At 35.8% G+C, this 72089-nt stretch overlaps 2 protein-coding genes and 1 non-coding gene across 3 annotated transcripts; 1 reads left to right on the top strand and 2 right to left on the bottom strand.

Annotated features, from left to right (window-relative positions):
• The first annotated feature begins 45507 nt into the window (after positions 1-45507).
• Positions 45508-55207, top strand: LOC143632606 (AP3-complex subunit beta-A-like). Its single transcript, XM_077101084.1, has 9 exons — positions 45508-45753; positions 46462-47091; positions 47971-48144; positions 48209-48335; positions 48419-48522; positions 51847-52047; positions 52132-53048; positions 54001-54267; positions 54778-55207. Exons 1-9 carry the CDS (start codon positions 45595-45597, stop codon positions 55148-55150), a joined length of 2952 nt encoding a protein of 983 aa, XP_076957199.1. The 5' UTR covers positions 45508-45594; the 3' UTR covers positions 55151-55207.
• A 4561-nt stretch (positions 55208-59768) lies between these two features.
• On the bottom strand, positions 59769-59841 carry TRNAK-UUU (transfer RNA lysine (anticodon UUU)). Its single transcript has one exon. It is a non-coding gene; the product is annotated as a tRNA-Lys (tRNA).
• Positions 59842-60309: 468 nt separating this feature from the next.
• LOC143632605 (receptor-like cytoplasmic kinase 176) lies at positions 60310-63645 on the bottom strand. The gene is made up of 6 exons (XM_077101083.1): positions 63461-63645; positions 62366-62637; positions 61886-62021; positions 61654-61796; positions 61446-61569; positions 60310-60981 (listed from the first exon to the last, which is right to left on the bottom strand). The coding sequence occupies exons 1-6, from the start codon at positions 63510-63512 to the stop codon at positions 60560-60562; spliced, it is 1149 nt and encodes a 382-aa protein (XP_076957198.1). The 5' UTR covers positions 63513-63645; the 3' UTR covers positions 60310-60559.
• Between the last annotated feature and the right edge of the window lie 8444 nt (positions 63646-72089).

Below are 72089 nucleotides of genomic sequence, written 5' to 3'. Positions count from 1 at the left end.
TTGTGACCAGGAAAGAACTGTCGGTTGTTGTCACCACCTTCGTCACCACCAGCACCACCAGCCCCTGCCACGGCAGCCATATCTGCACAAAAAACAGTCTAAGTTAGAGCATTGACATAGCAGATCATAACTTCGGCTGTTACCATGAGCGAAGTTATGATAACATCTAATGTGCAGGCGAAGTTAGACATATGGCGAAGTTGAGTACAACTTCGCCCTAAACCCTAACTTCGCCTGAGAATAAACCAGAACTCATAAATAAAATAAGCTTGAGCAGGCGAATTTAAACCCTAACTTCGCCTGAGAACAAACCCTAACTTCGCCTAACCCTAACTTCGCCTGAATCTGAAACGGCGTATTATTATGATCCGATCAAGGTGTTGTCTGAAGTATTTGAGAATCAAAACATGAAAGGATAGTTCTATTGAGATCTAGAAGACCAAATGGGTTACAAACACAGTAAAAACAGATAGTTTATCGAGTGTTTAAAGGATTGCTCAAACTATGTCACAAATCGAACCACAAAGGCTTCTGATTAACACCATTAATATGAATTACAGGTTAAACCGATCCTACACACCTTGATCACGGACAAGAAACAGATAATAATGAGGTTCGATTCAAGGATTAGGTTCGCCGAGGGTAGAAGTGTGGTTATAAGTTCGCCGAGAGTTTGAAGGGTGGAAAGTATTTGACCATGTTATCCCCTGTAACATCTTTTATACTTTTGAAAATACATGGGGGAAGTTATTGTCAACTTCGCCCCTGAACAACTTCGCCCCTTTACCTTACCAGTAAGTTCGCCTATTTTAATTTACAAACAAGACCTTATAAATTTGATCAAAAAGCAACTGGCTTTTAAGAACCAAGTTTTAAACCATAAAACAAAATATGCAATGAAAATTTTAGTAATTAAATAAACGGGATCAAATTTCAGTCTTGACGAGAACCTGCATGTTTTAGAAAAGATCCGAACAGGAATCATACTAATTAAGTGGCTGTAACATAGATCCATGTTCAGCGATATTATGACATAAAGAAACAGGTTGTAAGCAGGTATAAAACTTAGTATGGTTTTCATCGCTTCTGTGATACGTATTAGGTTTAATTAAGCTCAAACTTTAGATGGACATCACATGAGAGTTTGTGATGCCTCCAATCTATTCTCAAAGCGTATTTGGCTTTCCCCAAGTCACCCCGAGTTGACTTCGACCCGTAGTGTCTGATTGAACAGTAAGCACAGATCGATCTTTAGAGTCTTCTTCCCGTTCTCTTTCTTGCCTCTTTATTGATATTTGAAACAACATAAGCTTCAGAAGGCTTAACAACATATGTTTTTTTTTAATAAAGACATTAATACAACTTCAAATTATAGACAACTGCAAGTTCCGAATCTGGATCACTGCAGGTACTTGACACTATCTTCTCGGGAATCAGAACACTCACGGGCTCGTGTATGACTGGGTAATCACTTTTATGTCTATCATTCGGAAAGATGTATATGGAGACATGCACAACTCAGAATGATTCTCCACATTAAATCGAGGAGATTTAGTTTGTATCACTTCTACTTTTACGCACCATAGAAAGCTACCATAACTTACAATGGCTGTTCTAGAGTCTTTTAGGCCTAATAACTTCACCAGTTAAGCACACAGAATTAGTTTTTCTATCACTTTCCATGGTTGGATCAATTTTCTTTTAAACATTATATTGAAACCTCTTACGAAGTTATAGACTTGAAAAATTATATCATCTCTCTAAAAAAATTTAAATTCTATCGCCCCGATCAAGTCAAAGTCTTCAGGTAACCGGCTATCCTGAAGATCCAATGGATCAGCTGGACCGACCACATACGAGTATGTGTCCTTCTAACTAAGTATGAACGACTATTTTTCAGCGAAAGAATAAAAACCCATCATAAACCGCCCCGGTCACTTTCAGTCATCTGGTTAATGGCTATCCTCAAAATCTACTAGTAGAAGTAAGGACCAAACATATCCGAAGATGTGTCCTTCAAACTGAAGCAACCGACATAATTCTAAGCGATAGTGATGGTTTTTTTTTTAAATCAAAACGAAAAACAAGGTTACTCGGGATTGATCATCCCATTAAGCTCAACAAGATTTTAAAAACGGGATCGGTCAAACGCTTTAGTAAAAAGATCGGCGAAATTATCCAAAGAATCAACCTTTTCAAGCACAATTAATTTCTTCTCAGCACAATCCCGTATAAAATGATGACGAATGTCAATATGTTTAGTTTTGCTGTGTTTGACATGATTGTTAGTTACTGAGATTGCAGCAGTGTTATCAATGCAAATAGGAGTTTGAGTGAAATTCAGACCGTAATCACGCAATTGCTGTTGTATCCATAGAACCTGGGAGCAGCAGTTTGATGCTGCCATGTACTCTACTTCGCAGGTGGAAATGGCTACTGAGATCTTCTTCTTGCACTACCACGACACCAATCTTCCTCCCAGAAACTGGCATCCACCGGTTGTTGACTTCCTACTCTGATTGCAACCTCCATAGTCAGAATTTGTGTAAGCTACCAAATCCAGTTCTCCCCCTTTCGTATACCACAATCCCAACTTAGGCTTGCCTTTGAGATACCGCAATATTCTCTTCACTCCCTTCATGTGAGATTCCTTCGGGCTTGCCTGAAAACGAGCACAAAGACAAACTGCAAACATAATATCAGGTCTAGATGCAGTTAGATACATTAAAGAACCTATGATTGCTCGATATTGGGTGGGATCAACGTCTTCATCACTGTCAGAATCAGCACCCAGTTTGTGATTGACGCAAATTGGAGTATCAAATGGGGTGCTATCGTCCATCTTGAAGCGTTTGAGCACATCATGGACATATTTTGTTTGATGAATAAACATCCCATCTTTCTTCTGATCTACCTGCAATCCCAAAAAGAAAGTTAATTTGCCCATGGCGCTCATTTCAAACCTCTTTTTCATGACTGCTTCAAATTCCTGACACATGGCGACTTTTGATGCAGCAAAAATGATGTCATCCACATAGACTTGAACTAGTAGATAATCTCCCCCTTTTCTCTTGACAAATAGCGTGCTATCGATCTTTCCTCTTTCGAACCCATTCTCAAGCAAGTAATCGGACAAGGTTGCGTACCAGGCACGAGGGGCCTGATGTAGCCCATATAAAGCTTTACTCAGTTTGTACACATGATCAGGAAAATTTGGGTCAGGGAATCCCAGAGGTTGTTCAACATACACCACCTCATCGACTTTACCATTTAAAAAGGCACTTTTCACATCTAATTGGAACACTTTCATCTCTTTGTGTGCAGCAAATGCCAAAAATAGTCGAATTGCCTCTAATCTTGCCACAGGAGCAAACACTTCGTTGTAGTCGATTCCTTCTTGCTGATTAAACCCTTTTACTACCAGTCTTGCCTTGTTCCGTATGATTATCCCTTTCTCATCTCTCTTACATTTAAAAACCCACTTTGTACCGATAGCATTTACATTCTGTGGTTTTTCAACTAATTTCCATACTTCCATCTTCCCAAACTGTGCTAATTCTTCTTGCATGGCTTCAACCCACGAGCTATCTTTTAGAGCCATTTGACAATTCTTCGGTTCAATCTGGCTGATGAAGCAGGTGTGCAAGCATTCGTTTATGATACCCGTGTCTTTAATGCTTGCGTAAACACATGTGTGTTCATCCAAACTTCTTCTTGTTTGAATACCGTCAGACAGATTACTTATCACGTTCTCCAAAGGGTGATTTTTGTGAATTCCAGTAGTCTGAACCGGACCGACTTCCAGATTGTTTTCTAAATTTGAAGAGAGTTCATCAGTGTGTGATTGATGTTGAGTGTGAAATGGATTGAAGAATTCTTCTTCAGTAGAGGCAGCAGGAGTATCAACAGCACTTGACGAGGTAGGTTGACTTTCATCGTATTGCGGACGTTGCACAATATTTTCCTCCTCGTCATACAGAATCTGTGAAGCAAGTTTCTCATCAACTTCTGCAAAATCCAAGTAAGGCACATTAAAAGATTTGACTAGTTTATCATAGTCGAAAGCTTCAGCGGGTCCCATGCTAGGCCTTGGTGATTTATAACTCGTAATGTCAGTGTTACATACCACCTCAACCTTGCTGTTCGATAAATTAAAGACTCTTCTGTTGGGTGTACCAACAACATATCCGACTAAAATACCTTCGTCGGCTTTCTCACCAAATTTTGAGTTTGTCTTTAATATCGTACTTGGGGACCCGGAAAGGTTCGAGACCATTCAAGTTTGGCTTTCTACCATGCATAAGTTCATAACAAGTTTTATTTAATCTTTTAACAGTTAAAACACGATTAAGGATATAACAGGCTGTAGCAACAGCCTCAGCCCAGAACACCACGGGAAGTTTAGCATCTGCCAGCATGGTTCTGGCTCCTTCGATTAGTGTTCTATTCTTCCTCTCAGCTACCCCATTTTGTTGCGGAGTATACGGGGCGCTGTACTGATGTTCTATCCCTTTCTGTAAGCAGAACATCTCCATCTGATAGTTCTTGAACTCTGTACCATTATCACTCCTGAAGTACTTAACCTTTCTCCCAACAATATTTTCAACCTTGGTAATCAAGTTAATTACCAACTGAACTGTCTCATCTTTTGCCTTCAGAAAGTATACCCAAGAGTATCGAGAGTAATCATCGGTTACAACCAAGCAGTATGACGTTCCACCTAGACTCTTTACATTCACGGGACCAAAGAGATCCATGTGAAGTAGGTCTAGGGTACTGACAATTGAGTTAACCTTCTTGGAGTGATGAGGTTTTCATGTTGCTTTCCTTTCTTGCACGACAAGCATTGATCTTCAAAGTTAAAATTCTTCAAGGGAACTCCAAGCACCAGCCCATTCTTGACAATGTAATTCATTTTGCGAAGATCTATATGTCCCATTCTTCGATGCCATAACTCTGACTCCGACTCAGTTGCCTTTGACAGAAGACATGACTCTTCTGTTGTCATCTCAGTTGACCTCATATCCATCACATACGTGTTCTTTTCTCTTGGGGCTTTCATTACCACCCAGGCCTCTGGTATCTTGAAACCAGGATAAAGAACGATTGCCTCATTTTTAGTAAAATGCACCGTGTATTCTTTGTCACAAATTTGAGACACACTCAACAAGTTATGCTTCAACTCTTCCACAAAATTCACCTTCTCTAACTTCATTCTTCCATTAGTCACAGTTCCAATACCACTGATTCTACCTCCACTCTCTCCAGCGAAACTAACCCTTCCTCCTTGAACAGATTTCCAGTCACGTAACAATTTCTTGTTACCAGTCATGTGCCGGGAACAGCCACTGTCAACAACCCACAGATTGTTTACAGCCCTGTTTGACTGTTCCTGCACAATGAAAGAAATAGATTAAAATCTGGGGACCCAAGACCTACTGGTCTTGGGTCGATTAAATATGTTGACCGGCATCCAGTACTTTGGTTGCCCAAAGTCAGTTTGAGGATGGTTTCTGTAAGTTCTGAAAGGAAACCTTCTAGAGGACTGGCTATGAGGCCATCCAAACCTTAGTGAATTAACTGAATATAATTGTTGGTTTGGTAGTAACTGGGAAAAAATGAGACCGATTTCTTTGAAATCTTGGATTAGTCCAATGTCTGAAATTTGGTGTGTTTGCATTCTTACCAGTATCATAATTAACATTCATTTTATTCTCAGTTTTCGGAGGCCTCATACCTCTAAATTTTCTCTGTTTTAGAGGACAGTCCGCAATAAGGTGTCCTACTTGATTGCTTTTGAAACAACATCTGTTTTGAACTTTCATCTCAACAGTTGTTGCAGATGTCGAGGTTGCATTACTACCCGTTTGTCTAACATATGGTGGGACGAACGGGTTTAGGGAGGAATTCTTTTCATCGGGCTTATATTCTTCCCCACGTTTTAGTAACACTACCTCTTCTTTTATCTCACCCGATTCGAATGACTTGTCCGAATTTGATGAGACAGAGCTAGGGACAGAAATCTCAACATTTGAAATTGACTTACTCGTTTCGCCCTTATCAACTTCAGGTTCTTTAGTCGAAATTTTGACTGGAACTGTCTGACTAATCTCAACATTAGCAGATTGCTAATTACTAGGATTATAAGTATAGTTATTGTTATACGGTGGTGGAACTTCAGAAAATCCAATTCCCCCTTTGTTAACCGGGGAACGTTGAACACTTATGATGTGATCTAGCATTGCTGAAGAATTTCTAAATTGTTCAATTTTTCTGTTTAGTTCCACCACTTTTACCTGGTAATCAGCTATCTGTTTATCTTTTTCAGCAATTAGTTTGGTTTTTTCTTCTAACACTTCATAACTAAGATCAATTACTTGTATTTTTCAGCTAGACTGGCTTTAAGACTTCTGATATCCTTTTCACTAGCTTTTATTTTTACCGAGTAACTGTTTTCTCTAGTTTTAGTATAGTGATGATCTTCTTTTAAGGTTTTAAATTGTGTGTCCAAACTAACAAACTGATCAGTTATTTTTTTCAATTGTTCAGACAGATTTTCACATTGTTCACAATGAAGTTCAGAACTTACCTCAGAGAGCCGATCCTTCACTTCTGCCATATATGCTTGATTTTCTCCCGTCTCCCTCTCACTTCCTCCAGTTTCGATGTTTACCAAATTAGCATGTTCGAACACTTCCTCAACTTGTATATTCCAGTTGTATCCACCATTCTGTCTAGATACCATAGCCCTATTCTCACTACCTCCCCCATTCTGTTGTGCAGGCCTGTTCTGACTTCGTTCAACTCTCTCATTTGTACATTCCTTAGCAAAGTGACCATTTTGTTGACAGTTGTAACATCGAACCTTTGATTTATCAAACCCTGGTCTTTCTCCAACGAACTTTCTACCCGTTTTCTTCATGAATCTCTTTACCCTTCTTACTATCATAGCCATCTGCCACTGCAGGTCCATCTCTTCCAAATCATCCGCATCGATCTGATCATAGTCTTCATCCAAAGTTGCAGGGTTGACTATTTTACCTTTGATGTAGTTCTCATAAGATGCAATGAAGGATGCATAGAGAGCAAACTATTGTTCAGCTGATTTAACACTCATGGGCATCTGTGAGTAGTTGTAGCTTGGAACATTTGACGAGAAATTTCCAGTTGTGGCTTGAGGTTTTGAAGGATTACTACCTCCAGCTACGAAACATACGTCGTCATCCATATTGAGAATCACATGACCATCCCGAGCTGAGTTTGAGTCTGAGTTTGATTCTCCCTTTGAGTAGTAGGCAGAGGATTCTGAATTTGAACTTGAGCTTGGAGTGACTTTCGCACCATACATTCCCGGATCCTGAACCTGATAAGTTGGTGTCTCCTTTCGAACCATATTAAGTTCAAAATTTCGTAATTTATTGACCTGTTTCCAAATCAATCTTGGCAAAGTCTTTATCCTCTCTCATCAGAACCGTGTACATTTCCCATTTCGGTGGAAGAGCATCAAGAAGTTTCTCTACTATCTCTTCTTCCTTGTATTCAATGGAGTAATTACTTAGTTCGGTCATCAAGTAATAATATCTTGTGATGATATCGTCAAGTGATTCATTTTTCAAATACTTGAATACAGATAATTGGGTTTTTAGCAGCTTTGTCTTGGAAGCACGTATCCCCACATTACCTTCATATCTATTTTCTAGTGCTTCCCATAGCTCTCTAGCAGTTTTGTACTTCTTGAAGGTATGAAGAATCTCTTGTGGAAGAGCCATTGTTATTGCTGCATGAGCTTTACTCTCTGCCTCATACATTTTCTTTTCCTCCTCTTCCATCTTACTGTACTTCTTAATTTGTTCACGACCTTCAAACAAGGATGTTGGTGGAATGTATCCGTCTTGAATGCAAACCCACATCTTAACATCTTGATACTTCACATACTGTTCAAATCGATCTTTCCAAGCAACGAAATCGGTACCCTTAAGCATTTTTGGAGCTTTAGTTGCTGAACCGGCTTCAACCTCTATTTTTACCAGTTCTGTAATGTTTATTGAAGTCATAGTTGGAAGAAACACGACTCGAAATACAAAGAAAGTATATATATATATATATATATATATATATATATATATATATATATATATATATATTTTATTTTTTTAAACAGTGACCAAATATAATAACTTCGCTTGGACTTAACTTCGCTTGGACTTAACTTCTCTTAAACCCTACGTAAGATGACGGCAACTTCTCCTGATGAACACAAGGTTTTGCAGGTTTTAAGTCCAAGCGAAGTTCGCTCTGATACCCGACTTAACTTCGCTTGGACTTAACTTCGCTTAAACCCTACGTAAGATGACGGCAACTTCGCCTGATGAACATAAGGTTTTGCAGGTTTTGCAGGCCAAGTGAAGTTCGCTCTGATACCCTACTTAACTTCGCTTGGACTTAACTTCACTTGGACTTAATTTCGCCTGATGAACACAAGGTTTTGCAGGGTTTTGCAGGCTTAAACCCTACGTAAGATGACAGCAACTTCGCTTGGACTTAACTTTGCTCTGATACCACTTGTAGGTTCCCAGCCGGATCTACACAGGAGTATCTCGTAACACGAGGGTGCGGAATCCCCACGTAATACGATACGAGCGTAAGATAGATAATACGTTGAACCGATAAACAAACACACGTCACAATACTAATAAACACGATTGTATTGCAACACTTAAACACGTGATATCAATAATCACCAATACACGTTCGAAAAAAACCTCTTTTCAAAATAAGCCGAAGTGAGGTTTAAATAGACCTCGACAACTTCGCCTAACATTCTAGGCGAAGTTGTCATAACTTCGCTTATCTCCAAGTTCGCCTACATCCCAGGTGAACTTGTGTAAAACAATATTCAAAACCAAAACAAACAATCTAACACGATTACAGACACATACAAAACATAAGATACTGAACTACTGACATTATGCACCAACATCATGCAACAATTTATATTCGTTAACGATTAAGCACAAAACTAGCAATGAAATATGTGTGTTTTACAACACATCAGCGAGTCAAAGAAGGGAATGATTTGCTGGTTATATGATGAAAAGTTAAAATTGTTTATGACAAAGAGATATGATGGAGTTTTGGTACTTCTATAAGCTCTTGGCATCATTCAACACTTTACTAGAATGTGAGGTAAAGAACTTGGCTCACTTTAGATTAATCAACACGGGTGGAGACTTGTTTGCTGACTGGGTCAGGATGATCATTTGAATGGCGTGGTGAAGGAGAAAAGTACACCTTGATAAAGCCTCAGAAAGTTAGATTTGTTGAGGATACTGAGAGAGGTTTACGATCTAACACGAGACCATGGATGATAGTAAAATACAAGTCTGTTAGATGTCTAGAGAAGATACTAATATAGCCACTACCACATAATATACTGAAAAATCTCAAATGGTGGTATGTTGATAGAGAGACTGTTGAGGCTGTGATGGAGGATGAGGAAGAGCAAGATCTGTTACGTGTGTATGATCCGATGCACTTGGTAAATCTATCCAAATCTGATTTGAATGTACTACATGAAATAAAGATCTTTTACATTCGTGCATGGAAATCAGTAGGGAATAAGTACCATAGGGTTGTCTCATTTTGTGTGAGACTGGCAGTGCATGCCGGAAGCTTTGATTGATTGATTGATGATGAAATGATTTTGAATGCAGACTAGAGAAAAATAAGAATAAGATGAAGCTACTGCCAATGGGGAGTCTGTTGGTGTATTTTGTGTCAGTAGTCATAGTTTAATGTTTGTCTTGTCTGTATTTAAGAGTGTGTTACATTTATGTTTACTTTTGTGTTTAATGTATTTATTAGAGGCGAAGATAATCATGAGGCGAAGTTTATATAACTTCGACGATGCTGTAAAGGCGAAGATGAGTGTGTTAAAAACTCATCTTTGGCTAGGGTTTATTACTTATACCTCTTGATGTTTTTGCTTTACCATGTATTGACAGATACAGTGTTATTAATCAATAAAAGTAATCCTTTTGGTTTAATCCTTGCTTCTACTTGTTCTAGATTATCGTTAATACTCGTAAACAAATACTAAGGGGATTCTGCACCCTTAGAGTTTGTGATACTTCTATTGTCGATCTAACCTAGGGACCTACATTAACTTCGATGTTGAGTATATGGAAAGATTGAAATCTTCTTAACCTCCCCAGATTTGTCTAAGTATGGAAATCGAGCAAGCTCAATCACTCCGAGCAAGGTTTTTACTTCCTAGACCAAGATATCCTATCCGAGAAGGATAATTTTGAAGAAATATTCTAAGTGTTAGTTTCAAGAAAGCTGCACTTCGTCGAGCAAGGTTAGTTCTTATATCAAGCATGGTTTCAACCAAGCAAACCATTGATATATCTTTGCTTAAACTAAGTTCACGAGTAACCTAGCGGGTCGATCAAGGATGGAATAAAGATGAATCTCAAGTATGCTGGAAGGAAGTTTATGAAATTATACTAAGTCTTACTCCCAGTAAAGCTCACTATTGAGCAAGCAATAGTACCCGAGTACACTCAGTTTGCTCAAACAATCCTAAGTGAATATTGAAGAGATTCGAGTATGAACTTGTTTGCTCGTACGATCTTTTTGAGCAAAGTTTGGAATAATCATGAAGATAAAGCTTGCTTGAGAGGAATATTTTCACTAGAAAATATTCTAAGTAAAATTTTGCTCAAAATAATGTTCCAAGCATACTCAAGGATTACACGGTCTTAGGAGCCCTGCTCGACAAGGAAAATGTCTGCTCGAAGACCTGTTTTACACTTGTAATAATTTTAAGAATGTTTTATAATAACTGGGGTTTCTAGAAGAAATGTCAGGCCTATAAATAGAATGGTATGTCTCATTTATGAGGGACGATCTCTGACCTAGTACACTTTTCACCTGAGAATATTGTATTCAGAGCCAACATTCCTTCAAACCCTAACATTTCCATTGTATTTCATCGAAATTGTTATTAATGGAAATCTTTTGAGTTTATTTTGTGTTTGTTCTTCGATCACTTACCATTATTAGAAACAAAATGTTTGTGGTTGATTCCGTTGGCCACATTCTAGGGGTCTTCATACTTTATGTTTCGTGTGTTCTTGTCCGAGTTATAACTGTTATCACGCAATCTGGTCCGAACAAGTGGTATCAAAGCATGGGAGCTCATTGAAGACCACATAGTTGCTATTTTAGTGTTTTGATTGTAGATTTGTGTGATTTGAGCTGAATATTTGAGGAATTGAAGATGATGACATCAGCTGAGTACTGTTTCATTGGAGAGTGACATCATCTTTCTGATTTCTTCATTTTTGCTTTATATTTGCAAAGTATAGAGGTTTAAAAGTATTTTAATCCTAGATTTACATATTTTTTAGGTATTATTTGGTCTAGATCTTGGTTGAAATCCATTTGAAATTTTCTGTTGACTCGAATCTGACATCTTTTAGCAAGATCTAAATTGTTTGAGTAAGTTTCAGCGTTATTTTCGAGTTTTAAGAAATTGTAAGTTTAATTTTAGTCATTAAATATCATAAATCAAAAAAAATATTTTCTAAGTTTTTATCAAAATTCACAAAAACCAAAAACACAAATGGATTTGGATCAGGAAGTGTCTACTAACAAAATTCTAAGGTTAGTTGGACAGGAAAATTAATGGAAAGTGATGTTTGAAGCTGCAGTCAACTAAAATGATCCTGATATCTGGTTGTCAATCAAAAAGGGTCCATATGTTCCTACTGGCACAAATTAAAACCAAGCTACTAAAAGACAAATGAAAATAAGGGATGATAAAGCTTTGTCTATTATGAAACTTGGGTTATCATGGGAAATTCTAACAAATGTTCAACATCACACATCTGCTAAAACTATGTATGATGTTGTGATAGACATGTTTGTAGGTAACACTAAACTTAAAGAAATCAAGAAAGACAGATTGAAACAACAAATTAAAAGATTTAAGTTCAGAGCAGGTGAAAGACTGAAGTCAATACTTTAAAGGTTTGTGACTATTGTCAATGAAATTAGGACAACATATATGAAGATTACTGATAATGGTTTGAAAAAGAAATTGTTTTCATCATTTTATGGCGAGTGGTACACATCAGCAAAATTCATCAAGGAGAAAGCTAACTTCCCAAATTTGAAGTTAGATGTTGTTATGTCATTCTTGCAAGCTGCTGAACAAGAAAATATTGAAAATTACATGATAAAGGAAGATAAGTAAAGCTTCCCAGTTGCACATGCTTTAATTGCTCCTATGAGCAACTTGAGCACAAGACCACAACAACAAATTCCAATAATAGAAGAACCTAATAATTTTTTTGAATCACCAAGAGTTTTCCCAATTGCATAAGCACCTTCTACTAGTCAGAAAAGTCATGCTAGATTCAATGTGTAGATGATTAAAGATGGTGATGCTTCATCAGTTGCTAGTGGATAAGCTCCTTTGTTCCAAACTCTACATCTCAAAGCAATGAGTACCAAGCACTTTTCTCAATGTTTATAGTGTCTTACAATGCTTTCGTTGCTAAAGACTAATTCATACAAGTGTTGATGATCTTGAAGATATGGATCTAAAGTGGCAAGCTTGTAACGCCCGTATTTTTCCGTGAATTAGGAACACTTGAATAGTTTTGTGCAATTGATGATTTTGTTATCTTGTCATTCAGGGGGCTCGTGGTAATATTTAAAAGTGTAATTAATCAGCTTTGGGATCAAGGAACATCTTTTAGAAAACTAGAGGGTCCAAATGTGTTAAATCCAAAATTAAAATCTAAATGGTCGTCCCCTAACCCTAGTAAACGACCAGAACATTCTACACCTCTTCTCCATTTGGTTTTGGACAAATCAAGGTGTTCCAAGGATTTACCAAGTTGATTCAAGCCATGATATAATGATCTGAGGTCAAGATAATGGAAGGGTTTAACCTAATCAAAATCTAGCAAGTGTTCAACGTTTTTCGTCCATTGTTCGCATTTACGGTGGTAATTCCGGTGACTTACGATGTCTTCCACAGTATAAGGTGGTGGTGCTCAGCGACGCGGTCGCGTGAATATATTATTTGCTCGGTTTCGAGTTCATGTGACCAAGTTATGAGCAAAACAAGAAAGGGTTCGCATTAGGGCTAACCGTTCAGTTTTCCGGCAGACTGTTTGGTTTCCGGTGATGGTGGTGGCGGTTTCATGCGTCAGGAACTGGTGGCTCCAGTGGGAACGCATGGATATATTATTTTCTTAAAACGGAGTTCGTTTGATATGGTTTCAAGCTATTCGACTGTTAACGTGCAAAACCGAACGAACCGGGAGCCTGTTTTGAAATCTGGCAGCTGAGGACGCTGAGGCAGTCGGCCACAATAATTTTCTATGATCCATCATGTCAAGAGGAGTTCGCGGTTATGTGGATTGTATGAATCGGAGTCGTATGGTCAAGTTATGCTTACGACCATTTCAGTTTTTGTCCGCGCCAACACTTTGGGATGTTTTGCGTATAGGTTAAGATCGGCTTATGCTCAAAGGTATGACTACATGGAACCTTTTATTTATCATTTGGTATGATTTTTGATTGGGGAAAATTGTCAGGAATGAAGTTTGAGGATGGTTTTAGGTAGCACTATCTAAAGGTTATCTTTACACAAGCGAATGCGTCGGTTGTATGGATTGTGAACCTTGGGAAGGTTTTAATTTAGGGATTTTGCTTCTGATAGCTCCAAAGGTATGTCCTTATCATCATTCTTGAATGTCATAGTCATTGGTTTTGATTTGATTTTGTCGGTTAATTGCAAAGATTGTTGAATTCAGGATTCGGTTCGACTAGGTGTGGGGATTTTGTGATTTGTGTGTTGTATAACCAAATTGACAACCAATTCAGTTCATAAACTCATATAATGACTTATTGTATTATATTTTAGGAAAATTCTAGGTTTGGGGTTGAATTGGTTGATAATCATACTATAGGGTTTCTAATACGCGAATTAAATGTCTTTGAATTGAACCGGGTGAAGTTGTGTAGTCCATTGCTCACCGATCGTAATTGGTTGAAGGGTGAATGTAATAAAGTGGTATTAGGGGCTGTTGTAAATAAATTTGAAGGAGAAAGAGCTTTGGGTTGGTTTAATCTTGTTAGAACATTTCGTTAGGGTTTTGGTTCAGGATAGATGAGAGATTTTGCTATTCGTGTTGCGTGTGATGAATCTGACAACCAATTCTGGTTTTAAACCCTTTTGGTGACCTGTTGCCTTAAATTTATATAATTTTCATGGTTTGGATCTGAATTGGTTGATAATCACGCTATTAAGTTTTTAGCACGCGAGTGCGACGTCTTTGATTTGAACTAGGTGTAGTTTTACACCCGGTTGCATCCCGATGGAATTGGCTGATGGAATATGATAATTATAACGTAATTTGGGGCTGATGTTTGAGAATTATAAAGGAGGATGGGTATTTTATGGGCTTAACCTTGTTAGAACGCTAATTGCAAGTAAACAACCTGTTACGGTGTTCTTGAACTGTAAGTGATTAATTAAAGTTGGAAAACGGGTCGGGTTGATATTAAATGCTTAAAGCAAGTCTTAGAGTACTTAGAATGGTGTTGGGTCACGATTTGGTTAGACTGACGCATATCAAAAGGTCACGACATGATCAAGACTAAAGTGATATAAACGAAGACAAGTTAAAGAATTGCATTTTGGTTGTGATGGTGTAATACCGAAATCCCTATGGATTTCGGTTAGGCTAGTTTGGGCTTGGTTGAGCTTGGCCTTTGAGCCTTTTATGTAACCCTATATATAGTTAATGTTTTATCATTTTAGGGTTAGACACTGTTAATCAATTGTAGCCACCATCAAGAGAGAAAACTCATGGACCAGACGATTTGTTAATATAATCGTGTGCATTTGGAGTATTATTGTGTTCATCGTATTTATATTGTTCTTCTATTCTTGTTCTTGAATCACCACGGTGTTAGGATTCCGCACTAACATCTTTTCTGGGTTGATATCATATTGCATAGATTCGGTTTCAGGACTTACAATTGGTATCAGATCCTATTGACCTATTCTAGGCTCGGTTGTGATATCAACGATTCAAGATTTTGGTGTTCTTCGAGTTTTGTTGGTGTTTTTCTAGTCAACAGTTTATCGGGGAAGAAGAAACTTTATTTTGGGTTATAGATTTGTTTAAATTGGAAACTATTTAAATCCCATAATTTACGGGATTCAGTTGGTTGCAAATCTAAATCAGTCAACTCTGTTTTCGGTCAGATTTTTTTGATTTCGGCTTGATTTAAGGGATCTCGGTCAAAGACTCTAAGTTCATGGTCAAATTATCTTCGTTTTAGGCCAAATCTACTGGTTCTCGGTCAACAACAAGTGTTCTCGGTCAACTGGATGAGTTCTCGGTCAACAACAACCGTTCTCGGTCAACTGGATGAGTTCTCGGTCAAAAACAAGCGTTCTCGGCCAATTTTCTAAGATATCGGTCGAGATTTGGAGTTCTCGGTCAGACTTTTAAGTTCTCGGTCAAGAGGTTCTTGGAGTAAAAAAAAAGCGAGACTGTTTTCTAAATACTCCTTATAAGCGAGACTTCATTCTTGAAAATTTTGGCGAAAACAATTTTTTTCGGGTGATTTTCGGTGAATTTTTGGCGGGAAATTTGGAAAAAATTGTATTGAACGAAATTTTTCCTAGACACTTCTTTTGAGTGGAACATCTTTCTTGAGAATTTTGGCGATCATATTTTTTCGAAAAGTTTTGGCGGAAAAATCATATTAATTCCTTTAATTAATCAATGGATTCTCCACAACCCATCTCAATATTTGGAAGTCCTCTTAATCAGTCTACTCCCTCACAAGTAGTATTTCAGAGTTCGTCTACAGAGGTAAGTTTTCAACCATGCTCTCTAGATTGTGTTGATAAAATAGAGTTATATAAGCTCCATAATGATAATTTAATTAGAGACATGGAAAGAATAAAATCTGAAAATTTCAAACTTATGAAAAATGAAAAAGGGTTTCTTGATAAGATAGAAGCAACTCAAAAGGATTTCTCAAAGCTTAAGTCATTACCTAGACGCCCAACCGGAAATCGCTGAACTAACTGCTAAACTGGAAGCCTCCAAGTTAGAAATTCTGAATCTAACTAGTAAATTTAAAAGGGCTGAACTTGATTTCAAAAAATTCGAGGGTTCTAGTAAAGCAGTCAATTCAATGATTGAAAATCAATTATGGCGGAAAGAGAATGAAGGTGAGGGTATAGGATATATTCAGGTACCCCCACCATACAATGACAATTATACTAGTCTTCCTCTTACCAAAGAGCAGGAAGAAAAGGTAAAAGATATGAAGTATGGTAAACAGGTTCAATCTGAAATTGTTGGATCAGGATCCCTAGAGAAAATCAAGCCTGTTTTTAAATGTGTGAACAATTTTGATGCTTCTACTTCATGTGCAAATTTAGTAAATGATGTTTCTTCTGATAGTAAAGGGGTTCAGGCTAGTGAAAATGAATCTTATTCTACCATGTAATCAAACTTAGATGACACCACAACACAAAATTGTACTAATAATAATACACAGAGTTGTGGCAACAAAGGGAAGGCGCATAAGAAATCAACACAACAAGGACAGTCTCGTCCTCATAGATCCTCCGGATCTCCATGTGTTGATAAATCATTGGGTGCTATTTATATTAAGAGGCAAACATGTTACCACTGTGGCACGCCAGGACATATAGCCAGAAATTGTGTTCATCGTCTATATATTCCCTATTAGAAGCAAAATCAGAAGGCTGCACCAAGGGGCAAGAAGAATGGAAAAACCTTTCCTAAGAAGGAAATCCAACATGAGGCAAGTGCTTCCGTTGACATTAGAAGAAGAATGAAGGCGGGTTTCGTCTGCGGGAACGGCGGCCATTTGGCAAAGGAGTGTCACTAACGTGCTATCAATAGACAAACTTCTAAAGTGAAAGGTAACAGGTTTCAACCGAATCCAGTGGTTAAACAAAATGCTTATTTTAGAAAACCACGACTATCTGTACAACGGGTCACAGATACTCAAGGATTCAAAGTTAATATGACAGGTTTGCACTCAAATGATTTAGAAACTGTTAAAAGAAAAATAAATTTTCACAAGTCAAAGAGTGTTGAGAGTTCTAAGAATTTGAATTCGAATTCGAATTGCTCCACTTCAAAGTCTCTTATATCAATTCACTAAACCAAGACAGACTTGGAAACTTAAAACTCAGCAAACAGAATCTGTAATGACAAATGATTCTGTTAAAGATAGGAAAGATATGAGTTGGCAAGAGTTCACATATGTTGATGCTCAAGGGAACCCCCAAGACATTTATGACTTGGGTTCCTATGTCCAACGAATCCCGCTATGCGTGTAGGAACAACCACTCATTCATTGTTTATTAAATGGGTGTTCCAGGCACATGACAGGGCAAATATCCATTGTTTTTAAATCTTTAAACCATAAAATGGATTATTTGTTGCCTGGACGGGATTTTAGGGTGATAGAACGTTTTTAATCTGCTCTCTAAGTGTGTAGGAACAAATCAGGGAAGACATCGCATATTAAAAGGTTTGTTCCAGACATTCAAATCGCAAGGATGCAGAATCTCAAAACAAGCTTATTCTTAGGGGGGGATTCTCACAAATGGGAAAATGACGTCTTGAAGATAAAAGGCAACCGTATCACTTTGTTATGAAAGATTGATCAATCAAAATGATTTTATAATTTTAAATTTTTAAAAAATACAAAAATATGTTCACGTATAGTTTTTCAAGTATATTGTATTTTGTTTCTTAAAAATGAGAAAATGACTTGAACGTACATGAGAAATGATAGTACATCAGTTGGCTGACTATCATACTTCATCATATATTACTATTACATACTACGTTTCGACGATTGAGTATTTTTGAGGTTAATTTGTACATAAAAGTTTTCCTTTTGGTCAAAATTTTTGCACAAATTTAAGGGGGAGTAAATTATAAAAATCAATAAGAGTGTGTCTGTTTTTATTGAGAAAATTGAAAAATTCATAAAGGTGTGTGTGTGTCTTTTATTAAAAAAATTATATATATTTAATTGATTGTGTTTTTCAAGATTCACTTTCGCTTAAAATGATGTCGGTTGCTCAAGTTTGAAGAACATATACTTGTATTTGTTTGGCCCGGTGATCTACTCGTAGATTCACAGGATAGCCATTTATCTAAAGACTGAAAGCATCTAGGGCGATTGTGATATGTTTTCGTGTTTTGAATTCTCTCACTTAAAATTATGTCGGTAATTCCAAGTTTGAGGGACACGTATTCTCATATGTGTTTGGTCCTGTTAACCACTAGTGGTCATACGGGATAGCCATTTACCTAAAAACTGAAGAGTGGCCGGGGTGACTGAGTTCTTAACATGTGTGTCTTCTGTAACCCTCTGGGAAATGATATGATTATTCAGTTAACATCTTTTAGAAGCTTCAAAAAATTTTTAAATGAAAATTGATCCAACTTTTAGAAAATGATAGGAAAATTGTTTTTGCGTGCCTAACGGGTGAAGTTATTAAGCTTAAAAGGCTCTAGATTAGTCATTGATTTTCATGGTAGTTTTCCATGATGCGTAAAAGTTGAAGTGATATAACTAAATAAGCTAAACTTACTGTGGAGAGTCATTTTGAAAAAATGTGCATGTCTCCATATACATTTCTCCGAATGATAGGCAGAAAAGCAATTACCCAGTAATACACAGCCCGTTAGTGTCTTGATCACCAAATATTTTGTGCTATCTTACCGTAGTGATCCAGATTTGGGACTTACAGGTGCTTGGTTGTTATAACAAAACAAAAAAAATGATGAATGATGTTGAGTAGTTGAGTATGTATGTAATTTGTGCTGTTGTCTTTCAATAAGCTTAAAGCTCAAAGTTTTATTGCTTCCTAAAATGTTTTGATCAAGCACTAAGGGGTTAGAGTCAAATTGGGTGATATGGGGAAAGCCAAATACGCTTTGAGAAGAGATAGGAGGCATCACAAGTCCATAAGTGATGTCCATCTAAGCTTTATGCCTAACTGAACCTAATCAATATCACTGATGCAATGAAAATCATGCTAAGTTTTTATACCTGCTATCAACCTGTCTCTTTATGTCATAATAACGCTGAACATGAATCCTTGTGACAGCATCTTAAACAATATGATTCCATGTTCGGATCTTTTCATAAAGGCGGCAGTTTTATCAAAAAACTGAAATTTGATCCCAAATTTTAGCTAAATTACAAGAAGACCGGGTGATTAAATTTGTTTTATTTGTTGTTTTGGTTTTATTTTATTTCATTTATTTTATTTTTACTTCTTGATTACTCTTGTCGAAACAAATGTGTTAAGAAATCGTTTTAAAGCTTGTTTTAGTCTTTGTGTTCAGCTCATGAAATCTGATATCGGTTATTGTGTTATAGTTGGTTTAGCTGGTATGATCTCATCTCAAGTCTTTTCAAGTAAATCATAAAAATCAGAAAAATAAAAAAATTACAAAAATTATGTCTGTCTTGGGGGAGATGGTAGAGTATTGGATGCAGATGCTGAAGTTGCTGATCATGTTCTAGTAAAGATATTGAAGGTTTTGAAAGCATCAGTCTATGGAGGGGGGGATTGTTGGGTCACGATTTGGTTAGACTGACGCATATCAAAAGGTCACGACATGATCAAGACTAAAGTGATATAAACGAAGACGAGTTGAAGAATTGCATTTTGGTTGTGATGGTGTAATACCAAAATCCCTATGGATTTCGGTTAGGCTAGTAATACCGAAATCCCTATGGATTTCAGTTAGGCTAGTTTGGGCTTGGTTGGGCTTGGCCTTTAAGACTTTTATGTAACCCTAAATATGGTTAATGTTTTATCATTTTAGGGTTAGACACTGTTAATCAGTTGTAGCCACCATCAAGAGAGCAAACTCATGCACCAGAGATTTGTTAATATAATCGTGTGCATTTGGAGTACTATTGTGTTCATCATATTTATATTGTTCTTCTATTCTCGGTCTTGAATCACCACGGTGTTAGGATTCCGCACTAACATCGTGTCTGGGTTGATATCATATTGCATAGATCTGTTTTTAGGACTTACAAATGGTTTCTGGGAACCCTTAGGCCATTAATAGAAAAGTGGGACGTGGGTTATACGGATTAGAATTGTGCCAACTTCTATTGGGGGTTGTTAACCTGTTTGGCCCGTTTAACTATTTGAAGTTTCATAAGCCTAGTTAATGGTATATTTACATATATTATTACCATGTTACAGGTCTTTGATTGATTGTGTGTTGCTTAACGGTCACTTGGCTTATTGATAGACTGGATTTGCATGCAGGTGAGTTCATGATGCCCCTTTTTAAATGATTTAACGTTTTGGACTAACATGTATACCATGAAGTTACTTTTAATAAATTTTGCCTTGGGTGAAATTATAATAGGCATATATATATATATATATATGTATAGAGGTAATTATTTATTTTATTAGGTCTATGCGTGAGGATTGTTTACCTTGCTTATTAGCTAAACATATGTGTATACTCGAAGATTGTTTAGATTTTTTAGCTAAATGTATGTGTATGTTTGAGGATTGTTTAGCTTATGCGTTAGCTAAATGTAGTTGTGTGTGAGTGTCTATGTGAATGTGAATGTTTTGTCAAGCCATGACCGAATCAAAATTTGAAGATAAAATTCCTTAGTTCCCTTTTGGTGATCTAAGGTGAGGAAGTCCCCTAACAGTTTATCTGTCATTGGGGCTGGATATTAAAATTCCTTAGTTCCCTTTTGGTGATCTAAGGTGAGGATGTCCCCTAACAGTTTATCTGTCCTTGGGGCGGGATGTTAAAATTCCTTAGTTCCCTTTTGGCGATCTAAGGTGAGGATGTAAAATTACTTAAGTCCCTTACTTTGTGTTTGGAGACTCAAGGTGAGGATATCCGTGTTGTGTGCTTGGCTGAGGAAGATGTATTATTTTAATGATGTGATGAATACGTATTTGTTATTGTTATTAACACTATTCATCGTGTTGTAAAGATTGATGTTTCACTTTTATATCCATTATATTGCATTTATAAATACATGAATTCACTCAGCCTAGCTGACTTTGTATGCGTGTTAGTTTAATTGCATGTTATATGGATGATGGATCACCTCTTGGATGTTTTAGAGGCTACCCGGCATTTGAATATGGCATTTATAGTCGAAGACCATATTTAACTAATTATATTTTTTTGTAATTATTATGGAATGCTAGTTAAAGATTATAACATTTTATATTTAGTGACTTTTATGATATACAAATTTACTTATCTAGATTTAAATCGTTTCACTGCATAGACTTGAGTTTTAAATTAAATAAAAGTACAATTTATTTCAAAATTATTTACATTCAATTTAGAATCTCCTTATGTTTTGGGAATTTGAGTTTGAAAGGCTTTTGTTGTTTGTATTTTGAGGTTAAATAAACGTATCAAAATGTTTTGATAACTTTTATAATATGATACTCCAACTGTTTGACACCCAGATTTTGGGGTCTTACAAAGCTGCCATGTTAGATGTGAAAAGCAAGAGGTTGTACAACAGGACAGGAAGGTCAAACTTTTCAAGACCAAATGCCAGAATTGGCTTTGACAAGTCAAAAACCATATGCTACAACTGTCAACAACTAGGTCACTTTGCTAGGGAATGCAATCTTCCAAGACAGTTCCAAAATCTTGGATAAATGAACCAAAATCAGTTTTATCATAATCAGAACCAAAATCAAACCAACTTCAATCAACAAAGAAACCAAAACTCATACCAACAAAGTAGAAAAAATCCAAACAACCTCCAACAACCTCAAAATCAACAAATCATCCAACAACAACAACAACCTAGAAACCAAAACAACAGTCAAATTCCTCAAAACCAAAATCAAAATCAACAAAGGAACAATCAAGCTCAACCAATTGTCAACAACCAACCACAAAGAAACCAAGGAAATGTTGCAGTTACACAAGATCCACAAGATGTAGATTTTGACTGGAGTAACCATGTTGAAGTTATTACAAGAGAAAATGTGGCACTTATGTCTAAAATCAAGACAGGGGTTGAATCTTCAACATATAAGGAGTCTTCTAAACCTTCATATTCTGAATTATTGTTATCCATTGATGAGTTGAAGAAACAAAATGACATGTTGCAATCTAAAATTGGTAAGAGAGATAGTATCATCTGTGTGTATGAGGAAAGTGAGAAATCATATGAGCAACAAATCAAAAGTGCTGAAGATGATTGTGTTGAGAGTTATAGAGTTCAATCCAAATATAGATTTGAGATTGAAGGTTTAAAGAAAATGTATACTGATGAGAAGCTTAAGTGCACTGAACTTCAAGTTGAAGTAGATTTAGAAAAATCTTGTGACAACAGGCAATATAATTGGAAAGCTGGAAGAAATTAAGCCTGAAGACAAATACAAAAGTGTTCATCCACCTTTCAATGACAACAATTTTTTAAAAATTTATAAAGAGAAAAATAGGTTTATTTAAGTCAATTCAAGACTGTGTTTGAGGACAAGGCAGCGTTTGTCAAAAAAAATATGAAAATGTGATTGTTAATGAAGAAGGAGAGTTTGTATTATTAAAAAAACAGACTTTAATGAGACTAAGTCTGACTTTTCAAAGGATAAAGAGTCGAATTCAAGTGATGTTGCTAAGAGCACAACAAGTGATAATAGTAACCACTGCTTAAGGTGTCGTAGCTGCAAATGTTCTCAAAAGAGTGGGAACATCTCAAAGAAGAAAATGTCAAATCAAAATAAAGAGAAATCACTCATCTCATTCAAAGAACAAGACTTCATACCAATCATCAAAGAAAAGCCAGGATTTTCATCCAAATGATCACGTTTAATCAAACCATGAAATCTTTGATATTTGTGGTGATCCTCAAGAGTTACCAAAATGGGAAAGACCAAGTCCAGAGTGGTATGCTAAAAGCAGTGGAAATTACAAACCACTACAAAAAAAAAACTAAATTCAAGAAAGGAAGTATTTCATGTGATTAAGAAAAGGTTGATGTTTTTGCTCCTATCATAGTTGACTTTGACAAATGTTTTGCTCATCAAAAGACAATTGGAGTAAAGATGCCAAGACCAAGTGGCAGGTTTAAGAAGGGACATTCAAATGAAGATCTTGGATTCTATGGCAAGATCTGGTGCAAGTATTGTGATATTTATGGGCATCATACTGACTCCTGCTGGTACAAGAACAAACCACAACCTATTGACATGGCAGATTCAATGAAATTTGGGCAAGATTTTGGGTATTACAAGAAAAGATACAATGCCTATCTTTAGAGGGGCAAGAAAGTTGTGAAGAGGATGTCAAGAAAGATGTGAAGAAAACTGATAATGTGACAAAGGGTGTAAAAGTGAACAAAACAAAGGATAATAAGCATCAAGAAAATCGGAAATCAAGTGAAGGAATTTCATCAAAACCAAAGTCACTTGTCTTGAATAAGAAATCAAAGTTAAACCCTGTCAAGACCATGAAAATCTCAAAGTTAATTGGAGATGAAAATTTCCTCTTGAGATATGAAAAGAAACCAAAAGGTTTTTCATGGATATAAAGGATGAAGTTTCAAAGGTTGTCATAAAAAGAGAAGAAACAGTAATTGAAGAAAGATTAAATGTTGGTGTGAACAAGGATAGTTCAGCTGAATGTGGTTATGAGAGTGATGAGTCTCGTGAAATAGTGTTTGAAGAAGTTAACCCTAAGTATTTAGTTATCCTTACTCTTAAGAGACAACAAACCAAAGGGGCTTGTGTTTCTCTTCATCGCTAATTTCATTTTCTTGTTGTGCAAGAACAGTCCACTAAAGTTGAAGACATTTAGTACATGGATAGTGGATGTTTCAGGCACATGACATGTGAAAAAAGGTCACTTGTTAATTATGAAAAAAAGTGTGAAGGGCCTATTGCCTTTGGAAGTAATGAGAATGGAAGTAAGATTGTTGGAAAGTGGATCCTAACAAATGGAAAGGTGTCATTTGACAATGTCTACTATGTTGAAGGACTTCAATACAGCTTGTTGAGTATCTCACAAGTTTGTGACAAGGGTTACAAAGTTGGATTCAATGACACACATGGTTTTATCTTAAAACCAGAATTTGTGATTCCTCCTGGTATGATCATGGTGGTGGCTCCCAGAAATGGAAACCTATATGAACTAAGAAAGAAAGATGTTGTATCAAGAGGAGGGACTTGTTTTGTTTCCAAAGCTTCAAAGAATGAATCAAAGGTGTGGCATAGGAAATTGTGTCATGTTAATTTCAAGAATATGAATAAACTTGTTAAGGGTGAGCATGTAATTGGTTTACCTACAAGAGAGTTCAAACTTGATGACAAGTGTTCCTCATGCCTGAAAGGGAAACAACACAAATCGTCACACAAAACAAAATTGATAAACTCAATTGATAAGTGCTTGAGATGCTTCATATGGATCTTATTGGTCCTGTAAGTGTTCCAAGCATTGGTAAAAAGCTCTTTTATCTTGTGATCATTGATGGATATTTAATATTTACATGGGTATACTTTCTTGTAAGCAAAGATGAGATTGTTGAGCTAATCAAGGGCTATGTAACAAGACTTGAAAACCAACTATATAAGAGAGTTAAAATAATGAGAAGTGATAATGGTACAGAGTTCAAGAATGGTGTGATGTATGAGTATTGAAATGGCAAAGGCATTTGGCAACAATTTAGTGCTCCTATAACTCTTGAGCAGAATGGTGTTGCTGAAAGAAAAAATAGAACATTGATTGAAGTAGAAAGGACCATGCTTGTTGACGCCTATTTACCTGTCTCTTTTAGGCTGAAGCCATTAATACAGCTTGTTATGTTCAAAATAGGATTCTTTCCAACTAACATCATAACAAAAATCCTTATGAGATTTTCTTTAATAGGAAACCCTACATCAAGTTCTTAAAACCATTTGGTTGCAAATGTTCACTAACAAGTTTCAAGCCAAGTCTCTTGAATGCTTCTTTGTTGGGTATTTTTCACACTCAAAAGCCTATAAAGTCTATGTTAAGGAGCAGTTAAGTGTGATTGAATTATCCGATGTTGTGTTTAATGAGAATAAACTCAACACTGTTGATGGCCCAAGATGGTTATTTGATCTTGAGAAGCTCATCAAGCCATTCAAGATTTATCCAGTTGATATTGATCCAAGTACATATCAGACAAGTTTTCCTGAAACAACTAAAGAACTGACTCTTGATTTTGATAAAACATGGTCCAAAGTTACTAATGATGGAGCTGAATTTGAATTTGTGAAGAAGAAGTATGATAATCTTGAAGATGATATTGTGTTTGATGACAATTCTGATGCAAATCATGTTGTTACCATTGAAGTCCCCTCTCAACAAGAAACAGAAGTTACATATGTTGTTTTGTTTGAACCTTTGTTCAACAATGAAAATCCTTCTACCTCATCAAGTTCATATCCTCCAAGTGAAGAACCTGCTCAGAATACTTCCAACCTTGATCCTGAAATCTCCACTAGTACCATTGTTCAGACTACATAATATCCTTTAAATATCATTGGTGATCTTCATGAAAAAAGTGACCATGAGTGGATCTGAAACTGCAAACATCTGTTTATTTTCCTTTTTTTTATCCCAAATAGAGCCCAAGAATGTTGAACTTGCTCTAAAGGAAAATAGTTGGGTGGAAGTTATGCAGAGTGAACTAGCACAGTTTAGAGAACTACAAATATGGGAGCTAGTTGATAGACCAAGTGGAATAAATATGAAATTAGTACTAAATGGGTGTTTAAGAACAAAAGAGATGAAAGAGATATTGTAATCAAGAATAATCAAGACTAGTTGCAATATGATGTCCACTAGAAGAGGGAATTGATTATGAAGAAATGTTTGCCGCAGTGGCTAGATTGGAAGGAATTATGATTTTTTGGCATATGCAGCTTCTAAAAATATCAAGGTATATCCATTGGATGTCAAATATGCATTTATCAATGGAAAAATAGATAAAGAAGTGTATGTTTCTCAACCTCCATGCTTTGAAGATCCTAATTATCCAAGAATAGTGTACAAACTAAGCCAAGCTCTCTATGGATTACATCAAGCTCCAAGAGCTTGGTATGATTAGTTGTCAAACCACATGCTTGACAATAGTTTCTATAGAGGATCTATTAATTAGACCATGTTTTACAAGCGGAAGGGTAGAAACTTGCTTATCCTTTAAGTCTATGTAGATGACATCATTTTTGGCTCAATTGATGAACAAACGTTTAAAGAATTTGAAGATGTCATGAAGTCAAAGTATAGCATGAGCTCCATGGGAGAAATGAATTTCTTTCTTGGACTACAAGTATAAAAAAAATCTGATGGAATTTTCATCAATCAGTCTAAATATGTGAAAGAAATATTCTCCAATTTCAAATATGATTATGTGAAGACTGTTAATACCCCCAATGAACACTCATGAGAAAATGATAGCTGATGAAAAGGGGAGTTAGTGGATCAACATGAACATAGAGTTAAGATTGATCTTTGATGTATTTGACTACATCCAGACCTGACATCACGTTTGTAGTTTTATATTTATGCACGATTCCAAGCCAATCCTAAAGTTTCTCACATGTTTGCTGTCAAGAGAATATTCAGATATTTGAAGGGCAAGCCTGAATTGGGCATTTGGTATCCAAAGAACAGTTCATTTGATCTTTGTGCATCAAAAAGTGATTATGGTGGGTGAAATTTAAGAAATAAAATCAACCACAGGTGGATGTCAATTTCTTGGAAACAAACTTGTATCCTGACAGTGCAAGAAGCAGACTACTATATCAATTTCTACTACAGAAGCTGAGTATATTGCTGCATCGTGCACATGTTCTATGGATTCAAAATCAACTGTTGGATTATGGTATGAAATTCCTACACACTCCTATTTTCATTGATAATATTGTCATCAATTTAGCACTAAACCTCACATAACAGATTGGATACATTATCCTTAGCAGATTTTTATCCAAAACAATTTGGCGCCCACCGTGGGGCAATTGGTGCTATAATCCAGATTATTTCCTATCAATTTTCAACTTTTCATACCCATATCACCATCAATGGCATCTCAATCAACCTCTGATTCATCAACCATGCCATCCTCGGTTTCTCTTTCATCAAGAACTTTGCCGCCGATGCCTCCTCCAATTACGGGAGCACCAAGGACCACCGTGGCTGGAAACAAGACACAAATTCCAGTCTTCCAGAGCTCAAAAACCACTACTGCTACTTCGGTGGTCAAATCTAACACTGATGTTTCTGCAATGTTTTCACATGTTAAGGCATACATGGAGCAGCAGAACAAAACCAACCAGAGGATCCTACATGAAATCGAAGATCTCAAGAAAAGAAAGAGGCCAGCGGAGGATCAGACTCCCTTGATGCCTAGGGTGCTGGATTTCACTACTCCAGGATCCGTGGCTAAACATACTCGAGGATCCTCGATCCTTCAGCAAGGATCATCTATCCTTCAACAGGGATCCATGGGTCAACAAACTAAAGGATCCTCGTTCGTTCAGCCAGGATCATCTATCCTTCAACATGGGTCCGTGGGTCAACAAACTCAAGGATCCTCGTTCCTTCAACAAGGATCATCCATCCTTCAACCAGGATCCTCTGGGTTGTATCCTCAAGGATCCTTCAGCTCCCAACCTCAAGGATCCTTCTGGAAGAATCAAGGATCCTCAGGAATTCACCATCAAAGGCTTCTGAGGTCCATGAAGGGGACATCATCCCCATGCAGACCATTGCCTCTGGTGTACCTGCTACTGTAGCAGATGCCTCTTATCTTAACTACACTTCTGGGATGCCAACGTTCAACCAACCAAGAGGTAACGCCTATAATCACATATCCTCAGACACTAATCTTGGCTCTATGCAGGATACAGGTATCAATCAGGCTATGGCTAGGGAACTTCAGAAGCTTAAGGATATGATATCCAGCATGCAGGAGTGGTCCATCCAATTCCTGAAAACCCAGAAGGGAGCCACAAGCTATCCATATTTGCTCCACCGATATGCGATGAGGAGATCCCGAAACGCTTTCAAACCCCCAACATGAAGGTGTATGATTGGACCACTGATCCGGAAGAACGTGTGGCTCAGTATAGGGAAAGGATGGAGATCAATCCAATTCCTGAAAGACTCAAGGAAGCTTGTCTATGCAAGGGTTTCGGATCCACACTAACTGGATCTGCACTTAAATGGCTGCTAAGTCTTCCTCCTTATTCTGTTATATCTTTTTCACATTTAGTTAACTTGTTCAACAACCAGTTTTCTTGTAGTAGAAAATTTGAGAAGTTAACTAGTGATTTATATAGAGTTGTCCAACCTTATGATGAATCCTTAAGGGATTTTGTTACAAGGTTTAGCAGGGAAGTCCTAGAAATACCTAATCTTGATATGGCTACAGCTGTTGAAGCATTCAAGATGGGACTTCAAAGGGGCTCCCCATTTTATGACGATCTTGTAATGACTACTTGCAGGACTTTAGATGAAGTAAGGAACAGGGCACTAAGATTCATACGGCTGGAGGATGACAAGAGGATCCAAGAACGATTAGGGGCCTAAACGAAGCAAGAATCTCCTAACCATAAACAAGGATCCTCATTCAGGAACAACAATTCGAAGCCCTACTCCAAATTCAACAACCAAAACGTTAAAGCTGTTGAAGAGGGGGATGATGATGAAGACTATCCCTGCATCTCCGAGTATTGTTTCTCCATAGATACCCATGGCTTGATTTGTGCCATGAAGGATCTAGGAGAGAAAGCAAGGTGGCCCTGAAAGAACTAGAAGACGACTACTTTCAAAGACAAGTCTAAGTGGTGTGCCTTCCACGAAGATTTTGGCCACACAACAGACAAATGCATCGGCTTAAGGAGGGAAATTGGATACCTCCTGAGTAAGGGCCATTTTAAGGAACTGTTGGGAAGAAAAAGTCAAGGATCCAGGATCCTGAAGAGGTTCCTCAAAAAGCAACTCCGCCCCCACCAGATGCTCAAGTGATCAACTTCATTTCCGGTGGCTCAGACATATATGGAACTTCCTTCTCCGCAGCTAAGAGACTTGCCAAGGAAACCAAGTTGGATAATGTGGAACGACCAGTCATATCCACCACTTTGACGACTGATAAAAGAATCTTATTTGATGAAGAAGATAAATCAAGCATATAGGATCCTCATCATGACGGTTTGATCATTACTTTATTTATCGCTAACCATTATGTACGCAGGATCCTAGTAGACGGAGGGAGCTCGGTCAACATTATCCAGCATGATGTCCTCAAGAAGATGAACATACCGGATTCAGAGATCATTCCTAGAACATCAGTGCTAGTCGGCTTCAGTGGTGAAACCACGAAGACATTGGGGGACATCAACCTCCCAATATATATTGAATGGTTAAACTCTTATCAAAAGTTTTGTGTTATTGACAATCTGTCTTGTTGCAATGTTATTCTTGGCAGGCCTTGGCTACATGGAATGAAGGCTATAGCCTCTACTTACCATCAGTGCATCAAACTACCAACTCCTTGGGGAGTAGTAAGGATAGATGGTGACCAAGTGGAAGCTAAGAATTATTATTCTTCATCCATGAAGCCGATAGCTAAACAGACGATAGCATAGCAATTACAGCAAAATCCTAGGAATGTACCGGAAACTCGAGAGCAGGACCTAAAAGAAGTATCCTTGGATCCCGAGGATCCAGACATGAAAGTTTTCCTAGGATCCAGTATCCCTAATGAGATCGAGGAGGATATAGTATCCTTCTTAAAGCAAAGAAAATATACATTTGCCTTCAGACATTCAGACATGACAGGTATTTCGAATGAGGTAATTACTCATAAATTAGGCCTTGATCATTCTATTAAACCCTTCCATCAGAAGTGAAGGAAGTTCGCTCCTGAAAGGAACGCGATCATACAAGAAGAAGTTGAAAAACTTCTTAAGGCCGGTATGATCAGAGAGGTTAAGTATCCTCGATGGTTGGCTAATGTGGTTGTTGTTTCAAAAAAGAATGGAAAGTGGAGGGTGTGTGTCGATTTTGCTGATTTAAACAAGGCATGCCCCAAAGATCCTTTCCCGTTACCACATATAGACTCCATGGTGGATGCAACAGCAGGACATGAGATGCTTACCTTTATAGATGCTTCCTCTGGATTTCAAAAAATTCAGATGGAACCATCTGATCAAGAGGATACAGCATTCATGACTCCTACCGGCATATAATGTTATACTGCTATGCCGTTTGGACTAAGAAATGCAGGGGCAACATACCAAAGACTAGTCAACATGATGTTCAAGGATCAGTTGGGCAAGACTATGGAGGTATACATAGATGATATGGTGGTAAAGTCGAAGAAAGCTAACGATCACCTTAGAGACCTAGAGGAAGCATTCAATATCCTCGACCAGTATAACATGAAATTGAATCAGTCAAAATGCCACTTTGGTGTTAAGGCTGGAAAGTTTCTGGGATATATGGTGACTAAGAGAGCAATTGAAGCAAGCCCCAAGCAGATCGAAGCCATCCTCAATTTAAAGTCTCCTGCAAACGCAAAAGATGTCCAAAGACTCACAGGAAGAATAGCCGCTCTCAATAGGTTCTTCTCAAGATCCTCCGAAAAGTGCAAGGACTTCTATGACATCCTTAGGAAGAATAAGAAGTTTGAGTGGACGGAAAAGCATGAGGCTGCGCTTACGGACTTAAAGAATTACTTATCCTCGGCTCCAGCTCTAATGAAGCATGTGGATGGAGAATCCTTATATCTATACATGGATGTCTCAGTAAATGCAGTAAGTGCCATCCTTGTGAAGGATCACGAAGGTGAACACATCCCGTTTATTATGTAAGTAAAAGTCTTTTGGACGCAGAGGTCAGGTATTCTCACCTTGAAAAATTAACTCTTGCTTTAATTATGGCCTCAACCAAGTTGAGACACTATTTTGAAACACATACTATTATTTTGAGAACTAACTATCCTGTTAAGAATGTGCTTAGAAAACCAGAAATGTCATGTAGGATGGCCAAGTGGGCTGTGAAGCTAAGTGCATATGATATTCAGTATGAGCCTAGAACAGCCATTAAATTGCAAGCGCTTGCAGACTTTGTGGCTGATTTCAGTAGTGACATGCAAAATGAAGCTGATCTAGAGGTCCAACAACTTGAAGAAACCAAGGATCCTTGGATCCTCTTCACAGATGGAGCGTCCAATGTAAGAGGAACAGGTTTGGGGATACTACTAAAATCGCCACAGAGGGACATATTACCCCAGTCTATAGCCTGTGAGTTTCAAGCAACAAACAATGAAGCAAAATATCAGGCTTTGATCGCAGGTTTGCAATTAGCTAAGTGCATGAGGATCAGGCATCTTCAAGTATATATAGATTCATTATTAATTGCTAACCACTTTAATGGCTCATATGTTGTTAAAGGAGAAAAACTAATCAAATACCTAGATGTTGTGAAGGAATTAGCAAAATCCTTCGAGTTATTTAGCATTGTACAGGTACCAAGAGAAGAAAATGCCGGGGCAGATGCTTTGGCAAATCTAGCCTCATCTCTGAAAATTCCAGAAGATACGAAGATTCCAATCATTCATGTTCTCTCACAAGCAATAAGAGAACAAGAAGTTGGGGATATAACGAATGACAAAGAAATTGTACTCTGGGATCCATCATCCTCAAATAACCGGGAATCATGGATCCTTCCGATCAAGAAGTACATTCAAACAGGAGAAATTCCAATTACCGAGAATCCCAAATCCTTCAAACTCAAGGTATCACAATATATATTATTAGATGATATGCTATACAGGAAATCTCTTGCAGGGCCATACTTGAGATGCATTGAGGATCCAGAAATCCAAGAGGTGCTCAAAGACTTTCATGAAAGTGATTGTGGTAATCACACCGGAGGTAGAGCTCTGTTTTCCAGAATTCTGAGAACGGGATACTTCTGGCCAACAGTGAAGAGAGATTCCATGGAATATTCAAAGAAATGTGATGTTTTTCAAAGTGGATAGAGGCAGAAGCTTTTGTTCAAGTTCGCGAAAAAGAGGTGATATCTTTCATTAAAAGAAACATTATTACTAGATTTGGTATCCCTTCAGAAATTATTTGTGACAATGGTTCCCAGTTTATCGGGAAAAGAACTACTAGATTTTGTGACAACTGGGCATCAAGATGATTACCTCTACTCCAGTGCATCCTCAAGCTAATGGTCAAGCGGAGTCTAGCAACAAAATCATCATCAACAATTTAAAGAAGAAGCTAGGATCCAAGAAGGGAAAGTGGGCCAAAGAACTACCATATGTTCTTTGGGCCGACAGGACAACACCCAAGAATGCAACAGGCCAAACACCCTTTTCGTTGGTATTTGGATCAGAAGCAGTAATCCCAACAGAGATGGTGGTTCCTACTGCAAGAACGAGCATCCGTGATCCTGGAGCCAACAAAGAAATCCTTCTTGAAGACTTGGATACTGTAGAAGAACTCAGAGACCTAGCTAAGATCAGAATGGTAGCTTATCAACAAAGGGTAGCTGGGGCATACAACAAGAATATAAGGATCTGAAGATTTCAAGAAGGAGATCTAGTTTTAAGGAAAGCCTTCCAAAATACTACCAATCCGGCTGATGGAAAGTTAGCACCCAAATGGGAAGGACCTTATCAGATCGAGTCTGAAGCAGGAAAGGGGACATATCATTTGCTCACAATGGAAGGCAATAGATTACCAAGAGCATGGAATGTTATCCACCTCAAGAAGTACTTTTTTTAATCAGGATCCAGTATCCTGAGAGGATATATTATCCTTAAAGGATCAAGGATCCCCGAAATTGGTAATATCTATCCGATTAGTTATCCTTTTCAATAGCCTGTGACTATTAATTTAAGGATAATACATTCTTAACATTTTATCTTTTCCAAGTTTTTAAGTAACAATGCAGGTTTCAATAAGAGGTTCAATGTCTAAGAGGTTGGCCACCTCTCCCTCACGCTTAAGGTACATCGCTATTTTCCTTGGCCTAGCCCACGATTGGGTATGACCCCCGATGGTCATACCCTCCAAGGGTTAAAGGTTTTCACCTTTCTTATAAATTAGAGTTTCTACACTCTCGCCTGGAGCGCACGCTATCCAACGTATAGTCCGGGGCAGCGGGACCAGTACACACTTAGTGGTTGACAATTTCATTGTCTTCGGCTATATGGAGGATCCTACGATTTATGGTAGACGTACCATACCACCGGTTTATAACGTTTTCACGTTATCTCAAGACAAAGGTTTCTAACATTTTCATGTTAACTAAGGTTTATAACGTTTTCACGTTATCTCACATTTGGGCTAAATCCCGGTTTGGGCGAGTCCCCAGTTAACATCCGTATTTGGGCTTGTCCCCAGTTTTTGGGCTTGTCCCCAGTTTAACACCAGTTCACGGGCTTGTCCCCAGATTACACGGGCTTGTCTCCAGTTGCACGGGCTTGTCCCCAGTTTATTTTATGGGCTTGTCCCCAGTTTATTGGGTTTAATCCCAGATAATATCATAAGTTATTTGCATCAGGTATCATAAATTAAATTCTGAGGATCACCAAAGGATCAATACTTATGGATTCAAAATCCTTTAATTCAGTTTTATAAGGATTGCAAAAGGATCAATACTTATGGTGACTTAGGTCTAACCAGACCTTACGGGAGAAGGATATACAGCTGGAAGGGAAGTTCCCAAGGAAACTCCATTGAAATATGACAATTATATCCAACTTGTCAAATCTCATATGTTTTTGCAGGAAGTTTGAATTCAAAGGCAAAATGACAGCTCTGATCTTATCACAGCCGCCATTTTGGGGGCAATTGTTAGTGCACGAAAATTTGACACTGTGGATACGTTATCCTGATATATGTCTGGATCAGTTATCCTTAGCATGTATTCCAGATCATATCAGGATCAAGGATCCTCAGTACTTATTACTAATTAACGGTTGTTCTCATGTGTAGTTTTATATTTAGCATGTATAACGGTTAGAAGACTCAGTCTATCCACTAACTTGCAGTCAAGAAGATGTTGACGTGTCTAGATCAATTATCTTTCTGAAGAGTTCCAGAGTTATGTCAGGATCATGGATCCTTGGTATTTGGTGCTATTAACGGTTGTTTCTTATATGAAGGCTGATATTTATCAAGTGTAACGTCTCCAAGACCTGGTCTACCCCCTATTTCACAGCCTGAGTAATGGAGCACGTGGTCAAAGTGGCAGTTACGATTATATTGAAGGCAATGGCGGATTTTTAGGGATTATTAGTTAATAGTCTTTATTATTCATAACTCCATTGAGTTATTATCTTTGCTGTATAAATAGAGGTTGTGATCAACATTAGAACACACACATTCACACGTATTCTAGCTGCTAAGATATCTTGTACTCACACAAATAGCATTCGTTGATCAACAACTCCACAACACTTGTAATCATATTTTTACCATTAATAAACTTGACGGTGATAGTTTTCACCGTCTGAGGGTTTTTTGTGCCGGAGGTTATAATAATCACGTACCATCCGACTAAAGATTACATTGTTAATCTTTGACCAAAGCAATTCGACCAAAGATTACCTTGCTAATTTTTGACCGAAGTAAGATTATCATAATCAAAGGTTTTTTCCCTCGTGATCAAATTTCTGTGTTCATCTCAATTTCGTTCTTATATTCATTGTCATCAATTTAGCACTAAACCTCACATAACAGATTTGGATACATTATCCTTAGCAGATTTTTATCCAAAACACTTATGTTGTTTCTGTGTTATTAAGTATTATCGAGCATACTAGGGTTATTCAATGAATATCTAAATCTATCAAGCATACTTTGTCTTTCAAGTATACTTGTCTTGTATTCGATCAGAGTTGAGGGTTTACATGGTTATTGCAAAGGGTTATGGGTGTTCGAGAATAGATAATTAGAATGCTAGTAACTTAATAATTTATTTTATTCGAGTACGGTATGTGCTTTTATTTGCCTTCTAAGTCATTATTATCGGGGACTTAATTGTTCACAACCAAGGTAGTGTGCTTGATGTTTCATACTTGTTTATTATGCTTGTGATTTGTTTCTCGAGCAATCTTGTATGTTCAAGCATACTAGCTTCATTCTATACTTAGTATATTTTATGAGACTTAAGTTTGAATTAAGTGTGCTTGTTATTTATCTCCGGAGCATACTTTATCTTTGCTCGTGATTTTGATTTCGAGCATATTTGAGTATAGCTTTCCTTGGACGTATGCTCGAGCAAGGTTTGTGTTTGAGTTTTAGGTATTTTAAATTACTTTGTTATTCTGCTTGTGCAAAACAACAAAATAAATTTGAAATGCACTATCAGACAAACATTTAGTATAAAAGGGGAACTTATCATTTTTTTCAAACACTTTTCCCTCTCTCTCATACTATCGTTTGCTCGTGCCCTAAAACTCTTCGTGCTCTCTCAATTCACACTTCTTTGTGATCTATACTCAATTCCGACTTGGTTAGTGTTTGTTTCTTGATTTCCGACACCTAATTTTTAGGTTTAGGGTTTCAATTTTATCTTTTATTTTGTTTTTGTGTAGGTTAACAAATAGTCGAAGAACAGGTTCTTAAATACAAATTTTTCTCTCAAATCTTATTTCATTATAGTTTAATTTCACTTTCAAATACTAATTTGTGATTGCATATTTCTTTATTTGTTGTAGTGAAGATGGCTTACAAATTTGAGCCCAAGCACAACATGTGTGCACTGCTTGAAATCACAGCCGAGAACCAGGAATTAGCGCAAATTATTCGTTGGTTACAACTGTCAAATTTGAGATTTTTTCTCACTGAAAGCCCTACTTTGTACACATAAAATAAAAGCATGGCATAATAAATTTTTATAAAAGATGACATAAAATAAAGAATCGCATAAAATAAAGACATGGTGTAATATTTTTTTTAAATGACATAAAAATAAGGGATTAAATAATATTTTATATATTTTTAAAATTATCGGATTACCGCTAAAACGAGTCGTCACAAGTATATTGTAAGGTTAAACTAGTCGCGACGAGGTAACTACTAATAAACTACTTGTATTGGGAATGTAAACCGGAAAAACTAGTCGTTGACCAAGATCTAATTGTAACGACTAATTGAGCTTTTAAACTAACCTTTCCAGTTAGTCTTTTGTAAAACTAACCAATTCAATGTATATGGTAAACAAACAACTCGTCATGGTTAGTTTGTTAAACTACTCGTGTCACGAAGCATGCAACTTCTTTATTTGTAACGAGTAATTATTGATTAGTGAAAGTGCTTGTTATGGTTAGCTTATGGCCACATGAGAAGTTTTAATTGGTTCTACAAACTACTCGTGTGTTATCATAATATACTCATCAGGACTAGTTTATAATACATATATTTGAAATCTCTTGTAAATATTATCTAAAACATGATATTTGTTTTCATAAATGCTTATTTTTGAAATTTCCCCCAAATTATTTACACCGCCCACCTGTCCCAATATGAAGGGTGTGGTGCACACTGCCAGCCACATGTTCAATTTCAACGGTAAATCATGGATTACACCTGATATAGTCTATTAATAGTAAAACAACTGAAATAAAATCTAACGAATTTAACAAGAATAAGGAAAATGGTTATTAGTCAATAATTTGAGCTCAATACTAAAGTCAATAAATAACATGAGCAAACCTCGTGAACAAGAACCGAGCGACTCTCTTCTACAATGTAATTAATTTAATAATTAATAAAATCATTTAATAGTTTGAGGGCTACACTTGTAAATTAACAAACTAAATAAAAAAGAGAAAAAGAGAAAGAATAATAATCTACATCTTTAAATACTATTAAAGCAAAACCAATTTGCCACATGTCACTCAACTAGGCTGTCCACATCTATTTGCCACATGTCACTCAACTAGGTTGTCCACATATGCAGCCCAGTCACCCAGTTTCCATTTACAAATAGGTTTTGCTTTATTTTACAAAGCTTTCACGGAAATCTTCCTCTGGAAGTTTCAGTCTCCCTCTACTTCATCGTCTCTTTCCATTTCAAAATCAGATCTTTCATCGTTTCTCTCCATTTTAAAAAGTAGATCTGAAATATTAAATATCCAAAATCATAATCATTCGAGCCTCATCTCTTCTTCGTTCCAAGAAGCGTTCCAATCGACCTCTTCTCCTTCGTAATCAAGCAGCAACAGCAGTTATTGTTCTAATCGGCCATCTTCTTCGTCATCGGCCTCATCGTCAATACTCATTCAGGTCATTATAAACCCTGATTAATCACTCCACATCAATCTGTTCACTACATGTCACTCTTCTATATTCCGGTAACGTAGATCGGGATTAATCGTTTTCCAGTAAGGTTATATATTATACTCAAATAGCCAACAATGTTATATGATTTTCCGGCAAGGTTATATCTTTTTCCGGTAAGGTTTTCCGATATGGTTTTATATTTATTTTAATTATTATATGATTTTGTAATAATCTCTTTAGGCTGTATATCATAATCTAAGATTTAATTGATATTTTGAAATTATTACGGTTTTCCGGTAAAGTTTCCGGTATAATTTTTGTTTTCCGTTTTTGTTTGAATTTATATTAATTATTATATTATTTTCTTATAATCTCTTTAGGCTCTATATCAAAATCGAAGATAAAATGGAGATTTTCCCTATTTCGTTTTTCCGGTAACGCAATTCAAATTTTCATGTTACCAATTAGAATATCTGTTTACATAATTTAAATCTTCTATAATTGGTAATTTATTTATTATGTGATATTAATATTAATATTTAATTTTCTCATTTCAGGATATGTCTCCAACTTGATATAGTTAATTTCATTGATTGAGAATGTGTTGATAAGATTTCTTATTTTTTGTTTAATATTGATGTATATTTTTTATATTATTCATGTATTTATGTATTTTTGTTTAATATTGATGTATATTTTTGTTATTATTTATGTATTTATGTATATTTTTTGCGCTTCCAAAAAATATTTCTCAACTGTCAATATTATTTTCAATCTCCTTTAGTAAGATTAAGTTTGAATAATTCCTAATTTTCACAAACTTTTCATCTTTTTTGTTTGACCAATGTATAATGAGACATAAATGTCACAATTAATGTTAATGGGTGTCATCATTTGGTTATGAAAACTGTAACAATTAATGCACTATAAAAAATTGAAATATTATTTGAATTTGAATTCTAAAAAAAAGATATATTACAGTTGGTTATGGAAAATTTTGGTTTCCATTGTCAATATTATAATGTTTATTAGTTTCCAATTTCCACAATATTCCTATCTTATATGTTTGACCAATTTATAATTAGACATAAATGTCACAATTAATGATAATGGGTTTGTAACAAAATTGAATGCAGATTTCATTGACGGTAATAAAATAATATTAATTATGGATCGACTAAAAAAACTAATAATTTCAGGATTACATTATGCCATGCTTTTTGTAATATTTTTTATATTTAGGATCTTTGACTATAACAAATTTCGTTTAACAATTTTGGTAAACAGATTTATAACTTAAATAACAATTTATTATATTCTAATTTAATCAAATCATATAATAAAGTTGAAAGTCATTATTTATAATTATTATTTTTTACGTGTATTCAAATTATTAATTCGAATTTCAAATAAATAAGTTGACTATAATTTATTAATTTATTTTTGGAATTGACTATAATGTGGGTCAGTGTTTTCTAAAATTTTTAAAGTTAATAACTTTCTTTAATATTGTTGACCGACTATTAGTTTTGATAGTTCCAGAAATTTTGGTAAACAAATTTATAACTTAAATAACCATTTAATATATTCTAATTTAATTCATTTTCCTAATATATACTCAACATAAATTTCAATATCTTAAATACGTGTCTATTACATTTTCTGTTTGTACGGGATACTCATATACGTTCGTCAGTAATATCTTTAATAATATTCTCATTTAAATATAACAAATATATTTTTTTTATTAAAATACATGTATATATGGTATATATATTTTGTATCATATTTTTTCACCTTTAAATATTTTCAAAGTCAACATAAATTTGTTTATTCTTTCCAAAGTAATTTGAAAATCCGTTTATTGTAAAACGTTTTTATGTTTTGCAAGTTTAACAAAGTATTAATGTTAGTGATTTAAAAGTTTGTTGCAAGATTGGTTAAAAATAAAAAATAAAAATTCATAATTTTTTGAAGTTGACTAATTCCAATTTTTTTTATATTTTGTAACTATTTTGAAAATATTTCAAAACGGGTTGTTTAAAAGAGTATCAAATTTGTTAGGTATAAAATGACGGCCAAAAAAGGTTTTTATTGATATATCTTTTTGGTTTAATAATTTAAGTTAGAAAGATGTTTTATGTTATCATTTTACTTTGTTTGTTGTTGTATGTTATTTTGTTTTAATAAAAACAATAATTTAATAAAAACAACTTTATTAGTGTTCAGATGTTACTCATTATTAAATATGTTATTATGGTATATTTAATTTGAATGCTATTGTTTTATTGTATTTGCAGATGGTGAAGCAAAATGAGTTATTTTTAGTAGAATATTTGAAAAAGTTGATGGTGGTTTAATATGAAAGAACATGTTTATGTCTTTTGTTGATGTTTTTTGGTTGTTCGATATACATTAACTTATTGTAACTTTTATCTTTTAATATCTAGATAATGTAAATGGTTAACGTTTTGGTTCGAAAGTTTGAAGAAGTTTTGTGTTGCTTGAATTTGTTGTTTAAATTTATTATGTTTGTTGACATGTTTTTCCACCCGTGTGTAACACAGGCTATACCCTAGTATTCTAATAAAGTAAAATAATTGTAATATGTGTCAGTCTATGGTTAAACCTTACAATTTTTTTCCCTCCAACACTAGATCTTAATTGACTCTAAGACCCCTCGCTATAGGGCGCTAATGAGGGAAAGGAGAGGCGCCATTGGGCGCGGAACACCACCAAGGGGCGCCGAGGGTGCCCATGGTTTGAACGGCCGGCGCAGTGTTGAGTTTTGATGGCCCCACCCTCTTCAATGGTAATATAAAAAAATTCAAAAAGATTTTATATATATATATATATATATCATTCACTCAATCTCTACAAACTTAAACATATCCTACACATCTTCAAAACTTATATAATTTTCTCCAAAAAAATGTCTTCCGAATCATCTTCGACACCCGATTCTACCCCGATCCCGACGTAATTTCATACTCGGATTCAGGGGATGAGGTGATATCTAGTGTTATTCTAGATGCTGCCCGAGTCCTAGTCGAGCATTGCGAAAGCTCACAACCGCGAACAAGACGACCTCATCGACAACGGGATCGTGTAGGTGTTCATGAACGGTTGATGCAATGTAAGGCCCCGTTACCGGTGCTTCACTTTGGACGTTGGATTTACTAATAAACAAAGTTCTAAATATCAGAGATAATTAAAAACTTTGCACGGAATATGAAACTTTCATAACATTACAATAATAATTCATAACATGTCTTAAACATTCTTGTTTTTCAAAATTAAAACATTAAATATAAAACATCATGCGTCTTCAGATGCCAGACCCTGATTCTTCTGCCATGTGTCCCCGCTCAAGCCAGCTGTCTCATCCTACTCACCTGCGTGCATACTAAAAGTCAGTTACGCTGAGTGAGTTCTAGATAATCACACATCATACAATACATATACTTACCTTTAATTATACATCCGAAGATACATAATAGATACTTTACTAGATTACTTTCATTACATAATTTCATACATACATTCATACTTTACTACTTCCATACTATATATACTATATATATACTGTTCTTTCTATCTCAGATATTATTAGGGTCTGATCCATATTTTCTTGTCTATCTCAGATATTATTAGGGCCTGATCCCTTTCTTGTTTATCTCAGATATTAGTAGGGTCTGGTCCCTTTCTTGTCTATCTCCTATATTATTAGGGTCTTATCCATTTCTTGTCTATCTCAAATATTATTAGGGTATGATCCTTCTTTTCTTGTCTATCTCAGATATTATTAGAATCTGATCCCTCTTTTCTTCTCTATCTCAGATATTATTAGGGTCTGATCCCTTACTTCTTCATCTTCGTACAATCTGTCTTTACATACTCGTAACATACATATACTCTTTTTAATCATTTATACATACTCATATGTTGTACATATATATATATATATATATATATATATCATACACATTCATCTTTCATATACATACCTCCCTTGTCAATACGTGCAATATCCGAAGATCGTTCACGTACCGACAAGCTTTCATTCACATTCATAACATAATATCTATCACATAAATCATACATGGCATACACTTACCTTTTAATGTAAGTGTATTAACTATCACATCGAGTATGCACACAGCCCCGAAAACATAACAAGGAAATGGGGCTAGGAACTCACCTGATCTCGGTTACGCTCACTGTTAATGGTTATTCCTTTCTTTAGTTGCGCACGGCTAACTGTATAACAATTACGCATATTAATTTCTATCACTATCCATATCGTATTTCTAGTTTAATTATAACCCTCAACGAACGGGGGTCCGGGGGCAGCGCCCCTGGCAGCGGGGTTCTAGGGGCGGCAGCCCCTAGCAGGGTCCAAGGGGCAGAGCCCTGGCTGGGGTTAAGCTTAATTTGTCATCTCATTCTCTATAAATTATTAAGCCTGATTCGTTAACTGATTCGTTATCTTTCATGATCTGATTTGTTAGCTTAATTCGTTATCTTTCACCACTTGATTCGTTATCTGGTTTGTTATCTTATCATAACGAATTGGTGAGTAACGAACGATCTAGTTTGTTATCGTAATCATAACGAATTGGTGAGTAACGAATGAGCTAGTTCGTTACCGTAATCATAACGAATTGGCAAGTAACGAATCACCTGATTTGTTTCTCTAACATAATGAATGGGCTCAGTCTTATCCAAACTTTGACTCAGAGGTCAAAGTCAGAATCAATAAGAACACTGAACAGTCAACAGCAACGAATTCTGCAATTGAACCTCATATCTCAACGAAATAACACAAATTTGGTACCAATCAACTCGTATTAGCAGCGCCAATAAACCTTATCCATCCGTTCATCCAAATATTACGTTTTAAAGGGTGCGATTTACACATATATACATACGGTTCATCAATCAATCGATTAACCCATCAAACATTAACGAATTTCAGTGAGATTTGTTGTGTTGGAGTCGTTTATATCATTCTCATACAGATCTAAGATTTCCCAAACAAATCTGAACCTAAATGAACGATTTCTAATTATAAACGTACCTTAAACGAGTCGCTCTACGAACACGATCTAGTATTGATATTGATTTGGTTCGTCACAACGTTCTAGCACCAACAAGCTCGGTTTTCACCTACGGATCTCGGCTCGGGATATAAGATAGTGTTTGTGTGTGTTTTCCAAGGTGTAGGCTATGGTGTAGATATGGATAAAAATGGAAAGGTTTAGGGTTTAAGGGATATTTATACTCCCTTAAGCCCATGGACCTAAGACCCATTCCATCTCTCATTCCATCTTTTAAAGTCCAAGCCCACCGTTTTATAGTTTATTTATCTAAACTGATACGCGACACACTATAAAATACGGAATTTATTTTATTAATTTTTATCGAAAGTAGGATTTTACATGCATGATTATTTTTCGTCGGACGCAACTTTTGATTCGGAACGATTCCAGCGGCGTTTTCGGATGAGTCGCCAACTTTTTTTACGAATTGTTGGTGATTTAAAACACGATTATGTGTTTTTCAACAACGGGATGACGCAAGATGTAGACTGGGTTTTTCTCCATTGCAAAAATGCATGGCGGCGATTCGTCAACTCGCGTACGGGACCGCGCGCAACGTCATGGAAGAGTATTTACAAATGTCAGAGACAGTGGCTTGTGAAACCCTTTACACGTTCTGCGAATGTGAGTATTATTATCATTTTTGATACGTATTTATAAATCCTCTTATTTTAAATACAAAATTAATAAACCGGCCTTATAATTTTAATATTAGATATTCCTGGGATGCTTGGTAGTCTTGATTGCACACATTGGGATTGGGACACCTGCCCAGTTGCTTGGCAAGGTTAATATCATCGGGGTGATCATGATGGACCAACAATTATCCTTTTATTTTACATGTGCATATTCACTTTTCTTTTACATTTTATTTATATTATATTTATACATATTTATAAAAATAAATATTAACATATTATTTTAATATATATTTCAAAATACTTTGTGAAATCCAAAAATAACAACAAACTATGTTAATATATAATTTTAAATGTTATCATTAACATATTTTACTATATATGTATATTGTTGAAGATTATAAAGAAAAACAAAACTCGAACGTGCTTTCATTTTACAAAGTAATTTTTTAATTATTAAATAACAAATCTATGCTTAAAAGTTGATCCATTATTTAAAAATCAATCCATTTATCTATTATTATTATTATTATTGTTGTTGTTGTTGTAAATTGTCATATAAATTTATAGATTATAAATATATTCTTTAAATCTAAACTATAAATTTTTTCGGTTAATTTAGTAAATATATACCAATCACTTTCATATATAGCAAAGTTTATCATATTTAATTTCTTGGTTTTTTTATCAACGATTGTTGCGGGTTTTGAGGAACTTAAATTTGGTTTTTACAGTAAAATTTGGTAAATAGATTGTTTGGTACAAGTTAACTATATTTGGGTCAAATTTTGTTATGGGTTAAAAATGAGAAATCTAAGTATTTTTAAAAGTTTGAGAATGCAAATACATTTATCGTCAAATTTGTTACGGGTTCAAAGTGTTGACTTGAAATGTCAAACGGATGAAAGTTAAAATTTTAGAAATGATTTGGGTTTCAAATTTATTTTCAATGACATATTTGGAAAAAATCAAAAGGTTCGGGATTTGGTAAATTGACTATTTCTCCCTCGACTATTAGAATTTAAGAATAGATAGTGAACACTTACGACATGCCACCCCCAAGCCTATCAATGCTTCTAACTTGTATCAAATTTGAAACATTTGTGTTAGCATTAACTTTTCATTTAATGGTGATCAGAACGTTGTATGAGAAGCATGCAATGCAAAACTATGCACAATTGAAGCAAAATATACACAAAATTTAATGTGTTAACCTGTTATTTTTTATGTTGTCAAACTTAGTTAAATCTTTTTCATGGTTTAGCTCAGAAAAACATAGTTCTTGAAGAACATCCGTTGTTATAGTTTAATGTTTTCTTGTCCTGCTATAGGTTGTAAATTAATAAATACATCAATAAAGGTAACGAAGCTTCAATATTTAGATTGAGTGGTCAGAACCATTATTGTATGACTATTGTATGAGAAGTCTTCTTCCTTGATTCTTTCAATTACACATATATGAATAAAAAGAGCGTTCTCGTGTACGTTTTTGCACGTGCATTTTTTATTAAGTTCATTTAAAAACTCATTTTGTGATATAAATAAAATCAATTTATATACACATAGTATAGATACAAGCATGAATGCAATATATTTTTTCATATACCGTATGTAATTATTTAAATTACTTATAATTTTATAATTGGAATAATCTCGTGTGGACTAATAATAATAAATATAATAAACCCTGACCCCGTTGTCTTCCTAATGTAATCGCATCAAACAGATTACACTGCAGTCTATCTCCGATTGAAATTATCAATCACCGGCGAACCTTCATCTCCGGTCATATCCAATCATCAGACAACACATCTTAATCTTCTTCTTCAATTTTAACAAACAACGATCTCAGTCCGGTGAGATCCATCCATCTATTATCTATATATACATATATATATTGTATCTGAGATGTTCAATCAGGAGAACTTGAGTAAGGCATCAAAAATGGTGCTTCGAATGGGCACAGACGCTCACCTTTACGACGATCCTGACGACGTCAACATCTCGCCTCTTCTCGACAGCAAATTCGACTCCGACAAGTGCGAGGCCCTCAAACGACTACTCGCTCTCATTGCTCAAGGCTTAGATGTCTCCAATTACTTCCCTCAGGTACTACAATTACTACTACTTGTACTTCAATTCTGCATAACTACTTCTTATTATTATGTTTGATTTACACAGGTTGTTAAGAATGTCGCGTCTCAGTCGTTGGAGGTTAAGAAGCTTGTTTACTTATATGTGCTTCATTATGCTCAAAGGCAAGCTGTTCACATCATTTTTACAATATAGTTAGTAACTTACATAAAACTCATCAATATTTTATACACATATAATAATTTTCCAATATTTCAGGCGACCGAATGAAGCATTGTTATTGATTAATATTTTCCAGAGAGATTTAGGGGACCAAAACCCGTTAGTTAGGGCTTGGGCACTGCGTACAATGGCTGGTATTCGCCTGCACGTGATCTCACCTCTCGTTCTGGTGGCAGTTAGAAAGTGTGCTAGAGATCCGTCTGTATATGTCAGAAAATGTGCTGCTAATGCTCTCCCAAAAGTCAATGATTTGCGCCTTGAGGAAAACACTTCAGCAATAATTGAGGTTAGTCTAATTAATTAGTTAGTTATCCATTTTCTAGGGAAATTTGCATAAAAGGAAACAAACTCAGGCTTCGTTTCTGTTTCAAGTTACCATCCTTTTCTAGGGTATGATATGTTATCAATGTTTTAAAAGATGAACTTTAAGGTAATTACCAGATATACTTGGTTTTCTGATGCCACGCCATAAGAGAAGGCAACGTGGTTAAAAGTTATGTCTTGCCATTTTTAATGGTTACCAGATCAAGTTACCTTAAAATTAGGGTTGTATACGAACCAAACATTCAACTAACTGTTCAGCGGGAAGTTCTTTTAGTAAATGAATGAACATTAACAAGGAATTCCGTTCGATTGATTAAATTAACAACACATGAACAGAGCCTGCACTCAGTTGTATTGATTGTTTATGTTTTTTAATGTCCGCTCGCTTACGTTCACTTATGTTCAGTGATTAAAGGTTTTTTCTATATATTATATTTTTGAACTTTAGTTTATTATGTCAAGTATTTTTAGATAATTATGCCAAGTACTAAACTTTATATATATATTGGGTGATTATATTCAGAAACTGTTTTCATTTTCTCATACATACAGGGTTTCAGTTTTTACTAAAAGATAGAGCTTTAAGAAGGGAATACTTACATTATCATAATTATATTCTTTTTTTCTTATTATATAATGGTAGTAAATGTGTTGCATCGGTTCACTGCAGATTATTGGAATTCTATTAAATGATAATTCCCCTGGAGTAGTTGGAGCTGCAGCAGCAGCATTTACTTCCATTTGTCCAAATAATTTACCTCTAATTGGTAGAAACTATAAACGACTATGTGAAATTCTTCCAGATGTAGAAGAGTGGGGCCAGATCATATTAATAGGAATTCTTCTTCGTTATGTTATTGCACGACACGGGCTTGCAAAAGAATCTATTATGGCATCTTTATTACCTAATATTTTCAGTAATGAAAAAACCGGGTCAGAATCGGATACTGACTATTTAGACATAAAAAAGAAATATGAAATTGGGATTGAGGAAACCGAGTTGGCAGGCATGGTGTCAAGGAGTTACCTTGCCGGCCAAGATAAGTACTTATCAGTTCTCGATAATAATTCAGATGTAATGGCATCCGAACATGTTTCTTCACTGTTTACATCATCAAAACATGATGAAAGTGTCAAGATTCTGTTACACTGTACATCGCCTTTGTTATGGAGTAGGAACAGTGCAGTGGTGCTTGCTGCTGCTGGGGTGCACTGGATTATGGCTCCCATGGAGGAAATTTCAAAAATTGTAAAACCTTTATTGTTTCTTTTGAGATCATCAGATGCCTCAAAATACGTGGTATGTTTGTTTTAGTTTTGTAATATGTTTTTACATTTTATCGTATGTGTTAAACCGATATCAATGTTGCCGTAGGCTTGTAAATGAACCGAACGATTGGTGAACCGTGCAGTGGGAAATGCGTTTGTGTTTATTTGTTTTTTAAACGAACACGCATGAACAACATTTTTGTTCATTTAGTTAAATGAACGAACCGTTAGACAGTTAGTTCATTTGTGATCGTGAACGTTCGTTTGCATTCGTTCATTTAAGTTCATTTATGTTTTTTAATAAATGAACGCACATGAACAAATTTTTTGTTCATTTAGTTAAACGAACGGACATGAACACATTTCTAGTTCGTTCATTTATGATCTAGAACATTCGTTTACATTCGTTCATTTAAGTTCATTTATGTTCATTTAAGTTAGCTTATGTTTTTTTAAATACATGAATGTAAACTTTTTTGTTAATCTAAATAAACGAACGGACATGAATGCATCTCTCGTTCATTTATTTATGCTCTTAAGTTTACTCTTATTTTTGTTCGTATGTGTACTTTTGTTAATATGATTTGAATTCTTAGGCCCTTTACAATTTAGTCTAGTTGTAATAACTTTCTAGGCCCAACACATTGTTGTTTACATTTTACTTTTATTTGGTTTCAGCTCGAATATGTTTGTTCATCCATGTTCAGTAATGTTCGTTTACAATGGTGAGCTGTGCTTTTACACCGTTAACGAATGAACACAATCAAGATAAACCCATTTGTTTAACTGTTCGTGTTCGATCATTTTGGTTAAGTTAAACAATTGAACATGAAAATGCTCCGTTCATGCTTGTTCGGGTTGTTTACACTTTACAGAGTTATTTGTTGGGTCATTTAACTATTTTAAACAGGTCCTCTGCAACATTCAAGTCTTTGCTAAAGTGATGCCTTCTCTCTTTGCTCCAAACATTGAGGACTTTTTTATAAACTCTTCGGATGCATATCAAGTTAAATCTCTAAAACTTGAGATCCTTTCAACCATTGCTACAGATGCATCAATCTCAGTCATCTTTCAAGAATTCCAGGTACATGTCAGTTACTATCAGCTGCATTAAAATATATTGTTGCTTAGTTTTAGAATATTTGTAGGATTATGTGAGAGATCCCGACAGGAGATTTGCTGCAGATACAGTTGCTGCTATTGGTCTGTGTGCAAAGAGGAATCCACAAGTAGCAAAGACTTGTGTGGAAGGATTACTGGCTCTTATTTCACCTAGTTAGTCATCAGTCAGTTATTTATATAAATTATATTGTGAAACTTTTCTGATTTTGAACTTAAAATTATTGTATAACTTGCAGAATCCAATACTTGTGGATTTGCAGATGATGAAGCAGTGGTTTTGATCCAGGCAATTACATCCATCAAAGATATCATAAAACAAGATCCAGCTAGTCATGAGAATGTACGTGTCCAAATACTTAAAAGTTCTTTACTTGATTATGATGTTCAATGGTCCTATGCAATTCATTATGGTTAACTAGAGGGGCCCCAACGCAGGAAAAAAGGCATTAGCCAATTAACTAAAAATCCAGTAAAAATGTACTTATTTTTAATTCTTTATATAGCAATAGCATACTCGTTTAAAAAATATAAAAAAAAACACTAGCTATTAAGGTGTTTTTTTAAATGACATGAAAAGGATGGGGGAACTTGCATGTGCTAGGAAGATTTAGCTTTAAAGGATTGTACCATCTGTTTTAAAAGTTGTAATTGCTTTAACTCTTGAAATTATGTAAAATTACCATTTTGTGCTCCTCATAGGTATTATAATATAGCATAGATAAATTTTTGTACCTGAGGTGACAAGTTTTACCCGTTAACTTACAAATAGGTTGATTTAAGTTGTGTTATATTTCTAGCTGGTAAAATAAATTTATAGCTTTAAATAAAAGTGTACATGGGTCGGTTTTGGGCTCAAACTGAACCAAAAAGTAAAAATTTGGTTTTTTAGTTTTTTGAAAACCGTCTGGTTCCTGGTTTTTCGGTTTTGGTTCGGTTCGGTCGATTTTACCATACAGGCTTTGGAAAAAAATATTGGCCAAAATAATGAATTTGGTCTAAATCTTTTATAATTAATTGATTGTTATAAATTTGGGCTAATATATTTGGGTAACATTGTTTATTAATTTTTTTTTTAAATTACAATAAAAATGAAAATCCATAAATCTGGTTTAATTCGGTTTTAGTTACATGCAAAACCGTAACCGAACCGAAAATTAGGTTTTTAAGAAAACATCTAACCAGACTGTTGGTTTTTGTTTGGGTTTGGTTATTTTGGTTACGGATTGGGTTTTTCGGTTTCATGCACAAAACCCTAGCTTTAAAGGAAGCGGGTTGGACGGGTCAAGTTGTATTAGACAAAGGATGATTAGACTTGGAATTTGAATACGAATAGACTCGGGATATGAATAGTCCTTGTAACTCTCGTATTCAAATATACAAGACACTCACTATTACCAAGTTTATATGGATGTTGCTTTTCCAATTTTTGTAGACTTTCATACTCTTAAAGGACTTGCCTCTCAACCCATCTCGTCACTGAACTTTTATAGTTTTATTACCAATACGTGCTTCTACCTATGCTTCTTTCATCATTTCAAACTTGTTCATGGCTCTTGGACTTTTAGGTTTAGGAAGAGTAGGCTTGACCAAAGGATTGCTTTCATCTCTTTCACTCTAATTATTTTAACTTTAGTTGTTCCTACAGTGCATAACGTTTGATTTTGTAAAGAGCATTCTTTTTCAAGTGGTTTTTACATTGAAGACTATCTTTTTGTCTGAAACTGGATCTCAACATCATCAAGTTCAGCTGATTTCGATTTAGCTTCCTTCAACTCCTTATCCACCATTTCAGTTAATTTCTTCAGCTCCTTGCTATAAAGAAGTGAAACATCATCAGCTGAAAAGTTTTGATTTTCTTCAATGATTTGATTCAGAAGATTAGTTTCAACTTCATAATCTCTATTCTTTGAAGCATTTTCCTTTTCATTTCCATTCTTTTGTTTGGGGGAACCGACCTCATCATCTTCTCCTGTTATGATTAGCTTCTTTCTCTTTCTGTTCTTCGGTTCATCATGTTCGTTTGTAATCTTTATTAACATCCAGACGAATCCTTGAAGGTGGTTGCCAATATGTCTCAGGCTCAAGTCCAACAAACTACTGATTACTCCCCATTTTTGGCATATTTGAAAAGGCAATAAGTGACCACACTTGTCACCAAAGTCAGCTGCCAGCCTCTTCATCCTCAGTTACCACTCCTAACTTTGTGATGAGTTGTGATTCCTTTGTAACTGAGAACATCACTACCTCTCTTCTAAACTCATTGAAAACCTACCTTGACAAGCACTAGAATCTTCTGCTTCGTAAATAGAAAATTTCCTTTGGTAGCATGAGAGCTTTCTTTAAATCTCAATATCAAGCTTTTGAGAGACTTGCTTTTGATAACAGAAACCAGTTATCACATCTCTCGAGAGTAGCACCAGCTCGTTGATTCCGTTATTATGACGATGCCAAAAAAAGGGAGATGTTAGCTGAAGCTAAAGTAGCAAAGGCTAAAGTGGATGAAAGAGAGAAGATAAAAGAAAAAGGAAGAGTATGAAAAAGAACAAAGAGCCAGATGTGCTGCTCTTAACAAAAAAGATGGGTAAGACATTAGAATGATGAGGAATGGATCTTAAGATAGAAGCCATATGTTGAACCCAACAAAAGAAAAAAAATCTGGTTCTGGGAAGATGTATAAGGCAGAGAGGTTCATAGTTAAAAATAATAGAAGCAAAACTGCATTTGAGAACAGACGGAGAAGGAAGCTAATCATAACAAAAGAAGATGATGAGGTTAGTTCCACAAAAGAAAAGACTGAAAATGAAAAGGAATCGCTTCAAAAAGTAGAGATTCTGAAGTTGAAACTAGTCTTGAATAAAATCACTGAAGAAAATCAAAACTTATCAACTGATGATATAGGGCTTCTTTATAATTAGGAACTGAAAAAATTAATTGAAATGGAGGATAGGGAGTTGGAGGAAGCTAAATCAAAATCAACTTAACTTGATGATGTTGAAGATCCCATTCCCAGATTAGTGTAAAAACTGGTTGACAAAAGAATGTTCCTTACAAAATCAAGCGTTACGTAGGATGGTATTTAGGAGCACCAAAAGTTTAAATAATTAGAGTGAAAGAGATGAAAAAAAACCCCTTTGGTCAAGCCTACTCTTCGTAAACCTAAATGCCCAAGAACTGTGAACAAGTTTTAAATAACGAAAGAAGCGTTGGTTGAAGCACATATTGGTAATAGAAGTTCTTAAAGTAAACAACTCCTGAGTTAATGAAGTTGTATTTGGAGAAAAGTGTAAAGGTCATATCATATAGGCTAATGTACCGAACACTCAACATCATGAAACCCTAGAGTGTATTCATATTCTGTCTAATAAGTTGACCAAGAGTTATCCAAAGTGTATTTTTGAATGCATAAAACCTGCTAAATCATTTTGTTCAACAAGTTAGGTTATTGTTGAAATAATACAGTTTCAGTAATGATATTTGACATGCTAATTATACATAAAATAACTAAAAAGTTGAAGAAAGGTGTTTCATGGCAACCAAACCCATCTCGCCATATGTCAAAATGACTCGTGTTGACACGCTTTATTTAGGTTGCACCATTTATGTTTTATAGTTATATTAAGGCTCTGTTGTCATACTAATGCAATTTGCAAACTCATAATTACAGCCGATTATTTTTTTGATACGAAATTTGGATACAATAAAAGTTTCTGTGGCCCGTGCAATGATTGTTTGGATAGGAGGTGAATACAACTCAATTGGCAATATTATTCCAAAAATGGTACCCGTAATTCTAAGATTTCTAGCCCGTAGCTTTCCTTCCGAGCCCATTGAAACAAAATATCAGATTCTAAATGCTGCCGCTAAGGTACGATGAGTTATACTAACCGAAGCAATGATCTAATTAATAAAGTGTATACCTTTACTTATTCAAATGTGATTTATATCGCAGGTTCTTTTAAATTCAAAGGGTGAAGATTTTGATACTGCAAAAAACATATTAAGCTACATGCTTGAACTCGCCAAATTTGATTTAAACTATGATGTTCGTGACCGGGCCCGCATTTTGAGGAAACTTTTGTCATGCTACTTTACTTCTAGCAGAATAGAGGAAAAAGAAAAGGCCGATAATAATGAAATTGAAATACCAGTTTTACTCGCGGAACATGTATTCGGGGAGAATGTAAAGTCGTCAATCGAAACGGTTAATAAGCGATTTTACCTTCCGGGTTCTCTTTCACAGATAGTTTTTCATGCAGCTCCAGGGTACGAGCCTCTTCCCGAGCCATGCAGTTTGACTGAATCTGATATGGTCAAAGGACTAGAAGGACCAGATCAAACTGAAGTAAATGATTCTGATGTTGACTCTGGATCTTTGAATGAAGAAGGCAGTTATTATTCAGAAGATTCTGTTACAGCTTCAACCAGAACTGATGACGAGAGTGCTACAAGTGAAACCGGCAATAACAATAACACCGATTCATTAATTAGTTTCGCTGATGTAAGCAAACCGCAAGAAGAAACTAATGATATTAGTGAGTTGATGTCAAAAGGAGATTTGGAATCATGGTTAGGTGATAATAATGGTCAAGGTCAAAGTCAAAGTCAAAGTCAAAGTGTAGATGAAAGGATTCCATCAGCAAGGATTTCTATTGGAGATATAAGTGCGAGAATTAAACCTAATATATACACACTTTTAGATCCAACATATGGAAATGGTTTGAAAGTAGAATATAAATATTCATTGGAAGCTTCAACAATATCACCTTCACTTGTAAGTGTTGATACGTTCTTCCAGAACTGTTCTTCTGACCCAATGTCAAAATTAATTTTGACTGATGAAGATTCGGAGTCGGTTGACCAAGGAAGGTATGTATATTTATCTAATTATTTATGTTTATTTTGGGTTCGCTATTTATACCTTAAATGTGACTTTTTTACTTCAGTTATATTCTGATTTTCTCTTATAACTTCTAGTATATAACAATCATATAAATTCGAATACATCGTTGCGATATATTTATTTTTCTCTGTATTTTGATGCAAATTTGATTAAAAATGAAGTATCTGATTTAGAATTTTCATTGTATTTTTATCCATATGATATTGGATACAGCTCTGTTTCTGAAAATATATATACTGAATTGCAGATATAAATAAAAAATCGCAATGGTGTATTTAAATTTACATAAAACATTATATGCTAAAAGTTACAAAACAATTAAAAAATATAGTTTATATAAAAACAGTTAAAAAATAGGGTGTGCGTGAAATCTAAGATACCGATCCGTAACCGAAAAACCCAAACAAAATAACTGAACCTAAAGAAAAACCTAATGGATTAAGTTTCGTGAAAACCGAACTTTTGGTTCGGTTTCGGTTTTGCATGTAAATAAAATCCGAACCAAGTTTATGGATTTTAATTTTTAATTTGAAATTTAAGTTATTTATAAGAATTTAATGAATATGTTTGCAAATACTTTAGCCCAAATGTATAATATATCAATAATTTATTAATTAACAAAAAGATTCAGGCTCTCATTCATTATTTTTGGCCAATTATCTTTTTAGCCTAAAGTTTTAAGCCCATAGGTAAAACCAGAATCAAACCCAAACTGAAATCCGATAAAACCGAACGGCTTTCAAAATCTCAAAAACCAAATTTTCAGTTTTTGGTTTGGTTTGAGCCCACAGCCGACCCGTGCACACCCCTAGTGAAAAATCATACCAATGAATATAATATGTAATTTAATGGGTGCAAATAGATTGACCCTTTTTAGAATGAAATATAATTCCAACTTTTGTTGAAATTGGTGTGCAGCTCTGAGTCTCAAAAGGATGAACCAGTTTTTGTTCCAATGGAAGAAATTACCACACTTGAACCTGGTCAAAGTATAAAAAGAGTTATTCATGTTCACTTTCACCATCATCTTTTACCTTTGAAGCTCACATTATGGTGTAATGACCAAAAACACCCTGTTAAACTCCGGCCCGATATTGGGTATTTCATAAAGCCTCTCATAATGAATCTTGATGCTTTCTCACAAAAAGAATCCCAACTCCCCGGGATGTTTGAATACACAAGAAGGTATTTGTTTGTTAGATTGGCCTTTCTTATATGGGAGAATTGCATATATCCCCTTGTAAACTTCACTAATTGCATATTCACCAACCCAAAACTAAATTTGCATATAAAATGACTATTTTACCCTTGTTTTTACTAGACTTGCAAAATTTCTCAATGTTTCATATTTAACTATTTTTAAATGGTTTGGTTTTTTTTGTTATTTATGGTTTTTTAATATTTCGCTAATGAGTTCTTTTCTATCTTTTTTGCGTTTTTACTGAGATTTCTTCTTTTTTTTTTTGCGTTTTTTACATTATTTTGTTTTGTCTATGTATAATCTACTCTTCTTTAATTGGAAAACGAAGTTTGTTGAATTGTTAAACGAAATAGTAAAAAAGTAAAATAGATTAGAGACATATTAAAACAGGAAAACCAAAAAAAGAAAAATGTAAAAGGGCAATTCTCCTTTTTTTTTATTACAGATTTTCCATATACGTTTATTTGACTTCAAACTTATTTACACATCAACAGTTGTTCCTTTACCGACCACCTTGCTGAGGTGGCAAGTGATGACAAGGACGGTGGCATGTCATCAACAAAGGATTCGTTCTTGATCATATGCCAAAGTTTAGCATCCAAGATGTTGAGTAATGCAAATCTTCATTTGGTATCTGTAAACATGCCCGTGGATGCGCATTTAAACGATGCATCAGGTCTGTGCTTACGGTTCAGTGGTGAGATACTTAGCAACTCGATCCCGTGCCTTATATCAGTTATGGTTTATGGTAATTGCTTTGAACCGTTGAATGCATCGGTGAAGATTAATTGTGAAGAAACTGTGTTTGGTTTGAATCTATTGAACAGAATAGTCAACTTTCTAGCTGAGCCTCGGTTGACTAGTTAGGAAAAATGTGGGCTCCTAAAAGGCGCTTTTCGGTATGCAAAGCCAACTCATGTTTTTGGGTGATTATAATTTTATTGTTATAAGATATTAACTTTTTGATATAATTTCACAAACTAGTGTTGGCGTTATATATTTTTATAAAATGCTTCACATTGTACGTATCTTTGTGCCTGTGACAAGATGTATGATGGGTCAAAAGGTGTGTGTTTGTATATACGCACGTGTATTCCCATGTGAGAATTTTAATTTTTAAAATTTTTTATTGGCGAGAGGTTTGCTTTGCATCTACAGTTAATATCAATATCTTAACCTCTACTTCAATATCTTAACCTCTCATCAATAGCATATGGAGCATCAGAAGAAATTGGACCATTCAGAATTAACAAGAATGCATCTTCACTCTCACTCAATACATATTCTTGGAACAAAGAGGTAAATATTCTATTTCTTGAGTCTCCGGCTGGTGTCGGTTTCTCATACACGAACACAAGCTCAAACCTCAAAGATTCGGGTGACAAGAGGACGGGTGCATTTCTATTGATATATATAATTACGATGTGACCGACACCACCATCGTAAATAAAGCCCCATCCACAACACATTAGCCGAAAGAGTAATTAATTCACATCCCAAATATAAAATTACCTTTTTTCTATCTTGCACACCAATTGTTCGACCTTTTGCCTCAACCAAACTTCTTGTGTTTTCACTCGTGTTCTTTCTATTTTCCTTTTGGGTGCTTAAGGGGTATTTTGAGTTGGAGTTCTACCCATTTTTCTTTGTTTTGGAGTTATACCTTCCTCCTCTTATGCCTTAGCGGTTGTTGTGGGGTGCTAGATGGGAGTGAGCAACCCGTAGTTGCTCCCCTCCTTCGAGTGTGAGGGGTTTGGTCTTTGATTCTTGCTCTAACTCATCTCGAGTCGGGGTCTTTAGGGGTCCGGTGTCTTTTGTGATTTGTTTGTTTTCTGTTCTCGTGTGTACATGGCTACCATAAAAAGAATTCGAAACGCAAATACAGGAGGGCTTGGTCCTAGCTCCACTTACGGTTTAAGGCCATGCCCCTTTAAGCATTTCCACGAGTGTAAGGATGGTAGACCTGGGTCCTCGGGGTTTTTCCGCCTACTTGAGCACATGCAAAGTACCCATTTCAAAACGGATACTCGGAAGAACCTTTTAAAAGACGCTATCTCTAAGGATTTGTACCTTTTTATAGATGTTGGGGAAACCCTTCGAGCGGGGGATAAATGGTTATGTGGGAGGTGCATGACGTTGCATGCCCTTAGCAGGGGGTGCAAGCATGCTGATGGTGTCTATTCTTTTTCTGTGGATTCTGGAGATGCTGGAGAATTCATCGTTGGGATCCAGAAACCTAATCGTGTGTCTGTGGATAGGGACCCAGGTCCATCTGTAGGAGTGGTTGGGGATGTATCCCTTTTGGAATGGGTTTTCTCCCTTCCCATTCAAACGGTTAAGAGCATCCCCCCAAGTTGTCGTTTGGCGTTTGCTCAGACTTTGGCATGCGCTTTACGCAAGGTAGTGGATTCACCAGGCTCGATTGAGAATTGGGTCAAATTTCTATTGTTGCCCGCGTTGTACTTTAAGGGTGGTGAAACCTTCCACTAGACAGGAACGCAGGTCAGGGAATCAAAAGTCTTTGCAATGTAGTAGCATTCAGCAAGCACTTGCGGTGTGGAAAGATGGATCTGGTTTTGCTGACTTGGTTCTTTTTCTCTTTGATAACGTGGGGGGAGCACTTTTTCTAAAAGAGAGGTGGGAGGGGAGGAGGGTTCTGAAAACAGCCTCAATATTAAACAATGTCTCAGGAAAGTTAGGGATTGTCATTTCACAGCTGCAGTCAAGGTATTATACTAAAGTGGGGTTGCCCCTCTCAGAGATTCAACCATGAAAGCCCTCATTGATAAACACCCAGTGGTGCCGCCTCCGTCCTTGCCTTCTAGCTCTGTCGTCCTGCCTACTCTCTTTGTGGATGGGGACTGTGTGCTTAGATGTATCCGATCATTTCCTAAAGGGACCTCATGCGGGAGAGACGGGATGCGGGCGCAACACTTGTTGGACGCTCTTAGTGGTGAGGGATCAGTGACTTCCATGGGTCTGCTCTCAGCCATCACTGAAGTCGTCAACTTATGGCTAGGGGGTCTGTGCCCCAAGGTGCTCGCTGAGTTTATTGCTTCGGCCCCCCTTACCCCTTTATTAAAGCCGGATAATGGAATTCGGCCCATTGCTGTGGGGGCTATCTGGCGTAGGTTGGTTTCTAAAGTGGCTATGAAGATGGTTGGGAAGGAAATGACTCAGTATTTAGGGGACTTTTAGTTTGGGGTGGGGACCCCTAATGGGGCAGAGGCGGTGCTTCACAGCGCGAACTGGTTTCTTAACTCCTTTCACGCGGACGGCTCTTTAGCTATGCTTACCGTGGACTTCTCCAACGCCTTCAATATGGTCGACCGCACAGCCCTTCTTCGAGAGGTTCATCATCATTGCCCGTCTATCTATCTATGGGTCCAGTTCCTTTATGCCCAGCCGGCTAGGTTGTACGTTGATGATGACTGTATAGGGGCTACTACTGGGGTTCAGCAGGGAGACCCCCTTGGGCCCCTCCTCTTTGCCTTAGCATTACACCCTCTTGTTCTCCGGGTACAAAATGACTGTAACCTCCCATTTCATGCTTGGTACTTGGATGATGGGACTATTATTGGTGGTGCCAACGAAGTCGCTAAAGCCCTAGACATTATCAACTCGGAAGGGCCATCATTGGGGCTGCAACTTAATATTAAGAAAACCGAGGTTTTTTGGCCAGCGTGTAATGGGGTGAAAGTCAAAGATGGGCTCTTCCCTAGTGGGATTGGTAGACCAGAGGGAGGGGTAAAGCTCCTTGGAGGGGCTGTTAGTCGAGATCCCTACTTTATTAAGGAGTTGGCGAGGCGGAGAGCATCTCGTGCGGTTGATCTTATGAAACTCTTACCTTACCTTAGGGATCCCCAGAGCGAACTCCTCCTGCTTAGGTCTTGCATGGGGGTTGCTAAGTTGCTTTTTGGGTTACGAACATGCCACCCCCATATGATGGATGATGCGGTATCCTGTTTTGATAAGGGGCTACGAGAAGCCATCGAAGACATAGTTGTATGTGGAGGCCCGTTCTTTGGTGATCTTCAGTGGCGACTTGCATCTTTACCGATGCGCTTAGGGGGTTTAGGCCTTCTTTCGGCTCATGATGTTGGGGTTTACACTTTTGTAGCGTCGAGGGCTCAGTCTTGGAAGCTACAGAATCACATCTTAAGGAATAGCAGAGTTGTCGACCTGGACCCAGACTACGTGCAGGCCCTGGAACGCCTAAATGGCGCTCTCCCAGACTTTGACATTGGCGATTTCTCTAATATGGACACCGCCCCACCAAAGCCTCAAAAAACTTTGGCGAATGCCCTTTTTTAGAAAAATCGCTCAGAGCCTGGGAGAAGTTTTTGGATTGTCCCCCCGACAGAAGGCGGTTATTAAATGCTTACAAGGTCCTCATGCCCAAGATTTTCTGACCGTTATCCCGATTGATGGCTTGGGCCAAAGCATGTCTGCGGTCGAGTATAGGGCCATTCTTAAGTACCGTTTGATGGTCCCAATGTACCCAGAAGACGAAACATGTCCGATCTGCCGTAAGGCTTGCCTGGATAAATTCGGAGAGCATGCGGTTCATTGCAAGGAGATGCCTGGGTTCAAATACCGACATGATTGGGTGCGGGACGTTCTTTGGGACATCTTAAGGCGAGCTGGGATATCAGCTAAAAAGGAAGCCCCCGTAAACTTCCTTACAGACCCCACGGAAGGGAGATCCACTCTACGACCTGCAGATTTCCTCGTCTTTGGTTGGGCCGGGGGAAAACACGCTTGTGTTGACCTCACAGGGGGTATCTCCCTTAGCTGGTTTGAGGGATAATGGGTTTGTAGCTGGGCAAGCAATGAAAAGGGCTGAAACGAAGAAGGCGGAGAAACATGCTAAAGCCTGCGAAGAGAACCAACATGTTTTTGTCCCTCTGGCTTTTGATACATTTGGCTCCTTGGCACCGGAAGCTATCCGTTTTCTAACCAGGGTCCAACAGGTTGTGCATAGCAATGTGTCGACTCCAAAGGGGCAGGGGTATGTCTTTAGTAGGTTAGGGTTTGCAAATCAGAAAGGGGTGGCGGCGCAGCTTGTTGCCCGCCTACCTGCTATATTGATGTAATATCTATGTTTCTATATATTGTAGTTGAATTCAACTATGGATTGTTTGTTATTCTTTTGGTGGTCTATATTTATATAAATTGGTGATCACATATGCCTGTAAGAATAAAGGTTGGATACATTGGATCGGATAGGTCGAATGTGCACACAAACAATTATAGTAAAGTTAGGACAAAACCCGCTATAATCATAATCTGTGATCTAAACCAGACAAGATACAAGTTGCAATAAAAATAACCAGAATATGTTCTTAAAATAATTGTGATCTAAATCAAACTAAAGATACTACACAGCATGCACTATCCCTATAATATAATCACAAATACGCATCCCCAAACTTTTGCATTAATTTAAAAAAACACCAAAAAAAATTATAGCAAAAGATTAAAACGCCATCCGTGGGACTCGAACCCACGACCACGTGGTTAAAAGCCACGCGCTCTACCAACTGAGCTAGAACGGCTAGTTGTTTATATAATATTATTTTTACATAAGACTACACCTTATTAAATTTTAACCAAAATGAAGGAGGAAATGTCATTAACATCTGTTTTCACTTTTCACTCTTTTTCTTTACTGCTAAGTTTCTAGTTATAGCTATTGTAGCATAGGTAACTTTATATATTTGTTAAAAACACTCATGATAATATCTATCAAACATATCATAACGAAGTATACTTGTTTATTCTTCTGTTTTCTACAAATTCCGACGGGTTGGAGCGTTTATGATTTAAGGTTATGGTTCGATTTAAAAAGTTCGAAACAGATATAAGAAAAAGAGAGATTATACTCTTCTAAGTTTTTTAAACATGTTAAGTTATGATCTAAAGTTATCGACGCAACTTGTTGCCTGCTTGCATTTTGTTTCGATGTGATCACTACTTTGCTTATTTAATCAAATTTTTAGTCCAATTAACATATATATACTATGTAACAAAAATTGCACTAGATATTTCACACAAATTTTTTCCATCCATTTCCATATAAATGAACTGAACCTTCATCACCAAACAAATTTAAAATAAACAATAACAAAATCCCTCCAATTGGGATTCCAACATGTCACGTTTCATCTCAACATTGTGCTTTCATAGAACCAATAAACCCTTAAACCTTAAATCCTTCACAGCACAATGTACATCTCAAAACTGTACAACCAAATCCCTCATCCTTTCTCAACACTAACCCCTACTAGAGCCCGATCCCGAGCCCAAACCCTCAGGTCTAGGATAAGAATCGGGCTTTCCATCCCCGTGTTTCCTAGCCGGTTCTCTTCTTGAACTATCAGCAACTTTCTGCAAATCTTGAAGCTGCTCCAAAGCCTTAACCAACTCATCAGCAGTCGGCCTTTGTTTGGGCTCCTTCAAGAGGCATTTGGTTGCGAGCAGAGCGGCTCGCATGGCTACATTTGGCGAGTACTGCCCAGCTAGCCGTGGGTCCATGATGTAAAGAATCCTTCGTTTGCTGGTTAAGTATGGTTTCACAAACTCAACGAGTATTTGCTCACCCGTTGGGCGGTTCTTGTCTATGCATCGTCTCCCGGTCAAGATTTCTAGTAGGACCACCCCGAAACTGTATATGTCGCTTCTTGGGGTTAAGTGACCTGTTTGAAACAAAGCCCGTTTACAAAAAAATGGTTAGAACAATGGGTATTGATTTACATATGAGACCCTTAGGACGTTTAGGTTATAGTAAACAAACCCAACTTTTAGTGAACCATTTGACGGGAAGTCCAATTTGAATATATTGTGTAATTTAAAATGGCCCGCTCTGGTCTAACCGAACCTGTATTGTTGTTTACTATAAAATATCATTATTACATTTAGACTTCAATTTGAATATTGTTTTTCACTTTTAATTGGTGTCCATTTGTGTTCATTATATATTTTGCATTCGCTAAAACATATTGATGAACAGATATAACAAAAGAACACGAACATGAAAATGTCCGTTGTAAGGCATTTGTGTCCATCTTTCGTTCTAACACAAACAAACTTCCATTCATGTTTATTGGTTCGTTTAAACGCATAGGTTATACTAAGAAAGTCTAAAACCACTTTAGCTTACCTGTGGCCATATACTCAGGAGCTGCATAACCATATGTGCCCATAACTCTAGTAGACACATGACTCTTTCCATCCACCGGCCCATCCTTCGCCAACCCGAAGTCAGAAAGTTTTGCATTGTAATTCTGAAAAAAAAATTGTAAAAAATCATGTAAGAATACCAAATGCAGTACAAGATAAGCTCAAAATGATCAATTTTACAAACATACAGAATCAATCAAGATATTTGAAGACTTGAAATCGCGATAAATAACTTTTGCTTCCGGGCTGTGAAGGTAAGCAAGCCCCTTTGCCGCACCAAGAGCAACCTTAATTCTTAGATTCCAAGAAAGAGGTTGAAAGTAAGAACTCCCTGTTATATAAACAAAATTTAATCATCAAATATTGTTGAATAATAGGTTTTTTTACGTAATCAAGAATATCAAGAATTTGAGAACTGACTTCTAAAAAGATGGTTTTCTAAGCTGCCTCGTGGCATGAATTCATACACCAACATCCTGTGATCATCTTCTATGCAGTAACCGATTAACTTTACAAGATTTGGATGATTTAGCAGCCCTAAATAGTTGATTTCAGCCTGAAACAATGTCAAAGAAACAAAACCGATTACATAAAAATCCAATATTTGTAAAAAATATCCTAGCTTTTGCATAAAAGATTCAACATTTTGTAAAATGGATCCAAGATTTTTAATAAAGATACAAGATTTTGATAAAAGATCCAAGCTTTTGTATAAAAGAATCAACATTTTGTAAAAAGGATCCAAGATTTTCAAAAAAGATCCAAGCTTTTGTAAAAAAGCCAGCATATTGTAAAAAGATCCATGACTTTGTAAAACGGTTCCATGATTTTGTAAAAAAGATCCAAGATTTATAAAAAAAGTTACATAATTTTATAAAAAGATTCAAGATTTGTACTTACCAACCATTCTTGGTGACCTTGTAGACCTTCTTGATTCAATCTTTTTACAGCAATGACAGTCCCGGTGCCCGGTTTAGCAGCTGTAAGTGATTGTTCATCTATCCACCCTTTAAAAACCGACCCGAAACCGCCTTCTCCAAGAACACTATCGGGTCGGAAATTTCGGGTGGCTAGTCTAAGAACATTAAAACTAAAGGGTTTCAAGTTTCCAGATTGTAGAATCTCGGTTTGGCTCCGAGGGCTAGGTGGCACCGAAGCAGACGTAACCTTACCTGTTGAAATACATCAAAACACCATATTAGTATATTACAGTTAACATCTTGTATTCTTGACCATCACAAAGTTGGATTACAGTAGTAGCTAAAGCAAGGTTCTTTTAAAGAACATATGAACAAAATACGAAAAATTTCATTAAGGGGGTGCTTTTATTTTTTGCTTTTTGCTTTTTAGACAGGTAAAATGTCCAAAATGCCCCTCCAAAAAGCAAAAAAAAGCTTCAAATTTGGTACTTTGTGTTTTTGAATGAACATTTTGGACATTTTACCCCTCCAATAAGCAAAAAAAAAAAAAAATAAAAGCATAGCCAAACATGCCCTAATTCTAACACATTAATAGACCATATGTCAATTCTTGATTATCACAAAGTTGGATAACAGTATTAGCTAAAACAAGGTACTTTTGAAGAAAATATGAACAAAATATACACAAAAAGAAAAATATCCCAGATCATTAATAATAACACATTAAAAGACCATAGTAGTAGCTAATACAAGGTTATTTAAGGAAAATATGAACAAAATTCAAAATAAACACACACACACACACACACACACACACACACACATCCCAGATCATTAATAATATTGATAATACAGTAAAAACACCTTACTACAGTTAATATCATCACAAAATTGGTTTACATAGTAGCCTAAAGCAAGGTTCTTTAAAGGAAATATGTAGTAAATAGACAAAAATTCATTCCAGGTATTAGTTAATACTAATAAATAAAGGTAAACAAATCATGATGTTGTTAAAAAGAGATGAATAAACTTAAAACTTAAACATATTAATTATAAAATGAAATAAAAGAGTTACCATCCAAACGTGAGCTATCAATTTTCAATCCAACACTGCAACAAGAACCCATCTTTTTTCTATTGAAATAAAAACCCCAACTGGAATATTAAGAGAGAGAGAGAAGAGGGTTGTTTGTGAGTGATAAAAGTAAAGAAAAGACAGTGAAAAGAAGAACTCAATGGGGGCATTTAATCAAACAGTTGGGAAGGTGTGAACAGGAGGTGCGTGTTCAACATAGATATCATAAACACAAACATGTGAGTTAAAACTTAAAAGTATATAGGTGTCTACGTGGATGGAGTTTGTTTCACCAGAAAGCAAGAAGCTCAAAGACAAAAGCTTTGACTTGTCGACTTATTAATCTTGGATGCCAAACCATTTGTTTCAACATAATTATAAAGTTAACCTTTCTTTGCCTTTTTGGTTTGAGAAAATGACTGTTTGCGTCCCTGTGGTATGAGGACGGAGGCACATTGAGTCCCTGAAAAAAAATTTACACTGGTTGAATCCCCGTGGTTTCAAAAGTGACCCGAATAGGTCCCTGCTGTTAAGTTTCCATCACATAAAATCTGAAATTACCAACATGCCCTTTTATAAGATTCATATGAGTCCATGTGGTTTGTGGTTGTATCACTTTACGTCCCTCGTTTTAAATTTCTATCCAAACTATTTTTTTAACAAAACAAATCAAACCAAACTACTTTTTAAATAAAACTAATAGAGCCGAAATACTATTTCAACAAACTAATGGAACTTAACTACTTTTTTAACAAATCTAATCAAACCGAACTACTTTTTTAACCAGACTAATCAAACCGAGCTATTTTTTTAACAAAACTAATTGAACCGAAATACTATATTAACAAAACTAATGGAACTTAACTAATTTTTTAACAAATCTAATCGAACCAAGTACTTTTTTAACCAAACGAATCGAACCGAACAACCTTTTTTTAACAAAAATAATTGAACCAAACTACTATTTAAACAAAACTAATCAAACCAAACTACTTCTTTAACGAAACTAATCGGGCGGAACTACTTTTTTAACAAAAACTAATCGAGCCGAACTACTCTTTTAACAAATATAATCAAACCGAACTACTTCAACAAAACTAATCGAATCGAATTACTTTTTTAACAAAACGAATTGAACCAAACTACTTTTTCAACAAAACGAATGGAACCGAACTACTTTTTAAACCAAACTTATCGAACCTAACTATTTTTTTAACCAAACTTATCGAACGAACTACTTTTTTTTTCAAAATAATCGAACCGGACTACTATTTAAACAAATCGAATCAAACCAAACTACTTCTTTAACAAAACTTATCGGGCCGAACTAGTTTTTTTTTGACAAAAACTAGTTTTTTAACAAAAACTAATCTAACCAAACTAATTTTTTTTTAAATCTATCGAACCGAACTACTTTTTAACAAAACTAATCAAACCGGATTATTTTTTTTAACAAAACTAATGGAACCGAAACACTATTTCAACAATACTAATGGAACCGAACTACTTTTTTAACAAATCTAATCGAACCAAACTATTTTTCAATCAAACTAATAGAACCGAACTACTTTTAAAAAAAAAATAATCGAACCGAACTACTATTAAAACAAAACTAATAAAACCAAAACTACTTTAACAAAACTAATCGAGCCGAACTAGTTTTTTTTATAACAAAAACTAATCGAGCGAACTACCTTTTTAAGAAATCTAATCAAACCAAACTACTTTTTCAACAAAACTAATCAAATCGAACTACTTTTTTTAACAAAATTAATCAAATCGAACAACTTTATTAAAAAAACTAACCGAAGCTAACTTTTTTAAATAAACTCATCAAACCAACTTATTAACAAAATATATTGAACCAGACTTGCCACCCCCATATGATGGATGATGCGGTATCCTGTTTTGATAAGGGGCTACGAGAAGCCATCGAAGACATAGTTGTATGTGGAGGCCCGTTCTTTGGTGATCTTCAGTGGCGACTTGCATCTTTACCGATGCGCTTAGGGGGTTTAGGCCTTCTTTCGGCTCATGATGTTGGGGTTTACGCTTTTGTAGCGTCGAGGGCTCAGTCTTGGAAGCTACAGAATCACATCTTAAGGAATAGCAGAGTTGTCGACCTGGACCCAGACTACGTGCAGGCCCTGGAACGCCTAAATGGCGCTCTCCCAGACTTTGACATTGGCGATTTCTCTAATATGGACACCGCCCCACCAAAGCCTCAAAAAACTTTGGCGAATGCCCTTTTTTGGAAAAATCGCTCAGAGCCTGGGAGAAGTTTTTGGATTGTCCCCCCGACAGAAGGCGGTTATTGAATGCTTACAAGGTCCTCATGCCCAAGATTTTCTGACCGTTATCCCGATTGATGGCTTGGGCCAAAGCATGTCTGCGGTCGAGTATAGGGCCATTCTTAAGTACCGTTTGATGGTCCCAATGTACCCAGAAGACGAAACATGTCCGATCTGCCGTAAGGCTTACCTGGATAAATTCGGAGAGCATGCGGTTCATTGCAAGGAGATGCCTGGGTTCAAATACCGACATGATTGGGTGCGGGACGTTCTTTGGGACATCTTAAGGCGAGCTGGGATATCAGCTAAAAAGGAAGCCCCCGTAAACTTCCTTACAGACCCCACGGAAGGGAAATCCACTCTACGACCGGCAGATTTGCTCGTCTTTGGTTGGGCCGGGGGAAAACACGCTTGTGTTGACCTCACAGGGGTATCTCCCTTAGCTGGTTTGAGGGATAATGGGTTTGTAGCTGGGCAAGCAATGAAAAGGACTGAAACGAAGAAGGTGGAGAAACATGCTAAAGCCTGCGAAGAGAACCAACATGTTTTTGTCCCTCTGGCTTTTGATACATTTGGCTCCTTGGCACCGGAAGCTATCCGTTTTCTAACTAGGGTCCAACAGGTTGTGCATAGCAATGTGTCGACTCCAAAGGGGCAGGGGTATGTCTTTAGTAGGTTAGGGTTTGCAAATCAGAAAGGGGTGGCGGCGCAGCTTGTTGCCCGCCTACCTGCTATATTGATGTAATATCTATGTTTCTATATATTGTAGTTGAATTCAACTATGGATTGTTTGTTATTCTTTTGGTGGTCTATATTTATATAAATTGGTGATCACATATGCCTGTAAGAATAAAGGTTGGATACATTGGATCGGATAGGTCGAATGTGTACACACAAACAATTATAGTAAAGTTAGGACAAAACTAATAAAACCAATCGAGCCGAACTAGTTTTTTTTATAACAAAAACTAATCGAGCGAACTACCTTTTTAAGAAATCTAATCAAACCAAACTACTTTTTCAACAAAATTAATCAAATCGAACTACTTTTTTTAACAAAATTAATCAAATCGAACAACTTTATTAAAAAAACTAACCGAAGCTAACTTTTTTAAATAAACTCATCAAACCAACTTAATAACAAAATATATTGAACCAGACTTTATTAAGAAAAAAACTAACAAGTCAGGCAATTATATAACAAAAACTTGCAATAGCCCTCAATTTGATAATTGGAGCCTCGGTGGCATATCGTCGAACACTTGGTAGGCATCACCAAATTACTAAACTTTACACAAAACCCACTTCAAATAAACACAAAATCTGGCAGTGGTGATGAAAAATAAACCATTTTGGTTATGGTAGAGGGTTAGAATTCAAAAACCCAGTTGACTATGAACATGATGGCAACCAATTGGGAGAATCTTTTAGGTAGATTTGATCTTCTAAAGCCATGATTCACCATTGGTAGGTTCACCGCGGCAGGACCAACAACAGCAGGTTCAGAGGCTCCAACGAGAGTTGGAATTGGAGACTTGGAATCAGATTGAGGATGTATATTGAAGACGAAACAAGGAGTAGGGTTTGGTGGTGTGTAGTAGAACGATTGTTTTTCTTTCTTTTTGTTTTTTATTTTTATCTTTTAGGGTGTGAAAATACCAGCTTGTCCCTCATTTTAACTATGCTACTAACAGAAAGTTAACAGATGGACTCATTCGGGTAACTTTTGGAACCACGAGGATTCGACCAGATCAAATTTTTTTCAGGGACTCAATGTGACTCCGTCTTTAGACCATAGGGACTGAAACAGTAATTTTCTCTTTTGGTTTTTTATTGATTGACAAGTTCGCAGTAATGGAGGAATCTACCTAGTGGTTTCATTCATCATTCAATAATTTTATAAGTGTAACTTGGTTGTTTAATTAATGGTCAATATGAAATAAATAATATGCTTGGACTTGACTTGATGTGGTTTGGTGATAACATCTATTTTTCTAAATTATCTATCAATCAGGTAAGATCATATGTTATACTAAACTAAAAGCATTTTTAAAATAAATTTCTATAAATTAACACATCAGCTCTCCTTTATATTTAAACTTTTTTTAAAAACCATGAGTTTTTTCATAACAAAACTATAAAAACCTTAATAATATATATATATGTGTGCGCGCGCGCGAGTGTGTGAGAAAGAGAGAGAGATGGGGGGACCCGCCTCTCGCATCCGCCCACTAATCCTTGTCTGCAAACGTTGCTATGAAGTTTGCCATGGACTTGCCTCCACATCAACAAAGTCTCTTCCACGTCCACATAGATCCAGACCTTGAATGCATCACATTCTGAATGATCTAAAGTGACGTCACGTGTTAATGTTCACTTTCAGTATATCTATAACTAAAAATGTGTTATGGTAAAGCAAGTTGAGAAGTTTGATACCTTAAAATTTGGCCACCAAAATATGAAAAATGAAAGTTGGAAAGTTTGAAATCTTTAACTTTGGCACCAAATTTAAAAGACAAGTTGAAAAGTTTTAAACTTTCAACTTTGGCCAACAAAGTTTCACGTCTTTAAACTTTTAGCATTTCAATTTTGGCTACAAAACGTATTTTTAACAGTATCCTAATGAATTGAACCGATATCGAGCGAGTTATGGCCGCGATCCCTTTGCAACATGCTTGTTTAAAGTAGCTACAGAGATAGGGCTTGAACATTTCAGGTGACAAGGTAATCGATGAAGGCGTTAGGGCTACTTTACGAATCAAGTTTGAGCCATCAGCCCACCACAATGCAGGTACTCCGACTTGTTATTTTTAAAATCACAGGTGGAAATGTTATGGTAAGTTTCAATGCTGACCCTCACAAGTTATTTCTTTTCGTTCTTTATTATTTTTAAACAATATTAACTACTCAAATAGTAGGATACATGATCACTTGTTATTTGAAATGTAGATCCAAACACGTATCAAAACCAGACCATTTGATTAAACACCTCCTTCTCTATATCCAACCCTAACGAGTGAACCTAGAAACTCCCATAACGCACCCACATCTATTTTATTAATTAAAATTATATAACATGGCTTAGTAAGCGTGCCACTTTTTACACTTAAATAATTGTATATTTTATTGATGTAGAAAATTTTGTTATAATAAACCAATAATATATGATGAATAATTTGGCATGTTAAAAAAATAAAGAAATATAGTCTAATGTGATAATGCCGTATCGATATACTAAGCCTATTTTTTTATTTTTTTTTTCAAACATATAAATTCGTAAACGACTAGCGTGAACATTAATCGATATTAACATTTTACAAACATCCATTTTCCTAGTTTTAGAGTATCATGAATAGGGATAACCATCATATAATATTAGTTTAACAACTAAACATAAAAATACTACAAGCTCGAATAAAGACTATTAAGATCATTAAAATACAATGATGACTTTGTATCAAAATTCAACAAATGGCCCCAAAGACGAAATAATAGTTCAACTGAAATCAATCTTGTGACTAATTTTGTCAACCAATTTGGCATGTTAGCAACCAACTACATGTGCATGACAAGTTGCAACTTAAGAAGATAAATAATTCGATTTTAAAAACTAAAAGCATTGGACAATGATAAGACTTCATGCTTCCTAATTTTATAAGATTTCTATCACATTTTTAAAACCAGAAAGTAATATCATTATTTAAACTATTTCTTTCTTTTATAGATTTTTGTTATTGTTTTAAAAGGCTACTTATATTTATACTTGAAGATTATTTAAATGCTCGAAGAGTTGTTAAATGACTTAAATCATCACCTCCTAATATCACCCGTCACCAATTATATATTACCGTCCAAAATAATCAAATCTAAATCTAAAAGAAAGAAATAGAAACTAAAATTCATGAAAAACAATAATAAAAAAAAAGAGTGACTAAAAAAAACTTAATTAATTAATTATGATTTAGTGAGATCTCTAAGTTTTGATTTTAACTTTTCAAAAGTCACATATTCACTTATACCCGTTCACTCCATCTTCATCATAACATATTTGATCATTAGCACACATTGATTTAAAAATTACGACAAACTATCCAATAAATCGCTAGAGTTACTTATTAATAATGAATACGAGGATGAGGGTGTAGGGAGGGGATCAAAGATTTTCAAGTAGCCGTATGATTCTCGTTTAGTATGTACTCAACAAACTACAACGTCAATTAGTTAGAGAATGAGAATGTAATACAGTAGAAACTCTATAAAATAATACACTTGGGACCACCAAAATTTATTAATTAAAAGAGTTATTAATTAATCAATAAATTAATAATTATTAATTTATATATTAATTAATATTTTATTAATTTATAGTAGTTCATCCAAAAAATTTTGAAGGGTTACGAAATGTTGAATTATTTTTTTTTTTGCAACCAAACACAACTTCAAAAATTCAACCTTGTGACGCGGGATCATACAAGCTTTTAAGATGCCTTATCGTCGTCGATTTTATAGAAGTCTTTTGGAGGGTTAAGAATTAGGGGTTCCAAATCCAGCAAAAATAAATGTATTAGATGCAATGAATCTTGCAATTTTAGCATGGACTATGGATGTTCGTGCAAATACAATTGTGAACTGCTTTCTTCATTGTAAACTTCGATCAACAGATAACATGACTTTTGAGAACTCAGATGAAGGTGGTGAAAGCACTCAAGAACTCCAGAATTTGATCAAAGAGTTGGGTTATCGCAATGTAATGGATGTCGAAGATGTTCTGACTCACCCAGAAAAAAATGTAGTTGCACAGTTGTTGACTGATGAAGAAATTATTGAAAGCGTTATTGGAATTAATAAAGATGATATCGATGAAGAAGATGATGAAAGTTCTACAATGGAGCCCCTTTCGCAAAACGAAGCTATTAAAGCGGCAATCACATTGAACAATTTCTTGTTGAGCTATGAGGAAACAAAACCAGAAGTTCTTACCATGCAAAGGAAAATTAGAGACGAGATTCAAGGGAAATTGATTTCAACAAAAAACAAAAGATAATTGAGTCATTTTTCAAGAAACCTTCATAAATCATTGTAATATGTTATATATAAGGAATTATTAATTTATATTTTATATATGGTCTAAAGAAATTATCAAAAATGTATTATCTTATAATTTTAGCGAATTATTAATTTAGCATCCTATTCTCGAGTCGGGACTGTAAAAAAATATTATCTTAAAAAGTTTATTAAATAATCAAGTATTAATTTATCGAGTTTCTACTGTACCAAGTAAATAGTCAATACTCAATAGTGTAAAAAGTGTAAATGTAACTTACTAGCTTTAAAAAAAAGAGAATAAACCTTTTCAAATGTATACAAAATGAAAATAAAAATAAAAACAATAACTACTCATGCCTTTGATCATCATGACATCATCATCTAAACACCACTTGACGTAAAAGGAATTCTTAACCTGGCCGTAGTTTTATTATTTTAAGAGAAATAAATGAAAAAACACGTGAAAGATGAAGAGCAATTATTTCTTTGTTTAAATTTAATAATACCCGCATGTTCCATTCTGGTCCTTGTGGGGTTGAAAGTGTCATTTTTTTATTATTATTTAGAATATTATCACTTTCAACCTTTCGTTACATGAATACAATAACACTTTGTAATAGATTATATACAAGCAAATCGTCATGTAAGTTTGTTTCCTCTTGCGCTACTTCAACTTTTTAACATGTATATTAAGATGTATAGCTTTGAAAATAACATTAAAAAATAACAGTTAGATAAAATTAAGTTTAAGTTTTAACATGTATATTTTTTATAATTTTCTTTAAATTTCTTTACTTTCTTTTGGGTTTCTTGCCCCCGAAGCTATCACGTTTCTTAAAAGAGTTCAACGGGTCGTGCATAGGAACTTATCGACTCTAAAGAACCATAACTTAGTTTTCAAAATGATCGGGTTTGCTATTTAAAAGATGGTGACGGCGCAACTTGTTGTCCGCTTATCCACCTCTCTATTGTAACTGGATCATTTTATTTAATATATAAAAAGATTTACCAAAAAAAGAAAGTTAATTTGGGGAAAGGAAAGCGTGAGTTGAGTTGTAGCTATCAATATCATCGGTGGTGGTCTCAAAATTCTGTAAAATGTCGACACTTTTCCGGACGGCGTACGGGTTAACATCCACTACTACTTTTGGACCTTATCCACCTACAATTCTTATCTCTTACCGACTCTTCCTTCCTTCCTTCCTTCTTTCTAGACAAAAAGGAATATGAACACAAACTATAAAAGTTCTAAACTAGTTGAAAACTTTAAATCTTTATATTATATTATACTT

This window comes from Bidens hawaiensis, unplaced genomic scaffold (assembly GCF_021521415.1).
Source record: "Bidens hawaiensis isolate Kalapana, Puna unplaced genomic scaffold, B.hawaiensis_p1.1 tig00006484_1, whole genome shotgun sequence".
Lineage (NCBI taxonomy): Eukaryota > Viridiplantae > Streptophyta > Magnoliopsida > Asterales > Asteraceae > Bidens > Bidens hawaiensis.
This window is presented reverse-complemented; position numbering and strand designations above follow the sequence as displayed.

Bases quoted from the DNA above. Each gene is read 5' to 3' on its own strand.
- LOC143632606 (XM_077101084.1), top strand. From the start codon at position 45,595: ATGGCTGGTATTCGCCTGCACGTGATCTCACCTCTCGTTCTGGTGGCA. The intron at 47,092-47,970 runs GTATGTTTGTTT...TATTTTAAACAG, and splicing joins CAGATGCCTCAAAATACGTG to GTCCTCTGCAACATTCAAGT. The intron at 53,049-54,000 runs GTATGTATATTT...ATTGGTGTGCAG, and splicing joins GAGTCGGTTGACCAAGGAAG to CTCTGAGTCTCAAAAGGATG.
- LOC143632605 (XM_077101083.1), bottom strand. From the start codon at position 63,512: ATGGGTTCTTGTTGCAGTGTTGGATTGAAAATTGATAGCTCACGTTTG. The intron at 61,797-61,885 runs GTCAGTTCTCAA...TTTATATAACAG, and splicing joins AGAAAACCATCTTTTTAGAA to GGAGTTCTTACTTTCAACCT. The intron at 61,570-61,653 runs GTATGTTTGTAA...TTTTTTTTTCAG, and splicing joins CAAATATCTTGATTGATTCT to AATTACAATGCAAAACTTTC.